This window comes from Amyelois transitella, chromosome 24 (genome assembly GCF_032362555.1).
Source record: "Amyelois transitella isolate CPQ chromosome 24, ilAmyTran1.1, whole genome shotgun sequence".
NCBI lineage: Eukaryota > Metazoa > Arthropoda > Insecta > Lepidoptera > Pyralidae > Amyelois > Amyelois transitella.
Genome location: NC_083527.1, coordinates 7,445,837 through 7,517,925, shown reverse-complemented (window position 1 = coordinate 7,517,925; position 72,089 = coordinate 7,445,837). Strand labels below are relative to the sequence as shown.

Genomic DNA, 72,089 nt, shown 5'->3' with positions numbered 1-72,089 from the left:
AATTGTGATTTGAAATCAAAAGTGCATCTACTTATAACTGGAAAAATCCCTCGTTGGGATAAGTCCGCCTTTGTGCATTGTTATTTTTAATGGTTTTTTTATGTACTACTAAAAACTTGTTATGTACAATAAAGTATTTAAAAACAAACTTATACTGAGAAATAGATTCTAAACCCCATGCCATGATTGTTTAACATATTTTAGACGAATTCTTCACATTCAGTCTTGTGAATCTAGGTCGCCCGCTCGCTATGTAGTCTAGCTGTTAGACAGGTCGTGTAGAATGTGGAAAGTCTAGGCGTTTTGATCTTCTAACACTTGTAATTTACCATATTCCTTAATAATTACATTCACACGTATATAATCATGCAAAATTGCCAATTCTTAACTCTCACCTGATTTATTATTGCTGTTTTTATTTTGTTATACCTATGATTAGGAGGATTAAAAGTCTCCGTACATAGTTATCTGATCTAGACCGTTTAATGAAATAGCTATATAACAACAAGCTGTGATGGGAGAGAATTTAATAATACACATAATACTACAACTGATAAAACGCGTGACGGTCTAACGTCTAATCGTATCCAAGGTGACCAAGTGTGAAGGCCGACAAACATCGAAACGGTACCAGATTCTGATAATCTTATGTCATTGTTTTGTGATAACGATTTTGATATTTCGGTTATTTACAAGACCGCGATATGATACATACATATAATCACGTCTATATCCCTTGCGGGCTAGACAGAGCCACAGTATGAAACAGATTAATAGGCCACGTTTAGCTGTTTGGGTTAATGATAGAATTAAGACTTAAATATACATAAATGGTTGAATTTTATAATTATATTATTAAGTAGTTTTGAGTTTCGTAAAGTTTTGCTTATGTTGCATAGGTAAAGTTTTTCTTTATAAGAAAGTCCTCTTCCAAGTATATAGACACTTTAGCAATGACTTGCAACTAGCAGGTAGTACGAGATCCGGCTGCAAAATCACTACGTTCATCGCGTAGTTAATCAAACTCACATTTTAACATACATTTATGAATAGGATAATACATAGATAATAGGGTGCCAGTCAATAAGTGGCCGCAAGTAATTTTAATTAAATTAATGTTAATTAATTTTCCAAAAAAAATTTCGTTCACTTGTTTTTTAAATAAAATATCATCCACATCATAGAAATGTATGTAAAGAATTCGAAAATCAATGGGTGCCGTTACACACTCGGCCGCAACTACTACGCAGCCAGGTGTAAACAGGTAATATTTTGGTCTATTTATACGTTCATGTCGTACACGCATGTTTTTTATATCAAATTAAAGCTAATTTTTTTTTTAATATGATGATATATCGCTGCCTGTGAATAAATGGCCGCAAATTAGGGTTGCTAGCTGTTAAAAACTCGAGGTATCCGAGATAAAGTGAAAGAGAGTTAGCGCGTAACGCCACTTGTTAGACAAGGATGGCGAGTACCAGCTGTGCGAGTATTTGAAGCCATTGCGCACGCGTATAGATAGGGTTCTCAACAGTGCAGCTAAATTATTCTTATATGCTAACCTTCTTTTTGAGCTCGTTATACACAACGTTGTTGATATCATTTATTTATTGAACTTGAAAGTGTTATTTATTACGTTGATAAAAGTAATATTAACATTTTAGAAAAATGAAAAAGTGTTTTTTGTGTAGTAAAATTCTTTCACTTTATCTCGGATACCTCGAGTTTTTAACAGCTAGCAACCTTAATTTGCGGCCATTTATTCACAGGCAGCGATATATCATCATATTAAAAAAAAAAATTAGCTTTAATTTGATATAAAAAACATGCGTGTACGACATGAACGTATAAATAGACCAAAATATTACCTGTTTACACCTGGCTGCGTAGTAGTTGCGGCCGAGTGTGTAACGGCACCCATTGATTTTCGAATTCTTTACATACATTTCTATGATGTGGATGATATTTTATTTAAAAAACAAGTGAACGAAATTTTTTTTGGAAAATTAATTAACATTAATTTAATTAAAATTACTTGCGGCCACTTATTGACTGGCACCCTATTATCTATGTATTATCCTATTCATAAATGTATGTTAAAATGTGAGTTTGATTAACTACGCGATGAACGTAGTGATTTTGCAGCCGGATCTTAGACTATAGGTACCAAGCGCTCCGGCCCGACTGTCGTACCTCATATTATCTACTAGCTGTGCCCGCGAGTTCGTCCGCGTGGAATAGTTAATTCGAGGATCATTTTCCCCGTTTTTTTTTTCACATTTTCTATTACTTCTCCGCTTCTTAATGTTGCAGCGTGATGTTATTTAGCCTAAAGCCTTCCTCGATACATGGTCTATCCAACAGTAAAATAATTTTTCAATTCGAACCAGTAGGTCCTGAGATTAGCGCGTTCAAACAAACAAACTCTTCAGCTTTATAATATTAGTATAGATATTAACTTCCGATTGTACTTCTATCTTAACTTATTGATAGTGTTCTTTTTATCGTTGTCAATCAGAACGGTATCCAGACCGCACCTTTTTTCTAGCAATCTTCAAATCCGTTTTAGTCACTACCGAAATAAAAAACTGGCCAAGTGCGACTAGCACTCGCACATCAAGGGTTCCGTACATATCCATATTTCTAACTATTGCCGTTATATTGAGCAAATGTAGACAAAAAAATCACCTGATGTAAGCAAGCTTCCTTAAATATGTATAAAATACGAACACCATCTGTAAAAATTTCAATTTAGCTATCACGGATCATGAACAGCTTGGTGGCGGACAACGAAGTCTCAGCAATAGGGTCCCGTTTTAAATATTTTTTGTGAGGGTTCCCCTTTAATGATTTATTTTTAGAATTCAAGAACAACTTGAACATATTTGCGTTAACGACAAGACCAAGAAATGGAAGTCAAATGACTCAATCAAATTCAAGCGGTTGAACCAAGTACAGGCAAAAAATATTAGCCTTTTTACGAAAACAAGATTTGCGTCAAACGTATCTACACTACCAAAAAAAAACAAGTCAAGTTAAATGAAAAATATAATAACAATAGCGTTACAGCACACACTGTACTGTACATATTGTAATCATAACAACATGTACACTATATTATGTAGAAGACTTTATACGTATACCATTGTTGCTAAGTCAATTAATAAATCGGCCGTGACGGTATGTAAACTCATTTTGCATCAAAAATTTATTACGGTTCTTTTTAACGAGTTTTATTATGACTAGCTGTAGAGATGAATTCGATTTGAAGTTAAAATAATTACAAGTAAACCTCTTTTATAGCGTGTTATCTTTAAGTCAGATTTCTTGATAAACGCAAATTGTTGTAATTTAAATTTGTAAGCACATCAGACCTGTCTTAGGTAGGTCGTAGATTTTTATAGTTTTTATAGAATATTACCAAAAACATTTGCCCCCGAGAAAAACTGGATATGTTACCATGAACCTGGGTTAGGTACCCAAGCAGGTTACGGGAGTTAGACGGGAGTCTCTTATTGTAACATCTAGGTTTAACTACCTTGCCACCTCGGGATCGTGTCCACAGGCGGACCCCGGGCTCTTCCCTTCTTCCCTGCTTCCCCGGGCGCCAAAAAGGTGAGGACGTCACTGGGAATTATGCTCCGAGGATGACTGCCGGAAAATCATCTGTTTCCAGTCATGATCACACCTTCCACAACTGCTTACCGTACCTTATGTAAAGAACAAATTTTCAATGCTCCACTTAACTAAAAAGCTGACCGTCAGATGTGTTTCATCAGGAAAGGATCTCCGTCTGCCTGTACTGTCTCTTAAATTTCTCCCGTAAAGCAGAGACCCAAATAGTATGACTGACTAAAGATTAGGTAAAATAATCTGGTCCCCCATTTTAACAGCCTCCTTTCTCCCACCAGCCTGCACGAGGAGATCGAGCACTTCTACAACTACATGTCTCCAACGGAGACGGAACACATGGTGCGCACCACCGTGGTGGCTCGCATCCGGTCGGCCATCCTGTCCCTGTGGCCGCAGGCGCGGGTGGAGGTGTTCGGCTCGTTCCGCACCGGCCTGTATCTCCCAACGAGCGATATCGACCTCGTCGTTATTGGTGAGTCTTACATTACAGTTCCACGGATGACACAATAGGTGGCAGGTGATTGTTCTGGCAATTGGCTAGTTCTACATTCATTCATGTTTTTTAATGTAGACAATGTGCATTCGTCCATGATTTAGATTTAAGAGATCAATATTTGTATATTGACGCCCGATGAAAATGCTGCAGTGTAGTTTGTTCCGCTGCTTCTTCTACACATGCGCTTTGGAAGCGGTAGTTGTTATAATTAGATTTAAGTGATGTGACGTCAATAAGTGATACCTTGTATCCAATTTTGAAAATAAATCTATTCTATTCTATTCTTTTCAATGAGCGATGTGTCTGGTGGTGTGGAGACGATGGATCACCTACTATTTCACTAACTTTATGTCTCCACCAAACCAAAGCTCGGGTTATCGTCGAGTGGGAGGAGTGCGCTGCTGTCGCGTTTTCTTTCTTAGCACACATCTGCTTACAAAATTTCTTGATTCTCCTTATAATCCTGTATTACTTACCCCCTGTTCTAGAGGGTTGACGATACGCGTTACACCACGCGCAGTCGCACTCATCTTGTTATCCTGAAGCTTGGAAGATGAGAAAGAGTGAAGTTTCTTAAGCAATTAAATGATTACTGTGTCTAGGGATCACCAACTGTCACTAGTGTCTTAGCAGCAAAGAGAGAAAGTGATTTAACTGCAGATGAAGTTAAAGCGATGTGGGTACATAGGGTATAGCGTACAAGTTGCGTGCTGTTGAAACTACGAGATTTGGCCATGTTTAAACAAGGGGATTTTATGGGAGCCTCATCTAACTATCTAGTTAGTAAAGGTGCTGCCAGCAACAATTATCCGGCATCATACTTATAAAGTCAGTTCAGTCTCTTCGGGACTATTGGCTCTGTCTACCCCGTAAGGGATATAGACGTGACTATATGTGTTTGTATGTATCATACTAATAAATATTGCGTGTGAATCGCACATGATAGGGACATGTGAGCAATAACGACAGGTGTACACCATCAAGGCTCACGCTGTCAAAGCCATTAGCAAAAGCTAGTCGTAAAGTAATTAAATCATTACCCAGTCTTAAAGGGAGGAAATGACCCTGGCTACATAACAGCGCATAACTGACTTTCACGCGACCTTGAACTGGTGCCGAAAGAATGTGATCGCGACTGCTGGGCGTGCGCCTATGTAAATATCCGAGAAATAAGCCTTGGCGGATTGTAGCAGATTTTTCATGAGAAGACATTTTGTTTAATTTATTTTTTAAGGTGCATAATAGTTTAATGATTAATGGATTTAGCCGAGCTTGCATAAAAAGAGTTATGAATGTGGATGAAGCGAAGGAAGTATGCAGAGTTCGTGGCGAGTGGAAAGAGGTAGTCTCTGCATACCCCTCCGGGAAGAGGCGTGATTTTATGTATGTATTTATGGATTGCGACGTTTGAAAAGCAAGAGATGTGGTAAGTGGGGTACGAAACATGGTAGGTATTTCATCACTTAGCACAACTATTGACAGCGGTTGACGCAAAACAATTACAGTGCCCGTTTGCGAGCCTTAACTTTGTCTTTTTACAACTTTTGAAAGTTGTTTCTTGGTAGAAAAATTTGAGTAAGTTTATTATATAAATTCCATTACATGTTGTCCTTTTGTTCAAAGACTAAGACTACCTTTCCAATTTCGTTCAAATCTGTTTAAAAACTTACAACATAATCTGGACTTGTATCTATTCCGATGTAAGCCATGTTCAGATTTTAAAAGAATGGAAAGTTTTCTTATCTTATTTCTTTTATTTTATGAGTTCAAGTGTTTGGCTGTGTTGTGCTACTGAAAACCAAATTTTCAAAAGTGTTTAGTAAAATTTAGAATTAATATTGGTTAAAACTCTTTAACTTCGTTTACAATGGTTGCAACTGGCCACTTACAAAAAAATTAAAATAAAATTTTTGAGTTAAATTGGAATTCTATTAAGTTATGAAATAAGACCAATCAAGTATTACCCGTAAATAAAGTTCATGTTTTTAAATTCAAAGTGCAATTTCAATTCATCAAGAGTTAATTTAACTATTTTTCAGCAGGTGCTTAAACAAAAAGATTTAGATATTATTCCTTTAGTTACCTATCTAATCGTTCGAGTGCCATTAAAACTGCTCACGTTTTGATAAAATTATTAACATATCTGCCTTCCGTTGTTAAATTTTTAAATCTGCACACATTGCTACCATTTTATTCATTTTCATGCTCGTACAAAATATATTTTTTACTCAACGTCTACAAAACGCGTCAACATATCTCGTCTTCATGTTTTCTTGTTCCATTATTTGTTTGTGACTCATCTTTACGAACTTCTATTTCTAGTTTATTGTCTAAAATTGTTACAGTTCGATTACCCATATGTCTATTTTCACTCTTTTTTTCATTCACAAATTACCAGCCCAGAGAACATTTACCGATATTATCTACCAATATTGTCTACAACCAATATAATGCATTTTCTGTATGTATGTTTGTGACGCGATATTTTTCAAGAGAGAGAGGGAGAGTAGAATATTACGGTAGAATAGATTAATGGTTGATATGATTCCTCAGAAATGACTGCCCTCCAGCTTTACTTTTGTTTTTATTTCCCAATGAAGAAATGCCTCTTGTTTGTTTAAAATGTTCATCATTTAACGCTCGGCTGCTTCTCCGGCGCGCACTTCGCAGATAAATAAAATATACATGAAGCGATTTAGCGTCCTTCACATTTGCAAAACGATTTGCATATCTGGCTGCTATTATGTTTAAATGCCTTTAAGCGCAAGTCTCTCTGCAAAGAAAGGTTTCTAGTCCTTTATTCTTGTTATAAAGGAACTTTTTATCAGTTTAATACTGCCAAGTTCATTTTTAACGGGGTCGGTGAGTTTAACTGTTTTGAGTTATAGTTAGGGCAAGGAATAAGCTGTTACTGATTTGAAAACAGCAACATGTTTGCATGATAGTTTGCATTAGGATGGGCCTAGCAAGGATTTCTGCAAAAGTAAAATGTTTGCTGCAATAGTATTCAGAAGGCTACTTGACAGTGGTTCTATTTCTTATGGCGTCAACCAGCATTTAATATTGACACGTTCTTGTTACAAATAGATAAATCATAAGATCACGTCATTCCTCTCTCCGATTCGACAAGATACATAAGATCGGGTTCGAATACCGGCCAAAAACAAACTTTACACAAGTTTCAAACTTACTATGGGGCGGGCTCAATCTCTGTAACTGTTCAGTATCTATATATTTATATCCGCAAACAGTTGCCGGAAGACCAGAAGCAGGTCATCGAACCGTGGTCACGGCGGCCGGCCAGCTCGCTGGACCGTGATCGTACGCCATCACACCAGTGCCGTTGATACTGTATTTAGATGTACGCAAAAAGATTGATGCAAAATCAATTGCGGCCTGATAAATTATCGGTCATGAGTTTGGAATAGTATAAGACTACAGAAGCGGCAATTAATAAGATATGCCCAAAATGATGACGTTGCAAAATCAATTGAGAAATTATTGGGGATGAACTGAATATAGAATTATGATTAAGACAAGAAGTGATAAGAAAAGTAATAAGACACGTTGCAAGGGGAAGGCTTAGACCAATGTTCCTTGAAAAATTCAGGGAGGTCTTGACTGGTACCCTTAAGCGACGAGCTTGCATAGAGTTATGAATGTGAATAAAGCGAAAAAGTATGGATGGATCGAGGCAATTGAAAAATGTACTAGTCTCGGTCTGTGCCTACTCCTCATAGAAGCGGCAAATAGAGAGCATCGCAGAGATGAATCATCCAGGCCGATTTAGGTCACAGCGACGTGGTATACGCCATGATGATAATGACATCGTCATATCAAGTTTTGATTTCACCTTGCATCTAAATCTGATATTTATTTGATAGCTTTTCAACAGATCAAAATTGCGCTCCACTCAAAAGTCAAAACGACGAAACATCATTCCTACAGTTCCAAGTACAATATGGCATTTCTATTGTCTTATATTATTCCGAATTCTGTAAGAATGAGTCAGCTGTCTAACACACATTCTCATTATTGTTAATTAGTTATCTATTCGACTAAACTAGTGCAATTAAAATAGTTGTATTATCGGGAACTGTTGTCACCGGATTGTGCAATATTTATTAAACCTTGTCCTGTTCGAAATGAGGAAAAGATCAAATGGCTTGTTCTTCATGGCAATAAAATCTCCAAAACGCAACTGATTGCGTCATATCTTCACATGAAGCTGATCTAATGCAGCTGACTGCATTGTCCTTATGTCAGGCTCTGAGGTCAGATGACTCAGACCTGCGACTGTCGGCAATTATGGGCAATTATGTTGATGAGCTTGATTGAATTAGTATGATAGCGGAAGCGGAACCGTCTACTGTGTTTACTTGTTTACAGAGCCAACATTATAAAGATAATGAACATTTATAATCAAAGTAAAAACATGCTGCTTTATTTACTCTGTGGTTCACTGTCCGTAACAAGACATTTTTGTTTTTTTTTTAGAATGTAGTAGGCAATGTCTACCTATCTATCTTACCAAGTGCTACGACATTGCGTACCTACTCCTTTCGCTTCATCTACATCAACTATCTTCATGCAAGCTTGATGTTTTCAATTCAGACATACGGCAAACAATATTTACGATCAGTCACACATAATCGCATGACGATACTCTATCAGTTAGTCGACTCGGATAGTACAATGCGAGCGATATAAATAGCGGATATTTTGGACGGCCCCGCGTCCTTCTGCCGCTATACCGAGGTAAGCCGCGGCTGGGTTGTCGTGATACGGTCATGTAGAGAGATTATCGTCTTAGAGCATTGAAGAATTTCGTTATCTGCATGGACGCAGGCCTTTCCGAAATTATCTAAGAACATCTAAGATTCGGGTTAAGTTTAGTCTTTATATCTTCCGTGCATTTGTCTAAGCTGCTTTCCCAACGGGGTCCATCTTTGACCACGCTTCGGGTCTGAGTAAATCAATCTGGATTACAACAAGCAAAGACTAACTAATGCTTGACCGCGTGAACATAGAGAAACCTAACAGATTAGGTCAGGTCATGGGTGTTGTAACGACGACGTCTAAATACCAAATGGGGGAGAAGTTGGGAGACTACTTATATACAGGAGCATTTAATACAGTACTTCTGTTCTGTGTTGTGTGCCTATGTTCGTCTTCGGATCACCACTTGAATGTCTACTCTTAACAAACAGAATGTAGATAATTAAGATGGATTATCATCACACCAAGATCTCTATCTATCTCATCTTGGCATGTTCCCGCTTGCACCCTCCACCGCATTGCTTCAAAGCCCGTGGTCCGCCTTCCGACCTGTCTCTATCCTCTGTCTCGTCTTCAGTGACCTCAGATTTAATTCCATTGGCTCGCGTATCAGGATTTCGCATCACACCTCTACATCCGCTAAAAACATGATAAAGCATACAATTTGGTCCCGCCATTACGAATATTGATTTGCATAATTTGTGTATTCATGTCAGCTATTGTATCTATTCATGGCGTTATTTTGATAAGAGCGTCGAATGAAATCATTCATATTGATGGATCTTGATGTTGTCACATTTATTATTATCTATTTAGTACATAATCGATTGGTTTACGCTGAATAGGAATGTTGAATAGCTACAAAGTGTGATTTAGTATATTCTAGCTTTTGTTTGTGACTTTCTAAACAGTGGAAATTTTGCTAATGTTTTCTAAATGAATGCCTGTATCGTTGCATCTGTATACTCCATTCGCATTACGTTCGGAGGTTCTATGATATGATAGTTGCTCCATTGTCGTGGTTCTAAAATCAATTGGTGAAATGGGTTTGTATGGCCAGCGGGGGTCATCGGATCATGCTAATGAAATAACTCAATCGAATCATTAATGTAGGTTGATGTAATCGAAATTTAAATAGTGACAGCTCGCTTGTCACTCCTCTAAGCATCCCAACTTATTAGCATTTCCCTTGACGGACTTTTACAATCTGCGCGGAAAGAGACTTTTGTTCGCTAGCTTGTACAATTGTTGTTAAATTGTACTATAGAACAATGCTATCAAGCCCACTCCTATACAGCATTAGATTGCACATTGTACTAAACCATGAATGAACCGCCGGCCATTGAAGCATTCCCGCGTGTTATCGGTTTTATAACACTAACGTCACTACAGCCGATGACGTAGACATGGTTAGTAACTTTATTAGTGAGATCAGCGATAAAGTTGCAATTAGGCAAAATAGTGAAGAAGTTTATTGATCACAAAACGGTTTAAAAATTTCCGTCTATCCTTCTAGTCCTACTCAATTGAGTAGACACGTGGGACGATTTTCTCCCAGTTTGGTAAGGTTTCCTGGGGAACTGGGCTATTACGCATTAAAATGTGTGGATTGAAATTAGAAATTAAAACCTTAGTCACATCATATTAAGGTTACACTGCAATGCCTAACCCATATTACATCAGGGATATACTCGTACGTCCAATTCCCTGAATATGTAACATCCTCACGATGATTTTCCTCCCCGTAAGAACAACGGTTAGCTATCAAATAATGTACAAGTTATGACTTAACGCAATTCATTCCTTATTCCAGGTCAATGGGAGAAGCTGCCGCTGTGGACGTTGGAGCGCGAACTGGTGTTGCAAGATATCGCGGAAAAGGAGAGCATCAAGGTGCTGGAGAAGGCGACAGTGCCCATCGTTAAGATGACCGACAAATACTCCGACGTTAAGGTGAGAAATATCGTCTCTCATCAACATGTTCATCTGAGTCAGTGAGTGAGTGTAATGGTTCATGGATTAGGGTGCACCTGCTATCATGACCTTTTTTTTTGTGAGCGAAGGGGAAGGGTTCCTTTTTACGGACAATCCCCGGGTCTTCGCCCGGGAAAGCGGGGGACCCTAATACACCAGCCTACCCACTAAAGCCCCTCCGTGCGCCCCTTCTTGCCATTTTGAGGGCATCATGGGATCGCAGGCATTTCAACGCTAAACATTGCCACGATGCCATCTGGCTGCCCGGCGCGTGCGTGCCGCGATTCTTGCTGTTATGGGCGACCCGTAACCTTCTATCGTGACCTACCTTTTCTTCTTTATCTTGGCCGTTTAGTTCCGATTACATCCCCACCTCTCTAGAGGAGCCCGTGGTGGGCCATTTCGTGACCGTAGTTTGATTAATGGTTGTATCAAGTAAAATTGAATTTCCGATAGTTTTCTCTGAAATAAAAAATGGTGTGGTCTTATCAGCGCGGGGAATCCCACGGCGTGTATTTAATGGTGAATTTGTTTCTTGTTCCAGGTTGACATCTCCTTCAACATGAGCAGCGGGGTCAAAAGTGCTGAGCTCATCAAACATTTTAAGGTTAGACTTCATTTTATTTAGCTTTTCCTATCTACACTTGACAGGACCTGGAAATATAAAAAAAATGTCATCGATGAATTTTTTGCTTTACCCTAAAGCAATATGCTGTAAATATATATTTTTTTTTTCTATAAAGTTAATGTTGCCTAATACAATTTGAATGCAAACTTGGCTGTTCCAAGGCTGTGCACACACGGATACATTTACATTATTCATTTTATTATAAATTTGTCACATTAACTCGCCACCTGTACCTACGTGATCAATATTTGCTATACCCATTTCATTTGTGTAGTTTGTGTAAAATATTGCATTTAAAATAAACAATTTAAACAATGGAGTTGTAGTAATTTTTCAAAGGATATGTTAGCTTTTTAAAAGCAGGGAAGTTATTTTGAGAACAGAATAAATAAAATTGCGAGAAATTGTTGATGGTTCTAAAAAGGGTCCCAATTTCACATGAGGTGGTCACGTATAGCCAAAATGGGTATTATTTAGGCAAATCCTACTATTATTTAAAAATGCGAAAACTTGCAAGGATGTGTGGGTGAATGTGTGTGTGTATTTGTTAGATACTCTTTGACGCAAAATCAACCAAACAGACGAAGATGGAAGTACACGGGTAGAATATAACTTAGTATAACATATGGAGTACTTTTTTCCTGAAATTCTTACGGTAGCGAAGTTCCGGGGCGCAAGCTAGTATGACATGACATCAGGGAAGTACTCTGATCAAATAAAGCAAGTCTTGGCGAAATGTCTATTGACATGATTTAGCTAAATAAAAGTATAATGTATGTGATTCGTATAATTTTTTTAGCTAACCAATGTCAATAGTCATTTCGCCGTGAAGTTATTCGAATATATTTTTATTTAGATAATCTCTTGTCGTTCGTCTTCTGATGCGCGGTTCCAAAGTAGAAATATGCTCCTATCTAAAGTCAACCCAAAGTAAATAAATACGGGACAAATTACACAGATTGAGGTAGCTTCGAAGTAAGTTCGAAATTTGTGTTACGAGATACTAACTCAACGATACTATATTTTATATGTAATAAATACTTATATAAATAAAAACAATCAAGACCCAGGCCAATCAGAGAAAGTTCGTTTCTCATCATGCCCTGACTGGGATTCGCTACCCGGGCCCTCCACTGCCACAGACAAGCGCACTACCGCTGCGCCACAGAGGCCATCAAAAAGTATTGTCTTATTATAATACTCTTAGTTATTCAAACACAATTTTCTTTCCCACAGGAAAAGTACCCGGTGCTCTCCCGTCTCGTGATGGTCCTGAAGCAGTTCCTGCTCCAGCGGGACCTGAACGAGGTGTTCACCGGCGGCATCTCCTCCTACTCTCTCATCCTCATGTGCATCAGCTTCCTCCAGCTCCACCCGAGACCGGAAAGACTGAGGCAGCCCCACAATCTGGGAGTGCTGCTGATAGAGTTCTTCGAGCTGTACGGAAGGAAATTCAATTATGTGAAGACAGCGATAAGGGTCAAAAATGGAGGATCCTATGTGTCTAAGGACGAGATTCAGAAGGTAAGTTATCATGGCTTAATTTCTTACGGGGTTAGACGGAGCTAAAAATCTTGAAAAGACTGTAAGGTACCACGGACTGTATTGGCTTAATGATAGAATTGAGATTCAAATAGTGACAGGTTGCTAGCCCATCGCGGCGAAGAATCCCAAGTTTATAAGCCTTTCTCTTCATTGGCTTTTTCAATCTGTATGGGAAGAGATTCAGGAGGTTAGTTTTGACATTATATTTGATGTGTTATGTTTGAAGAAGGTTGAATTCCCTTTTGCTCCATTGGAGGAAAGGCTACATGAGTTTATAGAAATAAGCAGACCAAATATGAATAAATATATTTTAATTGTTCAACTAACTTCAACTAGATTTTTTTTACTTCAACTAAGTTGTCTGCTTTTTATAACGCTTTCATATCGATTATAACAATTTATTACAGTCTGAGATCTTAATCCAACGAAATCAGCTCACGGTTTTAAGAAATGATAGCGCCATGATTAATCGCTATCTAGTCACGACATAGTTTATCCGGTATTTATCTACAACAAACATTTCTTATAAAATGAACATGTACTTAAGAAACTAATGAAGCAAAATCTAAGTTTGGATATTTGTGAAGTTGACGTTGTTGAAGCAAATGCTGCAGGGCAGTTTGTTACCGCTTCTTCTGCACTGGCGCCTTGGAAGCGGCAGTAAACTTGGTTTTAAGTGATTTATTTGACGTCAACCAATGTTGTGAAATCAAAAGTTTTGACAATTATTAACCGATATGAAATATCCTATAATAATGTATAAAAATTATGAATTTGAATTTTTTTTTAATTTAAAAATTGATAAGCGAATGTTGTCATGTGAAAGAAGATGTAGTTACAGGAATAGAAAAGGAAGATGGTTCGGTCATGTGAAGAGGAAGAATGAAAGCAGGTTGACTAAGCAGATATACGAGGAGAGTGTGGAGGGAAAGGTCGGAGTGGGAAGACTAGACTAACGTATCTTGATCAAATTAAGGACGTCCTGGTAAAGGCTCAGGTGAAAAGTACCCGAAACCGCCGAGCTTGCATGAAGAGAGTTATGAATGTGGATGAAACGAAGGAAGTATGCAGAGATCGTGGCAAGTGGAAAGAGGTAGTCTCTGCCTACTCCTCCGGGAAAGAGGCGTGATTTTATGTATGTATGTATGAAAATTGTTATTGTTACGTCCCAGGAGATGAACGACGGCCACCGTCCGTCGCTGCTTTGCATCGAGGACCCGCTGACGCCCGGCAACGACATCGGCCGCTCCAGCTACGGCGCCATACAGGTCAAACAGGTGAGCTGACGTCCTCAATGACAATTCCACTGATGATGATGGCAAGTGGAAAGAGGTAGTCTCTGCCTACCCCTCCGGGAAAGAGGCGTGAGTTTATGTATGTATGTATGTATGATGGACAACAACCTCATCACCACCCCGAAATGATGAGTTTGATGAACTATCACAGCACTGCTATGACTCTATCAACCTTCAGGTTATCGTCGCTGAATGACGTCCGGAGTGTACTGCTCTCTAACAGGGCACCCATTCTCCTGACTCCCTTCAAAATCTTATTGATACGATCGATAAATGCGTAGTGTAGTTTGTTCCGCCGCTTCTTCTACACATGCGCTTTGGAAGCGGTAGTAGTTGTAATTAGATTTAAGTGATGTGACGTCAATAAGTGATACCTTGTATAAAATTTTGAAAAAAAATCTATTCTATTCTATTAGTATCTTTTGGTTGTGTGTTATACTGAAGTTTTATATAAAACTAGCGATCGCCCGCGGCTCCGCCCGCGTTTATGTCGGTTACCGCTGCAAAATGCCTACCCAGGAAACCAACCAATTTTAATCATTCAAAGACCAAATATTATCTAAATAAACTGTATTGAATAACACACTCATTAACTGTATTGAGTAATAACTTGTATGAAGAGAGTTATGAATGTGGATGAAGCGGAGGAAGTATGCAGAGATCGTGGCAAGTGGAAAGAGGTAGTCTCTGCCTACCCCTCCGGGAAAGAGGCGAGATTTTATGTATGAATGTATATGTATAAACTGTATAATGATGAAATAATTTATCTTGATAAGGATTAACAGCATGAGCGAAATGAACACTTTTATATGTGGTCATATATTAATTACCTACACACAAATAGAGTTTTCCTCTTTATAATATTAGTGTAGATTATAATTAACACAAAGCCAAACAGCTGAACGTGGCCTATCAGTCTTTTCAAGCCTGTTGTTTCTGTCTACCCCGCAAGGGATATAGATGTGACCATATGTATGTGTGTATACACATAAAGTCACGTCTGTTTCCCTTTTGGGGTAGACAGGGCCAACAGCCTTGAAAAGACTGATAGGCCACGTTCAGCTGTTTGGCATAATGGTAGATGGATGGATGGATGGAATTGAGATTCAAATAGTGGCAGGTTGCTAGACCATTGCCTAAGAAATGAGAATCCCAAGTTTATGAGCCTTTTCCTTAGTTGTCTTTTACAACATCCACATGTATGTATGTATAGCATACATACATACATACATAAAATCACGCCTCTTTCCCGGAGGGGCGGGCAGAGACTACCTCTTTCCACTTGCCACGATCTCTGCATACTTCCATCGCTTCATCCACATTCATAACTCTCTTCATGCAAGCCCGCCGGGTTTCGGGTACTCTCGCCCTGACCCTCAACCAGGACGTCCTTAATTCGATCAAGATACGTATAGCATCCTACTACTATTATAAAGGCGAAAGTTTGTATGGATGTATGGATGTTTGTTACTCTTTCACGCAAAAACTACTGAACCGATTACCATGAAATTTGGTATGTAGGTAGCTGAAGACCCAGAATAACACATAGGCTACTTTTTATCCCAGAGTTCCCGCGGGATTGATAGGGTTTCCATGCGGACGAAGTCGCGGGCGGCCTCTAGTAATGAACATAAAAATGCCCGTGCAGGCGTTCGACTACGGCTACATCAGCCTGCAGCAGGCGGTGGGCCCGCACGCGGCGCTGCTGGCGCGCCACAGCGTGCTGGGCCGCGTGGTGCGCGTCACCGACCACGTGCTGCAGTACCGCCGCTGGGTGCGCGACACCTTCCAGCCCTACTTCTTCCCGCTGCGCCGCGAGCGCTCGCCCGCCACCGACCCCGACCAGGATCAGGTCAGTTCCCGTGGACAACCGATGTGGGGGGGGGGGGACCTCTCGTTTCGTTGTAATCAATTACGGGAACAGATCTTTATGATTTGGTACTATTTGGCACCGTTGTCACCGTTATATGTTGATACGTACATAAATACATACGGTCACGTCTATGTCCCTTGCGGGGTAGACAGGGCCGACGGTCTTGAAAAGACTGAATGATTGGCCACGTGCAGCCGTTTGGCTTAATGATAGAATTGAGATTCAAATAGTGATAGGTTGCTAGCCCTTCGCTTAAAAAAGAATCCCAAGTTTGTAAGCCTATCCCTTAGTCGCCTTTTACGACATCTATGGGAAAGAGATGGAGTGGTCCTATTCTTTTTTGTATTGGTGCCGGAAACCACACGGCACAATTGATCACATGTTGATCTCTTGCTTCATTCTAAATTCAAAGAACCGGAGTCTAATGTTAAATGGTTAGTGTTAAGGACCGACAGAATGTGTTCCGAATTTAAATTTCCTTTACGCACAGACGACCATCTAGCAGAGAACTCTCGCTAGTTACTGTTCCAGAACAGGAACAGGTCAGTCAGATTGGTCTATTGTAATGTGAAATAAAAAGAATCATGTGAAGAGCTCTCATTTTGCAGTCATTGATTGTGGAAAGAGATTAATGTTATTTGGTCAGTGAGTGTCACATTTACGACATAGTGACCATTTAGTGATGACCTTTTGCTTAATTCTGGTTCTTAAAAGAAGTAGGTCAGTATAAAATGGTAAGTGTGAATTACCGACAGAGTGCCTGTATGTAGTCTGGCAATTCATTTCTACATACATATAATCACGTCTATATCCCTTACGGGGTGAATAGCTAAAATCGAATTTATTATCTTCATAGTTTTGTTGATCAATATTGGATGTTTGGCCCAATGCTAGTTACAATTGAGATTCAAATAGTAACAGGTTGCTAGCCCATCGCCTAAAAAAGGAATCGCAAGTTTATAATCAATTAAATATTAATTATTATTTATCATTCTATATTTAAGATCTATATAAAACATGTGTACCACAATAAAGATGATTTGATTTGATTTAAAAAAAAATTATAAAATGTATTTAATTAATGAAATGTAGCAATAAAAGATATAAGATAACCTGATGTTAAAGTGTAACCGTGTCCGTTCCCCCGGCAGGAGTGGACGGACAGCTCGGAGCACGCGTCGCCGGCGAGCACGAGCCCGCCGCCGCTGTGGGCGCTGCAGTGCTCCTCGCCCACGCCGCGCCGCGTGTCCGCGCACCAGAGCCTCATCATACACCACATCACCAGCAACTCCGACTTCAACAACATACCCTCCGGTCTGTCGCGTCGCCTGCATTGAGATTCATGTAGCGGGTTGCTAGCCCGCCGTCTCAAGCAGTTGATGGTTTATTGGCCTAGCCTATCTCTTACTCGACTTTTACGACATCCATTGGGAAGAGATGGAGTGGTCTTATTCTTTGGTGCCGGGAACCACACGACACCTCACTCCTACCATGATTAGTCTCGTATAATGGGAACGTTGGTAGAGCGTTGGATTGATGATTGAAAAGACAGGTTTTCACATGAAGCAACCAGTCTGATCTTTACATCCCCTCTTTGTGAGAATATTATCAACCACATTCTGGGTATAAGAGGAGTCTGAGCCCGACCACGAGGCGACTCCCGTCTGATCTAAGGAAACTAACTCATATAAGATCATGGGTGACTACACACAACTAATTCTCTCTGTTAACAATATATTGTGTTATATTATGCTCCTGGAGTTCACAGTTGTGTCCTGACTAGGATAGAATTGGGAGTCCTATGACTACAATCTAGGAGCAAGTTAGTCTGGTAAAAAAACATCAGGTAACACTCCCGCCTGACACATAACTTTTGTAGTCATGCGTGAGCAGCTTTGTTTATAAATCTGACTTACGCAATCCATCACAGTCAAACGCGCACCTTACGAATATTACCGGGTCGTATGAACGTTTGTGTCCCGTACCACACTTGAATACCATTTGGGTCAACTCTCCCATTCAAATATCTAACATTATCATCTCATCGACAGGCGTAATCCAACGCTACTCCGGCAACCAGGCCGACAACAAGCGCGGCCCTCGCGCCAACCACAGCAGCGGCGCCACCAACGCCGGCAAGCAGCGCCGCTTCTCGCCGCCGCGGCGCCCCGCCGAGCGCCACAAGAAGCGGCGCCAGTTCGCGCAGCAGCGATGATGACGCGACCCCGTGCGGCACAAGTGCGACAACTGATACGTGTCATTGTGATAAGTGGGGGATTTAAAGGAAAAGTGCAGTGAGCGATTCGTAACAAGAGAAGTGTAGTGATGCAATTGGAAAATGAGGGATTTGAAATGTTGTGAAACTTTGTAGTGTGAAGATTGAAGTTCAAATTCGGATCAAAGAATTTGTAGTGTGAAATCTGCGGAAAATAAATGTACTTGTGTGTTAATTGTGTCTTAGTGGAATACTCTGTGACATTTCGTAGTCTGTTATTGGTATAGTATACCACAAAACAGTAGAATATACATGAGACAATCACATCTTTGTCCCTTACGGGGTAGACAGTCTCGAAAAGACAGCAAGGCCACCGAAAGAGATAAATATGTGATTGTATGTATTAGATATTCTATTGATAATTGATTTAGAATACTAAATGTCATAAACTTATCTAATCTAAGACAGTCGACACATTATTTGGTGCACTTATTTTTGCAGATAATAAAATACATTTTAAACACAATAGTCTGGTCACACGGATCCACTCTCCAGTTTCTAATCAAATAGTATACTACGCTTGATACCATGAAAAATATGTATGTCCATCACTGCTTAGTGATATGTAACTTAAACATAGGGCAGTATTGTAAAAGGTCAAAATTAGTCATTTAATAACATGAAAATGTCGACGAAGTGAGGCATCTAGCAGATTGTGTAAATTTTGTGCTGGCATATTATTATTACACTATAAGGAGAACCAAAATTAAAATTATTAAAAATATTATTTTAGGATTCAAAGTGAATAGTTGTCAATATTATAGTATGTACAACTGTATAAATTCATCATTACAAAAGCAAATATCGATGTTAAAATGTAACAGCTGTCAGCCTCGTCTAGGTAAGATTGTTAACAAAAGATTATTAACGTAAAAGATCACCCAATATTTAAATCCTAAAATTTAGTAAGAAGCCGTGAAAGTAATCTCCATCATCTGTCTATTTGTAAAGCACATAATTTTCAATCAAAATTCCATAAATGCTAGATTTCTCGTCCTACCAGTCAATAGATACGTGTTATGACTGCTAATAAGAGGTTTAATTTGTTAAGATAATGCATAACAAAGACAATTAGTAGTCGCGCGATTTCTTGCCCTTTGAAGCTATAAAGATAACCCGGACATAAAAATTCGTGAATCTGACTCGTAATACATTGTTGTAAAGCAAAACTTATTCCCTCGTTGTGTTGCTCTACAAGTTGGTAGATAAATATTCGTGACTGCTGTTATAGTATAATTTGAAACATCAAAGATTATCCGCCGCTCAACGCGTTGTTTGACAAGTTTGACGACTGCTGTATAAACGTGCGAATCTTAACCATCGCTTCAATTGAAGGATTCACGTTTTGGGGGTAAGAAGTGGGATTTTAGCTAGAAACAGTGTGTGATCGAGGATCGCCTGGCGCCGACTTTATACTATACGGGTCCTATGGCATGGCTGGACATGTTTGTTTATATTTACTCTATTCATGTAGATGTCGCCACCGGCTTGCAATTTTTTGTCTGGTGCCATCCACATTTAATAGAATAATGTTCATGTTATTAGGACCGATCGCGGATTTTTGTTTAGGCCTGTTGAGAGAAAAATTAACTCAAAATCAACTGTCGACTGGGTTAACGCTAAACCAATCCCTCCAGGCGGCTTCGATAGATAATGACGTGTGTGGAAAGCAAAAATATCTTTTTTTTTATCTCTTTGAGATGTTGACTGCGAAAGGTAATTTTTTACAGACCTTTGCTAGGTGAAAATAAAAAAAAATATCAAGTTACCTAATATTAGAAATATCACAGTAACCTAAGAACATTATAGATGTACTAATGGTACGTAATTATTTAAAAAATACAATGAAAAAAATAAATAGTTTTGTGTTTAAAAATGGCCGCGCAACATAAATTTAAGCAATTTTTCCATTTGGTTGATCATATAGACTTCCTAAATGATTCAGTCACAAATACAGACAGAGTAAGCTAAGTGCCACTTGTATAAATTAGTTACTGAATCATAAGGAACTTGGATTTGGTTTTAGTCAAGTTGAATACGCACTAAATTATTATTTTTGACGTATGTGGAATTCATTCATTACATTCACTGCGAAATAAAATAACCAAAATAAAAAAAATAGTAAAAGATTACGCAAATTGAAGTAGATATCAACTTAATGAAACATATATTTGTAAAGGGTTTATGAATTTCTATTAAAATATCACCTAAATAATAATAAAAAAATGAATAATAAGTAATGGTGGTCATTCGGGTATGAACTAAAGGTATGTTGGTTCAAACTCCAGTGCCATACCGATAACCTTTATGTTATGTACCATAAAGGTCCATTTACAGATGCTCTTACTATGAGTAAATAAATTATCAGGGAGTGTGAATAAGAATCACAAATGAAACAAACAAACTGATAACTAATCTTTCATTTCCACATTATACCTTCTGCTCCAGGGCCTGCTTGACAGTTATCAGTATGGCCCGAATATAATTCCTAAGATTCCAAACCCAGTAAAACTTAAATCTTAACCAGAGTCCAGCAAAGGGATTTAAATGATTAATTTTTAATATAAAATATTATTTTAAGCCAGTCATTAATTTAATCGTTGTAGATTGTTTAAAGTTATGTTTTAAATTATTTTAGCTTTGTTGTGATCTAGTTTTTGTTTTGTAATGCTGTCTTTGTCTGACTGGAACTATTAATAAGAGACAGCTTATTAAATGGTCCTTCGGCGGCATTTTATTGTTGAACTGTATGTAAAGGTTAAATAAATAAATGCCACGATTAAAGAATTTAACTGATATAAAAATTAGCTTTAGTTTTATTAATTTAAATTGCAAATATGGGTTAAAATCTTTAAACTCGACAAATTTTTCTTCTTAACATAAATCCCGTGATCATCACTAAAATTAAATAGTAAGGTTTATTTCTTACTACACAAATTCTAGAAAATAACGCTTAACTAACGCGTAAATTCCCAGCTAAATTAAACCCTATATTTATATTCATTGGTGGAAAATCGTATGAACTAAGTTGTCATAGCACCCCGGAGACCACTGAAACCAATATAAGTGTTTCTTCTGGTTTACGATGAGAAATATGACCGTTATTAAGCAGTAATTTACAAATCGGTCGCGCGGGACTTACTAAAAATATGATACGTCGTAAACATTAGGTACCATAGGACAGGCAGAAGTTGCTTCTTGTAAAAACCTGATTAGTCCACTGTTCGACTCCAGTCTTCTGTTTAGAGAGGTTAGGACGCAACCGGGACTTACATACATACATATTATCACGTATAAATCCCTTGTGGGATTAACATAGTCCATAGTCTTGAAATGACCGAAAGGCCACGTACAGCTGTATGGCTTCATAATGGGATTGAGATTCAAATAGTGACAGGTTGCTAGCCCATCCCCTATAAGAAGAATCCCAAGTTTATTAGCCTATCCCTTAGTCGTCTTTTACGACAACCGTGGGGAAGAGATGGATTCTTTCAACACCAGAATATACGATGATGTTTCGTCATAAACATAGAATTACTGTGACTTTAGACCTTAGCTAGATATCGGTACTCTTCAATATCTTTGTTACGATTTCGACTTTTAAAATTTGTTAAATTAACTTGAATTTAATAAAAGTCATAATTAATTACTATGTAGCCATTTAGATAAGTATGGTCCAAATTAAAATAAAAAACAACAAAAAAGGAGGCAAATGACGGTAGACTTGACCATACATCAAAATCATTAAAATCAGAGTCTAATTGGCAAATTATGCATTTAGTATAAGACTGCTTTTTGGGCGAAATCATTTATGTCATATATAAAATAAAAATCATTCGATTTTAAAACGTTGAGAATAATACTCTAATCGCAAACACTTCACATTTTAAGAGGTGTTCATAAGATTTCGTAGGTAGTACATGAACCTTATACCTTCGAAATAAAGTACGATTTGCCACGCCGTCATTTCTTATATTTATTTATTTCATCACTTCGAAATATTCGTGCGTCGACATATTTTTGCGGGTTATTAAAATTTGTCGATTGCTACTTTTTTCATCAAATTAACAAGAAAAATCCAAAGTTAATTTAAACAACATAATATTTTTGCGCACTTATGAAACAAGTTAGTAGAATTACACGTTGGGCGCCAATTTCATTAACCTGTCGTTATTAAGACAATTAACAAAATTGGCGCCCAACGTGTTTCACAATATTATACTGATTGATTATTATTTCTAAATTAAAATCATACTGCCTCATTTATGGCGCTATCAAAAGCCATTAATCGCATCAAACAAAATATTTAAACGCTTCATTGAGCCTTAAATTCAGATAACGACAATATATAAAGTATTTAAAGCCGTTTGTTTTTAGTGTTTTGTAAAACATTGTCGACGCACCAACTGACCAGTCATGAATTGTAGATCTCTTGAAAGCTGTATGTATATTTCTATTTATTTGTATAGTTTTTGTAACATAAAGTATCTTAGTTTAGGTGTTTTTACCATTTAGTAAAAAAATATAAAAAATTTATAGACTTGTTTTGTATTAACATATAAGTTATTTTTTTTCACTGCCTTAAATGGCAACACTGGCTCGTTATGACTACTAAATACGAGATAATAGTGCTTATAGACATACACATTATGTGTTCTTGTATATACAATGTAAAAATATAGCATAAGCAAAGTACATTCAACCAAACTCCTTATAAACAGGAAAAAAAGATATGAACTTTATCTATGAATTAGGAAGCCATATTCCATAAACATTTAAATTTCAAGCTTACTGCAATTAAAATATGGAATATGTTTCCATAATTTCATAGATTGTCATGTTAAAAAAAAAAAAAATGAGACTCGTGTCAAATTAAAGGGATATTTTAGACCTGTAAAAATATTTTACCCGATGGTAACCAGCATATTTGTAAAGACTGAACAAACTCTACATCTCATTAGTCTTAAAGTTCATAACGCAAACTTTGAATTCATTGTAAAATCCACGTATTATTTTTGATGAAAGGTCATTAGTGTTCTTATGATACTCCTTTCATTGTTTATATAATAGTTCTTAATTGATACATACATAATTGATTGATTGGTCTGTAAACTGCTCGAACTTTTGCCACGAACGTAGACCCCGCGATTATTTATTACGCCAACTAATATGAATCTTCTGTATATCTATCTAGAGTCGTAGTCTGACGCATTTAAAAAAAAACCCTCATTAATTCGCGACGCTGTTCGCTATGTTAGGACACGCCCACTGACATAATATTATGAAAATATAACAGTCCATTTTTAGCAGTCACGTTAAAAATAACTTGCTTATTCCCAACAATATTGACATTTAGTGATTAAAGGCGTTTGGTTGAAATGTGCTCGATGATCGACGATACATATACGCTTCCTACAGTGACTTATACATGTAACTTTTGTATTATACAACGCGTTTTATCAATATAAAAATGTGACCTAACCAGTAGCGACTCATATAAGGCATTTGTTTACTTCTCGTTAAAATATTAAAGGGCAAAGATTTAATGTCGTCTTTTCAATTGTAAACAAATATGCGGTCTGTATTATGTTATATAGCGTAGTTATTAGTTCATAAATTTTAAATCATTAGGGATTAGTTCACACCGATACGACTCGACGCGACGATACGCATCTTATTACATACAATTAATGTTTCTATAACAGGAAAAAAATAGAAATTTGAACCAATCTTAATATTCACATACATCTGCAGCGAAGCCTTTTACTTATTTGTGAAAATGACTAAATGAAAATGTGATTTCATTATTGCGAATTCATAATTTTGGAGGAACTTCTGGTACCTCTGGTACAAAATTTTACAGATTACTTCCATAAACACTTCGTCACAACCACAAACACGGGTTACGGGTTAGACATAGCAAAAATCTAAAGAACGCTCCATGTAGTGCTCAAAGCCTGAACGGATCAGTAATCGGCTTACACAGGGTTAATGCATACATACATACATACATATGGTCACGTCTATATCCCTTGCGGGGTAGACAGAGCCAACAGTCTTGAAAAGACTGAATGGCCACGTTCAGCTATTTGGCTTAATGATAGAACCGAGATTCAAATAGTGACAGGTTGCTAGCCCATCGCCTAAAAGAGGAATCCTAAGTTTATAAGCCTATCCCTTAGTCGCCTTTTACGACATCCATGGGAAAGAGATGGAGTGGTCCTATTCTTTTTTGTAATAGTGCCGGAAACCACACGGCACACAGGGTTAATGACTTGGGGATATTATAGATAATACACTTTTTGTGCTAAGAAAATACACTCATTAGGCCAAAAGAAATTTGTAGTAGATCGAATAAAGGCAGAATTATAGAATTGGGAATTATATAACACTAGCGACCCGCCCCGGCTTCGCACGGGTGCAAAATTATAAATGTTATTATACATAAAAACCTTCCTCTTGAATCACTCTACCTGTTACAAAAAACCGCATTAAATCCGTTGCGTAATTTTAAAGATTTAAGCATACAGACAAACAGACTAAAATAGCGACTTTGTTTTATACTATGTAGTGATTAGGAAAAAAAAACGGTATTGTATGTTTGATACTGTATAATTGTAATTAGCGTTACCTGTGCATTCGTAGTCGTGCGTTAACTTCACAACTTTAAATCTAAAACAGGATCATTCACTGTGGTTTAATGTTATTTCATATGTAATATTCACCACGAGAAAATTGAAACAACCTTAAAGCAAACTTTCAAAACAAAAAACACTTGGGAAAAGGCAAAAAGGACCTTCTATCTATGAATTCCTTATGTAAACTTCAGTAAATGAACGGGCAAACTAATATACTTCACATTATTTACAAACGTGTTTCCCAAAAGAATATACTTAGGTACAAAAGCAAGCGACGCTGTGCATTAACCTAGTTTTAATGAGGTAATCCGATAGCGGTCTCTGTGACGCCGTTCCAGGTAGTAGAATTTTGACAGAGCTTTATAAATTCAACTACAAAGTTTTCGGAATAATTCCAAAGTGCAAGAGCTGTATAAGAAAAAATTTAAACGTGTAGAAAAATAAAACTTAACCTTAATCCCACGGTATTGGGGTTGGTATTTTATAACCTAAAGATCGTCTAAATAGCCACAATCTAACCTATTACGGGCCACGTCCTATACAGGGTGATCCGTCAACGTCGACCGCCGTAATTATGACATAGCACTGATGCATTGTGGCGCGACTCCTCTGTTAGCGGTAAACCATATAGGTGGCCTATCAAGTATAATATGCTATCGATTTTAGTAGCTTTAATACCTCGTCAGATAGGTATGAAGTGGCATGTTGTTTTAACTTAACAATATAAGCGGACGCCCTGAAGCACAGCGGTGGAAGTAGTAGTTAGAAAAAGGAAAGATGACAGAAGTTGTCGGCTATTAAATGTCCTTGCCTTAGGGTACTATTGACTTGATTTTCCTCAGTCACAATATTAATTTTGTTTTATTAATAACAAATTAGCACATAACTGTTTTGTTAATTTTGATTGAAATTTGAAAAAAGTGGGTAGAAACACAAAACTAGTTTAAACTAATGAATACAGCCCGCACATTTGTATGCTCCTAAGTCTATAAATTATTACATTATTGACATAGACCTAATTTACCTGTTGTTAAATTTGTCTTATCTAAAACGGAAACCTGTTATACGGGTAGCTGAACTAATGAAGCCTTGTTTATCTCTGAATTTGGAAATTAATACGCAGTACTGAAACCTATACAAGTGTCGGAAGAAGGTATTATATTGACGACATTGAATAGAAGATCGATTAATGGATAAATGCGCGGTCGAGTTGCTTTGAAATATAACTGAGTGGTTCTCACAGGAACGAATGGTCATTAGTAAATCCAATTCATAAAAACGTTTATTTTACAGGAGGTTATAATATATATATTTCTAAATGCAAATTTCACTATGTGATTGCATCTTTGAAAGCCCTTGATAAAAAAATGTTTCTCATTTTATTTTTATGATTTCGCAGTCGGTAAAGATGTTTATGGTCAAATGTGGGAGATCCTATGAAATTATATATATGTTGTAGTATGGTAAAAATCAAAATTTGTTTATCATATTCTAGTGACTTTCTATTTAAAATAGTAACAATGAGATTTGTTTTTAATCATAATATTTTCGTTTCTGAACGTTATTCTTAAGTCCATCCGAGAGTTAAGTCGTCGAAATGTCTTGCGTTTGCCAAGCCCTTATTATGTGAAAACGTTTAGCGATGTGATACAGCAATTTGACGCTTTCTGACGGCAAATGGACTGGTGATTAATGACGCCTTTGTGTTTACGTCAACGTTTACAAGTACACAATAAACCGGCAGAATTAGATGACTCTGCATTAGACGCCTATCTTAACATGTTCGGCCGAAGACCGAGAATCGCCGAGCAGTTTTTGTAGCAATGAAAATATTGATAGCAAATAGCAATACATAAATTGTTGTCCTATGTGAAACACCAATTGATACTCTGATTAAGTCTGCCAGTGTTGTTTGTATAGTTATACTTAAGATGTTAACACACCCAATAGCGCGGACCAAATTGATTGGTATTCAGCATTTCTTGAACAGTCTTTTGAAATTGTGAATTCTAATGGCGAATTATTAACGCATTTTCAACGATTGTATCATTTGTAAGTAATTTTAGTTTTAGTTTCCGAATAAATCATAATGCCACGTAGATTTACCGTTCAATTAATGGGTACGCGTTTCCAAACACATGATTTTTTTTGCGTATTCTTACAATATAATATTTATATATATTGAAGATCGTTTGCAGTATATTTCATTATATAGTTAAGGCAAAAACCGGACTCCCAGTTCATTTAAAACAAAATAATAGTGGTCAGATTTTTTGCAGTTGACTGTTTGAACTACCTATATTGATCTAATTTTCAAATATTTGTTATAATAAGCATTCTCCTCACTTTAATTGAGATATAAGTATTAATTCAATGACCAAGTGAGAAGATTTCAGATATCAGCATTTGATCCGCGTTACTAGGTGTGGATTCCTAACAGTGCAACTAAGTAACGAATTTAGCTGTTAAGTGGGGCGGTCGGCGTCGAGACCAAAGCAAACTCAACTCCGTACGTGTCATAATAAAATGAAATTTCTGAAAATTAGTACGAGGCGTCTAGGTCATTTCGGTTATTGTAAACTTTGCATTTGAGCGTCAAAGAGGAGTTAGTGTTCAATTCGGAAATACTGCGATCCAATTTCAAGGAGGATTGCAATTCCATTTTGTCCACGTGTGGCCCAGTACTTGTTGAGGACTGCTCACTCTCAGTTATAATATAAATTTTCCGATTCTGCATCGAATGCAACGTTGAACTCTAGCTTATGTAGGAAGCTTAAATATTTTGTTATCTTCCATTACGCGAGACACTCTTGCAAATTGAACGATGATTTAGACGCTACGCGCAATGGATGTTTACCGACTAATTCATTTCATTTGAATTAGGTTAATGGGCTAGCTTTCCGCTGGACTACAAAATTGACGCCAGAATGTAAACTCTGGTCCTTTTAACGCACTTACGTTTATCGAGATAAAATATTTGGGTGAATGTAGATCGTTCAAAACAGACGGGAAATCCTCGCGCCTTATTTTTTGATGTTACTGAAAAAAATTAGCATAGTTATTACCGCGTTGCCTCAAATACGGATCCGGTTTAGAATTGCGAATCTTGTGAGCCGTATTACCATAGCATAGAGTACAAAGTTGTATGTATATCACATTGTTTATGTAAGGACAACAGTTTTTGCTAGATGTTGTAAAGAAAAGCTAACGCGAGTGTTTTCCGTCCGGTTTTGCGCGACAGTGGCAAACCACAGCGCTTGCCATGAATGAAATAGAAAAATGCATTTAATAAGTTACTAATGAAGGAGATGTGACTGCCTAACCTTGCCGCCGACTGCACCCTATGTTTTTATGTAGGTATATCAGCCAATCAATATACGGATTGTGAAATTACGCGTTGTTAGCAAATGTACATACATAATGCTAAGTCGTGTAAATAACGCACCTGTAAATAGTGTGTAAATAGTCGAGATATATATTTAATAATAATATAAATTTGATTTAAAGAAAGTTTTAAAATAAAATAAATTGATAAAAAAACACAAAAAAAGGAAATAAAGACATGCAGTGAGCCTGAAACAGGAAAACAAATAAAGTCTTTTATTTATCAACATATATAATTTATCCCCCAATTGAATTCACATTTTCTAGGTGGTAATAACACTTTTAAATTTCGATTATGAATGCGGATGAAGTAAAAGAAGTATGCATGAATCGTGGCAAGTGGAAAGATGTAGTTTCTGGAATAGAGGCGTGATTTTATGCATGTAAATTTGGACAAATTTTAGCAGCAGTCTGAATGTCATCAAAATCAATAATCAATATACTACGAACAAAAAGTGCAAGTCCACTGTTCGCTCGTGTACAGTGTTTCAAAGTTGTATCTCAACATTATAAAAAACTGTAGTGTCGACAAATCAGAATAAGATATACTTTAGTAAAATGAAATCAAAAATGGTTGAATGAAAATTGTATTCAATTTTATTCCTAAGTAAATGCTTTCAGCAGCAAGAGATAATCGAGATTCGAGATAAGCAATTGTGATATGAAAATTCAATAATAAAAGAAAATATTTTTCAGTGCTACTTTCGAATTCTTGTGAATCGAATGCTTTCGGAATAAAGCAAATAATCCGAACAAAGGGCCCTGAATTGAGCTATTATCCGGCTCGTAGGACCATTTTGTGGGAAATTCCATTGCCGACGGTTGTTTGCTATGCCAAACAATAGATCAAAGTAAAACTGCCTAATTTATAACAAAACAAAGAAGTTTTGGATATTGATTGATACAACACTGTTGTATTGTATTCTAAGCTTCTTGGAAATAAGTAAAGCTTCGAAATTAATTACGCAACGATACTTATAAAACGGTTAAGGGGGTCACAGTTTGGGTACCATTAAAGACAACTTAGATTTCGGAAACACTGAAGAGAATATATATTTATGGAATCTATATTTTGCGAATAAAAGATAAACATTGTTTAAACTGACTTTATTAGTTGAATTATGATGAAATTGAGATTCAGATAGAGACGGTTGCTAGCCCATCACCTTAGAGAAGAATCCTAAGCTGTAAGCGATTCACTTTTACAATCTGCAAGCGAAGAGCAGCTTATCTTGAATTATGGATTACAATAGACATAAAAGTTTAAAAAGATAGAATCAAATAGATTTATTTTCAAAAATTATCACAAGATATCACTTATTGACGTCATATCACTTAAATCAAATTATAACAACTACCGGTTCCAAAGCGCACGTGTAGAAGAAGCGGCGGAACAAACTAAACTGCAGCATTTTCGACGGACGTCAATTTACAAATATGGATCTCTAAAATCTAAATCGTGGACGAATGCACATTGTCTACATTAAAAAACATGATATGATGCGATACATTTATGGATTCCCAAGTTAGATTTTATTGGTCGGAAAGGTAGCTGGCACATAGTATGTTTTTCATTTGCTATAAAACCAGATCTCTTTACCTACGTTATGAAAATACGTATAGATCCAGAATTGTTGGGCGGCCATCGGAGATACAGTTTGAATAATGCAAGAAGCAATAAACGATTGCGTAGGCGGGTGTCGGGTAAATACCATCCAGTGTCTGTACCTTGCTTCGTAGCTATACGTGTAACTTTGATAGATGGCTTTGATATTTTTATCAACGTTAATAGCATAACATAACAAGTGGGTCAAATAATAATTTTAAATGACGTGGATGTGTGAATTTTTGACCAGAAACAGACAATTTTTGATATATTTCTTACGAATAAGTAGTTTAGTAACTTCACACCTCTGCCCAAACTAGCACCTGTGTCTGAGCCAACAACGTCACTAATGAGCAACGAAACAGATGAGCAAAATGTGTAATGACCGCAATATGATGCCAAAATATAGTGGGAAAAGTGTATTATTGTTGAAAGAATGTGGACCGGCTAAAATGATTAATATACCTACAAAACTAAAAGTTTATAAATCAATGAATAGGGAACATAGAGGTGATGAATATGACTAGGTACGCATAGAGGTAAAAAGAGATACGCCGACACGAGGCCACGAAGATATTTAGATACCATATAATGTCGATATAAGCTTTAATGTTTCAAAGTGAAACTTTAATATCAAACCCGGAAGGGCCCAGCAAATAAACTGAAGGGAGGTTTTGGTTTTGGTTTTGGCAACAACATAGTTGGGACTTTACGGGCGATAGCAAAACTCCTCTATTTGTTTTGGGTGTTCATTAAAATGTGTTTAATTTAGTTGGTATCAGAAGTTTCATATTAAAGGTAGATTGGATTGAAATATACAAAATAATACGTTACGAATAATTAGAACAAGCTGTTTGTTTGCTTTTGTTGTCTATCATTGGTCAATGAATGGTCATTCAGCTAAACCTGGCTAAAATTATCCGGCTGGTTTGTCTACATTGGTTCACCAGCGTTTATGTGAAAATTCCTTTGATAAATAGATATTTTTAGTTTTCTATACTGGTAACTGAACATCCTTTATAATTTCAAGTGTGTTAATATCATTCGATAAAGGCTATTTCCAGTTCCTTATATTCTACTATACTTTAAGATGTTGCGTAGGGCAAATATTCCAGAACTTTATGTCATATTCGTACTTATTCAACACAAATCAAAAACATTGCTAAAATTGATAAAACATACAAATCTAAAACTTTTCCCATACAATACGAATTGTTGTCAAATATACGATTTTCGATGGCATTTATCGCAATGAAATAAGGTGCACATTGATACATTATTTCACAAATTTTATGGTGTTTGTAACTCGTACGAGTAACGAAAAGCCATGTTGGTGCGCTGGGAACCGCACTTTGAATTGAAAACTTATTATCGAAGTCAGCTTGACGACAGACTGAAACAAAGCTTTCTTGAGTTTTTAGTTTCATGATTATAGTTTGCTGAATGTGACCTTCGAGAGTACTGGCTGTATACCTGTGTCTTGAAAAAATAAAAATACGGAGATGTTTTTGAATGACAATTTACAGTATTTCGAAATTGAATAGTAAATATAAAACAATCGGACGCATGCATTGTGTCAATGCGGTACGAAGGAGAATGGACAGGATCTTCAACACGCTGTGCCTATGGATGTTTTAGAACACAGATTATCTGTGTCTTGAATTGGACTTAAAAATACCAGAAGTCGTCAACTTAGAAAATCTATGGTATTGTATTTCAGCCGCTTTGCCAGGCTGTAAAACTTTGTTATATTGACTTATACCTTATTAGTAAAATTTTACTACGCACGCAATGGAATGATAAAAAATATTGTCTTTCACAGATAAGGTACTTGATTTGAAGCAAACAGGAGAATACGTCATTCACATCATTTTTATACAATCCATGGCCTAACTCGACCAAGTAATAATAACTTGACGTATTACGAACGAAAGCCGTTGTAAGTTCATAGTGAGAGGCTTGGAAAATCAATGGCTGTATATTCTTGCAATAGACATAAATAATTCAATCCCAAGAAGAGGATTTTCACCTGTGCACCTGTATCAAACATTACGTCATCCAAATATACTGGGTGATTTGATGGAAAGGTTGATAAAGATTTTCTTTTCTGTTTCTATCTGAAAAGAAATAGCATGAATGAAAATTAAAAAATGGTAAATAAATGTAATGCTAAAGAAAGCTTGGTAATTAATGACGTTGGAAGGGATTTGAGGGAATAGTTGTTGCACATTTTACTTGGAAAACGCGGGTGCCTCATCAAGTAAAGAAATTAACCTTACATATTTTTATGAGTATAAAGCGGAGGTATTGCATGTTGTTAATTATTTAATTAAATAGAAAATAATAGGATTTAAGTATTTTCAGAATTGAATAAAAGGTATCACTTATTAACGTCAATATAACTTAAGTCTTAATATATCTAGTACCGCTTCCAAAGCACACGTGCAGAAGTGGCGGAACAAACTGCACTGCAGCATTTCATGTCAATTTACAAATATAGATCTCTTAAATCTACAACGTGGACGAATGCATACTGTCTACAAATAAAAGAGAGAAACAGTTCAGGGGCTAGAGTAAGCATTCAATTTGGCACAAGCTGTATCCAAAGCTCAAACGTGAATTTGAAAACGCAGAACCATCGACAATTTTCTGTTAAGTAGATTAAAATGCATACATATAAATGATCACGCCTATATCCCTCGCGGGGTAGACAGAGCCCAGTTTTGACTTCGGCCACTTTCAGCTGTATGGCTTAAAGATTGAATTGAGATTCAGACAGTGACAAGTTGCTAGCCCGTCGCCCAAAAGATGAATCCAAAGTTTATTAGCCGCTCCCTCAGTCGCCTTTTACGACATCCATGGGTAATATATGGTGTAGTTCTATTCTAAACTGTCGGAAACCACACGGCAAATTAAACTTAATATAATATCAAAATTTTTAGGATAAATATTGCCTGCGCTGTTAATGAGTGTATTGAACTTAAAGCCACCGGAAATGAGAAATGTCGTGATAATAAATCATTTTATAGAGGTCGTGAAATTGAAAACATTGCAAACCTACTTGCGCAGTCGTGCAAAAATAACAGTATAAAATTAAAATAGCCCTCCTATCCCCTGGGAACTGGGACAGTTAGACAAAGCGATGTTATTTCAGCCGAGAGAGACAATATTAGATCACGGTTCCACGAGTAGCTAACTTAACAGCGGTTCAGCCCACGCACTCGCTGACCGTGACAAAATTTGGGACGATAGGATACCCTGTGTAGATGTATACTGATAATCTAAAATTAAATAGGCAATTTATTTTAGCAAATTGCCTTCCAGTGTATTGATTTAGTATGTTATAGTTATTGCGACGAAAAAAGCATTTGTTATTTTTGTAGTTTGCACTGAGAGCGTCGGTGGTCGAATCGGTAAGATGCCCAGTTAAAATGAGTGTTGCGCTTTAAAGGTGCAGGTTCAAATCCCAACTCAGCTATGTACCAATGTCATTTTAAAAACTAACCGATTCTATGACGGTCAGGGAAAACATTAACCTGCACATTCAGGCAACTGGATGTGTGATGGATCCAATACGGGTTAGGTTCCCTGCAAAGGTTGCGGAGGTCAGATTGGAGTCGTATGCAAAAACGTGACTCACCCAATCCGGGTCAAAAGCATACCACGGGCTTCTTCTCCAGAGTGATAAGGATGTAACTAACTACTAAGGATGGACTAACAACCAGTAGATGATTTTCGTAGGTTTCTCAAAAAGTAATCGTAATCCGCGTAATCCAACTAAGTACCTAGGACCTTACTATTACCACTCGAATAACCGATATAAGTTTTAGGTAGTTGTTTTTTTACTGAAATTAGTTCAAAGTCTACTAAAGGTAGTAGTGGCAATGTTTCCGTTCGGGTCTACCTGACCAACCCGTCATGAGAATTTTTATACACTGTTCAGTCTTATTCTTAAAAATCCGAAAATATCATGGCCACAGAATACCTAACCTAATCAAGTTAATTCCGCTGAAGTTTAAAAGAATTATATTAAACTTCGTGATTCGTTTCCCTCAAATCAGCTTAAGAAAACAACTCGACTTGAAGAAAGTTTCCTTAATCATTTATTTTTCGGCATCTTGTTTGTACCCGCAAAAATCTTCAAAGGTAAAGAAACAGTATTATTTTGTTTTCCTTTTTTGTGCCATCCATCATCGGCGCCATCACTACAGTCATAAAATAACGCAGTTAATTCAAAATGGCCTTTTTACGGTTTTGATCGTAACCGACGACAGCAGGTCAGGTCGTTCGAGTGCCAGAACCACGCACGGCCATTTTATTACGCCTTCAACGGTCACTCAAATCCACTCTTATTATGCATTATGATAAGCATCTTTCCACAATCACCTTTAACACAATCCAATACAGCATACAATCGGAATAAAATCAAATGCAGTATTTTAAAGAGGGTAGTTTGTACGCATGCGTGAGCGACGTAAACACGCCGTCAGTCAGTCGTACGGCGAACGTCGTCGCGCTCGGACGTATTTCGCCGATTCCGTTCGGGTTCGTGTCGCGTGTGTTGTAGTGTTTTCACTGGGTTCTCATTTTAGAAGCGTCTGTGGTCTGTGCTTGAAATAGGGGGTGATTTTTACGGTAAGTTAGTAACGTTATATCGCATGAAGTTGAAATGGTGGCGTTGAATCATGCTGCGGTGTTACCGGAGAGGTTGTGTTTTGTTACAGGCGATAAATTGTGGCTTTTTGTGTTCCGCAGCGGCTTTTTCCCCTGAATTTCGTACAGTAATTTGTAAACGGTTCTCCATTGTTATTTGCATGTGATTTACGTAACAAAGTCCTCGATTTCCATATTCATGTCTCGCGGGTTGCCACGCGTGGCGTTAGGACGGACCGCTAGTCTGTAAATATATTGACACATTTATCCTCATATAAACTTAAATGAGAATAATACTTTACTTGAAAGTACATACAGACGTTTGGATATCAAGTTTGATAAGGGATTATTTAGGAAAGAAAAATGTGTAAAGAATATGATAGATTAAAATATATTAAAAAGGTAAAGCGCTTAAAACGCGCATTATAATTCTATATTAATTCAGTCTTTTACTATGCCTTCGAGTATTTTCCAGACTTTGCTCACAGACTCTGCTTGAAGTGACAAAGACGTGCATGTTTGCATCATTTGGGTGTAATCTTCTATGAGCCGTGATGGCCACACACCGAAGCTCCGTATGCCTGTTTACCAGCCATATTATCCAAACTAATATTATAAATACGAAAGTAACTTCATTTGTTTGTTTGTACCCTCTTCAAGCGTTATCTTCTCAACCAATCTTCTTTAAATTTTGCGTATATGTAATATAATAAAGAGTCTGAAGAAGGACATGTGGTACTTTACGTAAAAACTTAACGCCGTATGAGATTTGCGAGAAACCTGTATCTATTATTTTGTGGGTGGGCCTTAACTCGCGCGCGTGGGTCTAAGAGTATTTACTTTCTACTTAATTATAAACAAATAGTGTAGGTGGCGCTAATAAATCATTTGAATCCGCGCGTTTAGATGGCGCTAAATTCAAAGCGAGCGAAGCTGCGTGTAAACGCTAGTTTTCTCTATGACAGAACATACGCAATTTATGTTGTTTTATAGACAAAATTTTAACATTTTAGTAGATGTACTTACTTAGAGAAAATTGGATACAAGGTATCACTTAATGACTTCACATCACTAAAATCTAATTATATCTACTACCACTTCCAAAGCGCACGTGTAGAAGAAGCGGACGTACAAACTACACTGCATCATATTCATCGGACATGAATTTACAAATAGATCTCTTTAATCTATATCGTGGACGAATGCACATTGTCTACAACAGAAGTGAAGTGAAGTAAATAAAATGTATTTATACGATGAACAGCATACAAAAATAAAATAAAAATACAAACAATAATACAAATATATGTTATAAATGTGTAAAAGTACAAGTCGGCGAGGTTATGATAACTCCATCCTGATTTGGCTCTTGTTCCACTTCATGTGAAGTCACTTTATCGAAAGGAGAAGCATGCACAATGTCACATTCCTGTATTTTGGTCAGGTACATTTGAACCTAGGTCAAGAGTACCCGAAACCGCCGAGCTAACATGAAGAGTTTTGAATGTGGCTGAAGCCAAAGAAGTAAGTATGCAGGGATCGTGGTAAGTGGAAGGACGTAATCTCTGTCTACCCCTCCGGGGAAAAGGCATGATTTTATTTATGAATGTGTCCTCTCTAGAAAGATATCCTGAACAAAATACCGTTACATTGATGACATTATTTTCTTTACTTTCAACATCCCCATTTTGTTACCTGCAGATTATATTAGTTGGGAAGATCCCGAGAGGAGTCCCGAGGGGCGGGCGTCGCTGTTTTGCAGCTAAAAGATGTTCGCGAGATGAAGGTAACTTTGTTAATCCATCATCTCCCAATATCTTTTCAGTGATTTGTGAAGTTATTCATGCATATGAATAGTGCCGTGTGGTTTCGGGCACTTTAGAATAGAACCTCCATATCTTCCCAAGGATTTCGCAAAAGGCGACTAAGGGATGTACCTTAATTTCTTTCGCATTTATAATATTACTTGGGATTTCAAGTTGAAAATGAACATGACTGTTTTAACAAAGTTCTTTCATTCAAAGTTAAAATATATTTCTAAATTTGAAATACGGGATTTCTCTTACATTAAAATAAAACTCAAACCAAGATACGAGAAATGGCTAATCCCAAATATAATCGGCTCTTCCGTAAAAAACTTAGGAACCTTCAAAGTTTCAAGAGACAGAGTGGGCTTGATGACCCAGTTAGAGCAGTTTTATTTATCTGTGACCCAGTGCAGATTGCTTGACAAAGACATACAGAGGTCTGGAGGATTGGATCAATCAGGAACACTTACCGTATAATCAGATTTGGCTGTACGTGGTAAACGTAACGAATTTACACGCCGGCATTGGTCGGGGTCGCGGTGACAAGCTTAAGAGCGTCTTTGTATGTGTATACTTCAGTTAGAATTTAATTTTGTAGTATAAATTGGTGAACTTTGCGAGATAGTTACGTTGTAAAGGGAACTAGTGATGAAAATTATTATCAGTAGTTACATCATGGAACTGTACTGGAGGCAGCGAACGAAAATTAATGTTTTTCTGATTTAATTACATACATACATACAAATAATCACGTCTATATTCCTTGCGGGGTAGACAGAGCAAACAGTCTTGATAAGACTGATAGGCCACGTTCAGCTATTTGGCTTTAAGATTAAATTAATGACAGGTTGCTAGCCCATCGCCTAAAAGAAGAATCCCAAGTTTATAAGCCTACCCCTTAGTCGCCTTTTACGACATCCATGGGAGAGAGATGGAGTGGTCCTATTATTTTTTCTATTGGTGCCGGGAACCACACGGCACATGTATTTGATTCCATTTAAATGGTGTATTGACGGTCAAGAGAACCCTAAACCGACGAGCTTCCTTGATAAGATTGATATAAATGGATGAAGAAAAAAAGAATGGAATCCAGTGATTACAAAAACGTAACCGGATTTTGCAAAGTCGGTTAAATTACACCGTAATACGGTTGCGCTCCAGAATACGGGCTCTGTTAGAGTGCATTGTGACGGTAGTAGGCGTGTCAACAACTTAGCGGCAGAAGAACATTCTGCCTGCAGACGGGGCAGTAGCCCGCTGGTTCTCAGTCGCTCGGTGACTTCGGATCATTATAACACGATTTGAAACATCAGTGATAAAATAAAGGTACGTTACGTGCGCGTTTTACACCTGTATTATTTATTTATAGTTATAAGAATATCTATTGGGATTCTTTTTTAGGCGATGGGCTAGCAACCTATCACTATTTAAATCTCAATTGTATCATTAAGCCAAATAGCTGAACGTGGCCATTCAGTCTTTTTAAGACTGTTGGCTCCGTCTAGCCCACAAGGGATATAGACGTGACCATATGTATGTATGTAAGAATATCTATCGTGGGCAGTAGAAATATGTAAACTCTGCCAACATATCCTTAGTATTTATGAGCAAATAGGTATCTAACAAAAGCAATATTCCGACCACGTAACGGGGTACTAACAAACAATATCGTGTAGAAAGAATTGTAGACACGTTGTAGATATATTTTTTTCCATAAAAGACGGTAGATAGGCTACCGCTCCACAAACCAATCTGCGTAAAAGAATTGGAGGCTAATATTTAAGCCAGGGAGGTCTGCTTCGTGGAAACAAATTGATCCTAAAGAGAAGTTGAACTTAGAGCTTTTATCAGAAACGCCCACAGAATATTGAGTCGCGAAATGAAAGGCATAAGATTAATTCTATTTAGGTTCCAATTCTTGAAACATAACAAAAAAATTGAAATTAAATCCCTAAAACAAAGAGTTATCATGCAGATTGGGGAACGTGGATGACGCAAAAGAAGTATGCGGTAATCACGGTAAGTAGAAAGATAATTTCTGTCAACCTCCCCGGGAAAGGGCCGTGGCAATATACATACACAAATAACCTTTAAACAAGTTCACTTGAATCAGTTTATATGCCTATCTAAAAGGTTAATTTCACAGAGTATTTTCAGACTTCAACAAATAAGCCACCATAATCTCACCAAAATGGATACCCGTGTAATGCCCCAAGATTAAGGTCTAATCAAAAGTCATCAGAAATCTAGTCAAGATTTCTAAAACCCTTATAACTCCTTACAACTTGTTTCATTAAAATGTAAGGCTTTGTTTTCAAACGAAAATACATTTTCTACGGAGCAATTTACCGAAGTTAGCTTAGGTACATCCATGCTACTCGTAAGTTAAAAACAGCAAAAGTAGTATTTTTGCTTGTTAACTTCTTTTGACGACCTATTTTGACGAAACTTGCCTCATTGAATGTCAAGTAAATTTTTATTTTGGGAATTTACTTTTTACATTAGAAAAAGCATGAACTGAGCAGGGTAATTTTGTTATCACCCGTAAATTTGTAGTCATTTCCATCAGATCTGCTGTCGTAAACTGACGCCCCATGAAGTCATATTAAGTATCAATGAAGTCATTTTATGCAATGATAAAAATATGCAGAGATCGTGGCAAGTGGAAAGATGTAGTCTCTGCCTACCCCTCCGGGAAAGCGGCGTTGTTTTATGATAGGTACTTCAACGGAACCTGTGCTATGTAACCAACAGCTAAGATGTTGTTAATCGAAGTAAAAAACAAATCACATCTCCACAACCTGCTCAAATTACTCCTTTATCGTCAATGCGTGCCTAAATAAATACAGTTTGTTAATTGAGAAAGTCCCCCTCAAATCTGTTAGAAAATGTCCGCAGGCATTTTTCTCGGAAATTGCTAAAAGTAAATACATTTGGAGGCAGGTGAAATTGCTTAATTTGATTGACTGCCGTCTATTTGCGCTGTCCTTCGTCACGTCGTAAAAACCGACTGGGAGAGGTAGTCCCCGTGACCCGCGTCACCGTCCGTCACATACACACGTAGTATTTCAATTTTACGACTTTGTATCTTTACTTTGATACGGTTAGAACAGGAGGTGTTATGGCGACATCATCGCGATGGTATACCTACGCTGGACTAGACCTAACTTGTATCTTTTATAACGTAGATGCCTTTATTTTATCCTGGACGTTTTGTGTGACTCGGATTGACGTGTATCGTCACTCCCCCTAAAATGGGGGGAGAGTACGTAGGTAAAAGTAAACTTCGTAGGGTCAAAAAGTCGCGCTTTGTGGTTCCATCTTTTTCCTACGGATGTCGTAAAAGGTGACTAAGAGAACTCATATCAAATATGGGTCAGTTTCCCCTGCAAACGCTGCGGAGATTAGAAGGGAGTCGCTCCGTGCAAACACCTGATTTTACCAATCCAGGATCAGGATCAGTTTGAAAGCCTATACCGGGCTTCTCTCCAGAGACTTGAGGATGTAATCGCGCCAGGAAGAAGAATAAGGAGTCAAGAAAGAGTGCGTGCTTAAAGAAAGCATAGGCGAGGATAATCTGAATACTTTTTTTCATGTCGAACTTTTATTGCACAATAATAAAATGACATAATCCCGTCTACAAAATATAATGATCGCCAGATTCAAGGTAAAGTACCGAGAACAGCGTTTTCCTCAAACTTTGGTCATAGATGATGCAACGGTGCCTGCTCAGTAAATCTATTTTTTTAGATTCATTTTGCATCCATAATTTGTGTGACATACCATAGACGAACGTATCTTGATCAAATTAAGGACGGCCTGGTAAAGGGTCAGGTCAAATGTACCCGAAACCGCCGAGCTTGCATGAAGAGAGTTATAAATGTGGATGAAGCGAAGGAAGTATGCAGAGATCGTGGCAAGTGGAAAGAGGAAGTCTCTGCCTACCCCTCCGTGAAAGAGGCGTGATTTTATGTATGTATGTATGTACCATACCGCATAAAACTCAAGTAGGGTGTTGAAGCTATCATTCTCCTGGCGCTAGTCCCTGCTCTCCGATGGCGAGCCCGGGGTCCGCCTGAGACCACGATCCTGGAGTAGCCAAGTCAGGTTTACATATGAAGAGACCTTCGAAATCTTGCAGGTAAAACTTCCTTGAACCCTCCACGTGGAATTTTTGAGACAAAATCAAAAGACACTTAGTCCGGTATGCTTACACTCCATCGCCTGTGTTTGTCCAAGAACATGTGATCAACTATTCACACTTAAAAAACATGGGTATTAGATGTAGGTAGGTGAAATACTTATATTTTTTTTGAAAAATGACAGCTGTATAATTTTTTTTTTGTTTATTCCCTCGTTTTATTGAGAAGGCAAAGGGTACTAGCCTGTGCGGCCAAGTCATTAACAATATAACATACATATATTATTTAAGGAGGCAAGTAATCAACATGACGTTTGCGTTCCCGCCAAAAAGATTTTTTTTCTTTTCGTCGTTGTGGCAATCAAACTATAAATATAAATATGTATGTAGGTGATGCACAAATAGGTAGGTTGTAATTGTACATATGTATGAGAGTGAAAGAGAAGAAAGTATTATGTCATCTCTAACACATATGCCACCATGATGGATTTAGGACAGCAGTTCTTAATGGAAGGTACAGTGAGCATGTGTGTCTGAAAGCCGAAAAGCCGGAGGGTAAGCGAATCACTACATAGGTAATGGTTTTTTTTTATTCGGGTAAGCAATCCTTAAACTCTTAGGTCACTCCGTTTGACGCTCAAGTTTGACTTCACAATTTTTTTTATTTCAGAATATTAAAGCTATTTTACCCTTTTCATTCGCAAATTCACGCGAACTTCAAAGCAAACATTTTTAGTTTTCCTCTCGAGAATTCAATATATTGCCTTTGATGTAAGGGTTCTGAAGGTCAGAAGGCACAAGAACAGCAATTTGTATTGAAAGTGTCGGGAAAGCGCGGCACGTACTTAGCTAATATAATCACGTCCATGTCCCTTGCGAGGTAGACAGAGCCAACAGTCTTTCGGTCAAGACTAATAGGCCACGTTTAGCTGTTTGGCTTCATGATAGAATTGAGATTCAAATAGTGACAGGTTGCTAGTCTGTCGCCTAAAAGAAGAATCCCAAGTTTGTAAGCCTGTCCCTTAGTCGCCTTTCACGTCATCCATGGGAAAGAGATGGAGTGGTCCTATTATTTTTTGTACTTCATTTGATTATTTGGGAACCACACGGCACTAAGTTACATACATACGAGTATAATCACGTCCATATCCCTTGCGACAGAATTCAGATTCGAATAGTGACAGGTTGTTAGTCTGTCGCCTAAAAGAAGAATCCCAAGTTTATAAGCCTATCCCCATCACCAAGTTATTCGTTATTTTAAACTTTATGTGTAAATGAAACTGGATTTCTTATATCCTACACCGGCCATGTAAGCACTGACTCTTTACTGAGCATGTCTACGTGCTAACAATTATACGGTAAGGGGAAACATACATACGTACATAAAATCACGCCTCTTTCCCGGAGGGGTAGGCAGAGACTACCTCTTTCCACTTACCACGATCTCTGCATACTTCCTTCGCTTCATCCACATTCATAACTCTCTTCATACAAGCTCAAACATCGTGAAGAAATGCGAGCCCAGGGTCTGTCTGTGACCACGATCCTGGAGAAGCAAGCCAGGTTAACATTTGAAGAGATTCTTGACATTCGTCACCTTACAGGAGAACCTTCCTTGAACCCTTCACGTGGTACACATTCAGGCAAATGGAACAATAATCCATATGGAAAGATTCCCCAACAAAGGTTACGCCATACCGCTCCAAAATTCATCTTTCCTCTCATGGGTCTACTGGAAGAGATTTCTTTTGAAATAAGTAGCACCTTTGTACTAAAATATATAATTTTGTGTACATAAATAAATAAATAAAGGTTGTTAAATTTCACTACTTATTATATCCGCAAAGAGCGGGGTAAACAGAGCCACAGTCTAGGAAACTGGAAGGCGAATTCAGCTGGATACCACCTTCTACCAGTTTTCACTCTGTGGTCAGGGCTTGGAACTCACTCATCCAAACTTTGAACACATCCGCTTGTTGTTTCAGAATAAGAAATAACTTGGTAGGCCGCAACTTTACTTATGTTTCCTTTCCTCGTTAAAATTCAAAACAACTGGCATATTATAAAGTTTCAGTAATTCGATATTAGATGGATTCATATCCATTCATATGTACATGCAATCACGTCTATATCCCTTGCGGAGCAGACAGAGCCAACAATCTCCAAAATACCGAAAGGCCACGTTCAGCTGTTTGGTTTAATGATAGAATTGAGATTCCAACAGTGACAGGTTGCTAGCCCATCGCCCAAAAGATGAATCCCAAGTTTTAAGCCTATCTTTTAGTCGCCTTTTACGACATCTATATGAAAGAGATGTAGTGGGTCTATTCTCTTTTCTATTGGTGCCGGGAACCACATGGCAAATGACCATGACCGCAAAGCCACGGGCAAAAATATAGTACGTAAGTACTATTTGATGCATACTCAAAGTTCAGTTGGTATTTTCCAAGTTTATAAAGCACTTATATTGAATTTTCATCTTAAGAAGTTTATTTCGACACAGCAAAACCTGCAAAGAAAGTCCAGTCCAGTCTTGGCGAATAGTCAGGTCAGAAGTACCCTAAACCGGCGAGCTGGCATGAAGTGACTCACGGATGTCGATGAATCGCAAGAAGTATGCAGGGATCGTGGTAATTAAAAAGCTGTAGTCTCTACCTATTTCTCCGGGAAAGAAGCGTGATTTTATGTACATGCCACATGCAAGATATTTAAAACTATGACATGACGCCTATCTTATTCAAAAACCAATTTTCCTCATGAATTCACGGTCCAACGGTCCAAAGTGTGTACATACATATGGTCACGTCTATATCCCTTGCGGGGTAGACAGAGCCAACAGTCTTGAAAAAACTGAATGGCCACGTTCAGCTATTTGGCTTAATGATAGAATTGAGATTCAATTAGCGACAGGTTGCTAGCCCATCGCCTAAAAAAGAATCCCAAGTTTGTAAGCCTATCCCTTAGTCGCCTTTTACGACATCCATGGGAAAGAGATGGAGTGGTCCTATTCTTTTTTGTATTGGTGCCGGGAACCATATTGTACTGTAGGTAAAACGATGTCACCATACCAGTCATCATAAGTCCCAGTTGAGGTTAAGCAGTTTCCATTGTCATGAGATGACAAAGAAACCTAAAGATATATTAGTCATCTTACTATTTTACGCGATTGTCTAAACAGTGATGATTTCACAAACACATTTTGCATCTGTATTCAGCTGGCTAAATGATGAATTTGTCAGGTTTCTAATCAACCGCTTTGAAGAATAATCTCAAGGTTAAAAAAACTATTTCTTGGTTGACGATTAAAAAATGCGCCAAAAAAGAAAAAAAAGAACATCGCGAGGATACCTATCCCTGTAGCAGGCCACGCGTGACGATGTATCAATCCCGCAAAAAACTATCGCTGTCTCGATTGACGTCATAGTAAAAAGCGAAATAGCAATAGTTTTTCGCGCGATGTAAACGGCGTCGCGTGAACCGATTAGGTTCCCCATTTGAAACAATTACCTTAGTATGGAGTAGGTACTAGCTTTTGCGCGGGGCGTCGCTCTAATGGGAACTTCTAGAAAGTACACATTTTCCTGAACCCAATAGAGACTAAATCCAGCAGTATTATTAATGGTTATAGTGTAAAATTAATTAAGACTGAATGGATTCGTGCGGTAGGCCAGGTGTCAGTTCTGTGTTTGCATGCGGTCGAGTGCGGAACCGTACCTTATTGATTTATTTATTTGCGGTTGGACTCGGAAGCGGACCTTAATAGCCAGTAATTACCCGACTAGAAAAAAAAAAGATTGATTAATGTTATAATGAAGCGTGCAAATAGTATTGTTTATGCATTTTTTTTCTGCATTTATAAAAAGTTAATGGTCTAGGCAAAAAAGTGTGTATAAGTGTGGAGCTGTGAGTGTGACAAATTGTAGGTTTGCTTATTTTGGGAAATCCGTTTAATTGATGTCTGCCACTATAGGTATATTTTACAGAAAAAGATGTTCACCTAATTTACATTCATAAAATGTCACGTTTTTATCACGTACGGTGCAGACAGTTCTTTAGTTTTTACATACATAAAATATCACTATTTGAATCTCAAGTTTAGTTTTCAGTGTTTTAATAACTGTTCGCTGTCTACCCCGCAAGTGATATATACAATTACATGACTATATGTATGTATGTAAATGTCACGTTTTTATTTCATGTACGGTGCAGACAGTTTTAGTTCTCTTCGCGTTAAGAACTGTGGATTTAAAATAATATTAAAATAGAGAAACTCAAATTATGTTCGGATACTTCTTAAATGCACAAAAGAATATTGTGGCCGATTTTCTTCAAATGATGATAACTTTTATTTCTAATGGACCGATTTTGATGAATCAACCGATTTGAATGTTTTGCTGAGTGTGTGTCAAAGTGACAGGTGAAAGTTTCTAGTTATTCTGTTCAGTTAATCGTGGCTTTTTCAGGCTGTAGGCTACCCCGTTAGGGATTAATACGTTATTGCATATACGTTAATAGTTTCATTTCTTTTCGGAGAAGTAGAATAAGGGATAGTTATCCTGGAATTTTGCAAGAGAGCTGTACGCCGGTCTGAAGTCTTAAAGTCTAGACAGATCAGCGCCAAATATGTTTCTCACGTAGAAGTTATTGATCTGAAAGTTAAAGCCGCCTTTTATGCTAGGTCGACACAGATAGGTTAGGTTAGAACATGTTTACATACACATATACTTACATAAAATCTTTTCAAGACTGCTGGCTCTGTCTACCTCGTTAGTAATTGATTCATATTACGGCCCAAGTTATAAATTTTCTTAACCTATCTCTTTAATCCTTTTTTGAAGAAAAAGCACATGATAAACCGTCCGGTCTCATGTTCTTATTCAGTGACTAATTTATACCCGTAGCTTCACCCGCGTGAATTTAGCGCCACCTGTAGAAGAATACAGGTTTTTCATACCAGGATGAAAAGTACATACACACATAAAATCACGCCTCTTTCCCGAAGGGGTAGGCAAAGACTACATCTTTCCACTCGCCACGATCTCTGCATACTTCCTTCGCGTCATCCACATTCATAACTCTCTTCATGCTAGCTCGGCGGTTTCGGGTACTCTAAGTAAAAGTACCTGATGTCCTTCTTGAGGCTCAGAATTATATATAGATACGCAGAATTTCATGAAGATGGCATGGTTCAGTAGATTATTATAGACCAGCTAAATCATCCGAATTATGGCAAAGAAGTATTGACAAAAGTTGTTCAACCTGATGAGCAATTTGTGATGTGTTGTTCAGTCATCATTAGAGATCGATCGGATGCATATTTACCTAAACTAATATTTTGGCTAAGAAAGTATGGAGACGGCTTCTTGCTTTCGGGATTTGAATTATTTTGAATCCCGGAAATTTTATTAAACAAGAAATTGAAACTAGCTAACTACTAACTAACTTTGAACTAATTAAATAGTATATTAGGTATGATAAACACCTTTATAAACATAAGTGATGGATGATCATATCCCGGAATTTTTGTGCTACAAAAATGCATTTCATACTAAGCCAACACCTCAACTTTAGGTAAATTTGCATTCGAAACATAATTAGAACATTAAGTGTATCAATGCCGAATCCCGGAATTTTTGAGGTACAGAAGTACGTTCCATACTAACCCAACACCCCAACTTTAGGTAAATATGCATCCGAATATCCGATCTCTGGTCATCATGTGATGTAGAAGCCAAAGTGACCAGCTTCTTTGTAATATGTGCCGAAATTTGAGTAAATTTTATAACCTTAACCTTCGTGATTCCAATAACACGCAAACGGAGTTGCGGGCATCAACTAGTTCATTAATAAGCAATTTGTGACAATGTCCGCGTGATGTACACTCTTCTTGTAAGTAGTTTTTCGCAACTGAGTTTTCCTACTACACAGCTCTAATTGATTCAATGAATAAGAAAGAAACCTTAATGAAACAATTTTAATTACTAGTTTGTAAGTTACTAAGTATTTAACGGTGACAAAAGAGGACGTGACGCTATGAAAACTACTTAAAAATTGATTATTATTCATTCATTTGAAGATTTAATTTGAATAAATCACTGAAAACTTTGTTTACAGTTAAAAATACAGTTTTTTCGTTATAAAATAAGAATATGAGTAGGCTTCATGATTAAAACTGAACACGGCCTGTCAGACGTTTTAAGTCTGTTGGCTCTGACTAACCCGCAAGGGATATATTCGTGATTACATGTATGTACGTAAAAACGTAGGTTAGGAAAACTCTATTTAGCCAATTCTGGGGCAAAGAGTGGAAATACATATGGTCACGTCTATATCCCTTGCGGGGTAGACAGAGCCAACAGTCTTGAAAAGACTGAATGGCCACGTTCAGCTATATAGTTTAATGATAGAATTGAGATTCAAATAGTGGAAGGTTGCTAATCCATCGCCTCTAAAAGAATCCTAAGTTTGTAAGCCTATCCCTTAGTCGCCTTTTACTACATCCATGGGAACGAGATGGAGTGGTCCTATTCTTTTTTATATTGGTGCCGAGAACCACACGGCACTCGAAAGACTCAAAAAAATTCAGTAATGTTAAAACCCTTCTTACATGTTACGTAGATAAATTATTTTGCGTTGAAGCAATGACTTCCTCACTTCAAGAATACTTTACATAAATATTCCAAGAGGGTAGGCAGCTGCTTAACAAGAAATGTGACCTACTGCTGGTGACCTAGGCCTCGTGACTCCGTGTCAGACCGTGTCAGGTCTCGCTGACCTAATTCTGAGCCTAGAAACCTAAAGCTGTCTCGTGGTTTTTAGTTACATCATTCACATTTTCTTTCCAGTCGCTTCAATACTACGATACCAAAATTTTATAAAAAAAATTGTGCTTTAATCAAAAAATATAAATACATTGTCACGTCTTTGTCCCTTACCGGGTGGACAGAGCCAACAGTCTCGCAGAGACTGCAACGCTAAGTGCCGCTTGATGAAACTGAGATTCAAATACTGACAGGTTACTAGCCTATCACCAAAAAGAATCCCAGGCTTATAAGCCTTTACCTTACTCGCCTTTTACGACATCCATGGGTAAGAGTGATTCTATTTTTTTCTAATTTGGTGCCGGGAACCACACGGCATAGATATTTATACGTACAACATAGTATCCATAATGATGAACCGCGATGCGGGTGTATATTGATTTGAACTTATATAAATAGACCGAGTTATACCCACCGGTTGAGGGGACGCGCCCCTGGTCACAAGACGGGTTAAATTATCAATTACCCACGTATTTTTTCCTGACGGGGTAGGTAGAACCAACAGTCTTGAAAAGACAGAAAGACCACGTTCTGTTCTATGGCTAATGATGGAATAGAGATCCAAATAGTGACAGATTGCTAGCCCATCGCCTGAAAGAAGAATCCCAAGTTTTTAAATCAATAATTGTTTGTTATAAAAAAGGATGAGTTAAACATACATACATACATATTGTCACGTCTATATCCCTTACGGGGGGGGGTATTAAATAGCCTAGCCATTACCCGCGATTTCGGCCGCCTAAAATTTCTATAAAGTTTAACTTCGGTATTATGTTATTCCATTGTCAAAACCTGTAATTTAAAAAAGAAATAATGTATTATCTATCCACATTATTAAAGAGTAAAGATTTGCATGTACGACTAAGGGATAGGCTTATTAACTTGGGATTCTTTTAGACGACGGGCTAGCAACCTGTCATTATAGAATCTCAATTCTATCATTAAGCCGAACAACTGAAGGCGTCCTATCAGTCTTTTTAAGACCCTCTCTCTTTTAAGTCTCTGTCTACCCCGCAAAGGATATACACATCATGATTAGACGCCTTTTAAGACATCAATGGGAAAGAGATTGAGCGGTCCTATTCCATAGTGCCGGCAACCACTTTGCACAATGATAGAATAATTTATGTTTAAAAAACGTGACGTCATGCAAATCTTCCCTACCCCACTTTACCTACATCGCACTATAAAAGTATTTATGAATATTTTATAAGCACATAAATGCAAACACGTCTCTACGGTCCTGAAATATAAAAGATAATGCAACACAATCTTTTAAAACACATGCATACCTATGATATTATAACGTGATACGCGTATTTCAGGGATCCGTGACTCATGAGGACGAAACGGAACCTTTATATGGTCACTCGGTTGCCCGTCCGTCAGTAATTAATAAAAAATATAAAAAAAATAAAAATAAGTCAAAAAGTAGGTAATAATAAAAATAATTCAATCCTTATGTCAATCAAAACTTATGTAAATAAGTACATATAAATTACAATACATATAAATGACAATAGTGCTGTGTGGTTCCCGGCACCAATACACAAAAAAGAATAGGACCACTCCGTCTCTTTCCCATGGCTGTCGTAAAAGGCGACTAAGGGATAGGATTACAAAATTGGGATTCTTTTTTAGGCGATGACCTAGCAACCTGTCACTATTTTAATCTCAATTCTATCATTAAGCTAAAAAGCTAAACGTGGCCATTCAGCCTTTCCAAGACTTTTTGTTGGCTCTGTCTACCCCGCAAGGGATATAGACGTGACCATATGTATGTATGTATGTATGTTTGAAATTTCTAGTTTGAATATACCGGAAGTAGAAAATACAATTGAAGTAGAAACATGCAACATGCAAACCGTACTAGGTTCCACTGAAAATCAGCGCAATGTGTAACCTTATCATACACATGCATATGCCGAGTGGAAAAGCTTTTGGTCGCATCATGTAATTTTTTTTTAATTTCTATGTTTATGAACAATGTAATGTTCTTGCGGCGAATAAAAAATTTTCTTTCTTTCTTTAAATAAAATAAGTAATAAGCTTGTACGAAACCCACGCTGTGCGCGTTCGACTCGCGCCTGCCCGGTTTTTATCCTGATGTTATGGTATTTCGTGTACCTATTAAGGTGAATGTTTCCGGCAGGTGGTCACCCCTTCCTTTTTCCTTCCAATCATCTTAAGTACACCGATCTGGTTCATTCATAAATGTGTATGTGTTTATCGAATTTTAATTATCGACTTTTAATCTCATTTATATAAGAAGTTACATGTAGTGATAAGTGTAGAAACATTATTTTTTATGTTACTTCGTCAGAGTACAGGAAAAGAGAATGCTTCTAAGATAGAAAAAACGTATACTATAAAAGACTTAAGAACGTTTTTGAAAAACCATGTAGGTATTGTCCTTTTTGTATAAGTTTTAGAAATTGTACGACATCCATTGGAAAGAGATGGCTTGGTACATATGTACATACATACATATGTACATAAAATCACGCCTCTTTCTCCGCCTCTCTTTCCCGGAGGGGTAGGCAGAGACTAACTCTTTCCACTTGCCACGATCTCTGCATACTTCCTTCGCTTCATCCACATTCATAACTACACGCAAGCTCGGCAGTTTCGGGTACTCTTGACCTGACCCTTTGCCAGGACGTCCTTAATTTGATCAAGATACGTTCGTCTAGGTCTTCCCACTCCGACCTTTCCCTCCACACTCTCCTTGTATATCTGCTTAGTCAAACTGATTTCATTCATCCTCTCCACATGACCAAACCATCTTAACATACCCTTTTCTATTCCTGTAACTACATCTTCTTTCACATCACAACATTTCCTTATCACGATGTTCCATATCTGGTCACTCAATTTCACACCGATCATACTCCTTAACGGTCTTAATTCCACTGCATTTATTCCGCTTTCGTGCTTCTTTTGCCATACCCATTTTTCACTACCATACATTAATGTCGGGACCAACACGCCCCTGTGCACAGCCAGTCGAGCCTTTTTGAATAGTGTCTGACTGCTCATAAAGGCATGCAACGCTCCATTCACCATGTTCCCTGCGTTCACTCTCCTTTCAATATCACACTTACCATCTGATATAAATGGCGTGGTCCTATTCATTATATTTTAATTTTCGTTTTCATTTTTATCGAAAATCACATTTCACCTTTCGGTTGCCGGAAAACGGAACGATATTCCCTGAACAAACAATGCCACGGCCGAATAACCATTTGTCAGCCGGTTGCCTCACAACTCGACTAATATTTACTTTGAGCTCTCTCATCTAGCTCCTCTCAAAGTCAGTCAAATCTAATGACGGCTGGGCCAAGGTTGACTGCATGTCTGTTTAAAAATTTGCTTAGGTATCTACTCATTTATGTGTACAAATGAAAATGTATGTGCCGTGTGGTTCCCGGCACTAATATAAAAAAGAATATGACCACCTTCCCTCAGATATCGTAAAAGGCTACTAAGGAATAGGCTTATAAACTTGGGATTCATCTTATAGGCGATGGGATACGATGGGCCTGTCAATATTTGAATCTCAATTCCATCATTGCCTAAGCATCATATCATAGCTGATAGTGGCCTTTCAGTCTTTTCAATACAGTTGGCTCTGTCTACCCCGTAAGGGATAAATATGTGGTATATACATAATTATGTATGAAATGTTTAAGCAATTTACCAAAACCAAATAAAATTGTGATTCCCATCATGTAAATGTGCAAACTTCACTAACAGCGCCCCTATCGGCAATAATCGTAAACAACAATAATAAACAAAAGTCGCTTCTACGATGTTATACCGAGTTGTAGGTATAACGTTTCTATTACGAGACCAAAATGTCGTTACGACGATAACATTTAATACTGAGCCTGCAGCTAAAAATTAAATGCGCGGGAAAAATGTTCGCTGTTCAAGTTAACAACGTCGTAACATCTTTTAGTGTTGTGCATGTCATAAATATTATATACTAGAGGCCGCCCGGGACTTCGTCCCCGTGGAATCACTCCCGCGGGAACTTCGGGATAAAAAGCTAGCTTTAGCTACCTACATACTAAATTTCATAGTAATCGGTTCAGTAGTTTTTGCGTGAAAGAGTAACAAACATCCATACTTAAATGTGGCCGTCCAGTCTTTTCAACACTCTTGGCTCTGTCTACCCCGCAAGGGATATAGACTGTATGTATGTAACTGGTTGATTGGCTTGGAAAGAACGCATAGCCCAAATTGCGTCTAGAAATATTAAATGTGCTATGTTTCTTATGTGGTCTAGGCATGTTACTACTAAGAGAGATATTCCCGCGGGAACGGACTTTTTGGATTCATGCGAGCAGAGCCACAAGCATAAAGTAGTAATACCTATAATATGAAATACATTAGTCGGTCGATTTAGAACTCAATTCGAAACAACAAAAACATTGTTTTTGTACACAGCTGACATATTAATTTCATAAAAAGCTGTTATTTTGGCTTCATGCATATTATTTTTACGGTCCAGTTTTTTCAACGGCTATTTTTAAAAAGTTGTTTTTTAAATATAGCAGCGTATATTCCAAATTGTCCTCATCAATATTGCTTTTTTCAGTTGGAACGGTAGCTGATGTTGATTTTGTATCCAAAGTCCAATGATACGGTTTTTAACTTACTTTGATGTGTTTGTTCACATTGGTTTAGTGGTCAGTTAGTTTATTTTCTATGGTTGATAAACCTTATTCCTCCTGGCTTCAGTTCCGGTTGCGATCACCACTCTGGAGAGGAGACTGGGGTATACTTTTGACCATGGATCCTAGATTGGGTGAGTCAGGTTTTTACACGAAGCGACTTCTATCCGTCGCCGTCCCGTAGCCTTTTAGTTTTTTTAAGACTGTTGGCTCTGTCTACCCTGCAAGGGATATAGACGTGATAAATTTGTTTCCCCTGTGCATCGGTTAACAATAAAACTTTCGAACGATTCAAACCTATCCTTAACGCTTTTTTATTCAACCAGTTAGATTTATCGTAGTCAGTATATCCTACTATCTTACTAATATTATAAATGCGAAAGTTTGTGAGTATGTCAGGATGGCAGTATGGATGTTTGTTACTCTTTCACGCAAAAACTAATGAACCGATTACGATGAAATCTTGTATGTAGGTAGCTGAAGACCCAGAATAACATATAGGCTACTTTTTATCCCGGAGTTCCTGCGTTATTGATTCCACGCTGACGAAGTCCCAGGCGGCCTCTAGTAATAATATACTAGCTATGCCCGCGACTTCGTTCGCGTGAAATAGTAATTTTGGGCATCATTTACCTAAGCCCTCAAGGGTGAATAATTTTTCCCGTTTTCTTTTCACATTTTCCATTATTTCTTCGCTCCTCATAGTTGCAGCGTGATGTTAAAGCCTTCCTCGATTAATGGTCTATTCAACACAAAAATAATTTTTCAATTAGAACCAGTAGTTCCTGAGATTAGCGCGTTCAAACAAACAAACTCTTCAGCTTTATAATATTAGTATAGATGATGAAAAATCAGAGTCAGTTTAAATCACTTGCCTCGTGTGAACACCACCAAATCATAGGAAAACCCCGTGTTACAGTGTGACGTCACAAACTGAGATTGTATCACGAGCGCGGATTATGTAAATTTCATCCATATCCATACATACATACATACATACATACATACATAAAATCACGCCTCTTTCCCGGAGGGGTAGGCAGAGACTACCTCTTTCCACTTGCCACGATCTCTGCATACTTCTTTCGCTTCGTCCACATTCATAACTCTCTTCATACAAGCTCGGCGGTTTCGGGTACTTTTGACCTGACCCTTTACCAGGACGTCCTTAATTTGATCAAGATACGTTCGTCTAGGTCTTCCCACTCCGACCTTTCCCTCCACACTCTCCTTGTATATCTGCTTAGTCAACCTGCTTTCATTCATCCTCTCCACATGACCGAACCATCTTAACATACCCTTTTCTATTCCTGTAACTACATCTTCTTTCACATCACAACATTCCCTTATCACGCTGTTCCTTATCCTGTCACTCAATTTCACACCCATCATACTCCTTAACGCTCTCATTTCCACTGCATTTATTCTGCTTTCATGCTTCTTTTGCCATACCCAACTTTCACTCCCATACATTAATGTCGGGACCAACACGCCCCTGTGCACAGCCAGTCGAGCCTTTTTGGATAGTTTCTGACTGCTCATAAAGGCATGCAAAGCTCCATTCACCATGTTCCCCGCGTTCACTCTCCTTTCAATATCACTATCATACTTGCCATCTGATGTAAACTTTGATCCTAGATATACAAACTCTTTCACTTGCTCCACTTTTTCTCCTCCAATCAAAATATTACATGCTGTCATTACTTTCTCCATTTCAAAAACCAGTGTTTTAGTTTTACTTACGTTCACTTTCATTCCTTTCTCTTTTAAAGCTTCATGCATACAGTTTACCATCTCCTGTAACTCCTCCGCTGATGACGCCAGTATAACCTGATCGTCGGCATAGAGCAAAACATTTGACGAGTAACTCATTCATCCTTAATCCACTTTTAGACTCTTTCAAATCTGTCAAACAGCTATCCATAAATAGGTTGAACAGCCACGGTGACGCAACACATCCTTGCCTAACGCCTTTCTCAATCTTAAACCACTCAGTGTGCGCTCCGTTTATCCTGACACAAGCACTCGAATCCTCATATAAGGATTTCAGTGCTCGTATTAAGAGACTGCTCACCCCATGCATAGAAAGTGCTGACCACAATTCATTCCTCTCAACTCTGTCATAGGCCTTTTCCAGATCTACGAATGTGCAATAGACTTTTTGACTCTTGGCCAAAAACTTTTCGGCTATGCACCGCAAGGAAAAGACCTGATCAGTACATCCCATTCCCTTTCGAAATCCCGCTTGAGCATCCCATATTTTGTCATCAGTTTCATTCCTGACTCTATTAATCAATACCTTAGCATACAATTTGCCGACGACGCTAAGCAGGCTTATACCACGATAATTTTTGCAGTCCAGCTGTGACCCTTTTCCTTTGTAAAGTGGCACGATAACAGCCTTACACCAATCTTTTGGTACTCGGCCGCTTCTCCAACACAAATTGAAAAGGCAGTACAACTGACTAGCTACTACGCCTTTTCCTGCTTTAAGCATCTCGACCGATACTCTATCACACCCAGCAGCCTTTCCCGCTTTCATACTCTTAAGTGCTTCCACAATTTCGAACATTTCAATTTCGCCTTCCATCTCATTCTCTTTTTCTTCGCTATAGCAGAAATCTTTCTTATTTCCTTCCTTTTTTTCAAATAAACTTTCAAAATAGTCCTTCCATATCTTTAGTACACATTCTTCTCCTTTCACAACGCTACCATCCTGGCATCTGATCCTAGTCAGCTCTCTGGTTATAGTATTTCCTCGGGCTGACCTTACGGATTTCCAGAATACTTTCAGATTTGACTGAAAGTCTTCTGATAGCCTTTTATCAAAATCCTCTTTATACTCTTCTTTCTTTCTAATCACAGCTTTCTTAACCAAATCTTTTATTTTCTTATATTCCTTACGTGCTTCATTCACATCTTCATCTATAACCTCTTGCATTCTTAAGTTAGCTTTTGCTGCTAACAAATCCAGCCATGCTTTCTTCTTTAATCGCACAAGTTCTTGCACATCTTTACTCATCCACGCATTTTTGTGATTTTTTCCTTTCCTTCTTCTACTTACACCACACACTTCAACAGCTACTTTCACAATTCTTTCTTTAAATTCCTTCCATCCATCTTCAATATCGCTCATTTCCTCTAAATCTTCAAATTCATCCTTCAGTCTATTAATATACTTCTTACCTACATCCATATCTTGCAAATTTTCTACTTTTACTCTTTCCAAAGCGCTGGTTTGCTCCCTTACCCTGTGCCGCCAGCGATTGAAGATACCCCTTATCCGGGATATCACCAGTAAATGGTCCGAGTCAATGCCAGCACCGCGATATGCACGGGTATCCAGCACTTTGTTCTTCAATCTTTCATCTACAATCACAAAGTCTATCATACTTTTTAAAATACCTTCCACTCTTGTGTAGGTGTGGATCTCTTTATATTGAAACATTGAGTTCGACACAAAAAGATCCCACTCTAGACAAATTTCTAATACACTTCTTCCATTATCATTCACCTTTTCGTCACCAAACGCACCAAGCACCTTTTCATATCCATCACGCTTTACACCCACCCATCCATTAAAATCACCTAACATAATAATCTTCTCATTTGGCTTGGTAACTTTCAATACTTCTCTTACACTATTCCAGAACTCCTCGTTTTCGCTTTTTGCTGATGTTGTACCCCTCGAACCCACATCCCAAGGTGCATAAACACCTAGAACGAAGATCCGAGTGATTCCAACTTTCAGCCTAATCCATAGAAGACGAGGGCTGACACACTCATACTCATTCACGCACTCAGCCATTCGTGCAGAAAGAATTAGACCGACCCCTTGACAGCCTCGGCTGGTACTGGAAATTCCAGACCAATACGCCGTGTAAGGGCCGTGCTGCGTCGCGTCGCATCCTTTCCGCTTCGTTTCATTCACGCACAACACATCCAAACGTCTTTCATCCATCATCTGGCATACTTCCTCAATCTTATCCTTCATTCCTCCTCTTACATTCATCGTCGCAAAGCGGCTTTCAGCAGACCGCATACCGCTCCCGCCGGGAACGAGACGTGATGGGGTGCGGACACCATCGCCGCCATTTATATGCTTTTTAAGGTTCATAATGCGATTCCCACGAGACGCTAGGGAAAAATTTTGTCCGCCCCAGCAGAGCCCCGCATGCCAGGGTAAGGCTAGCCATTACCTGGGGGTCGCCCAACCCCATGGCGGAAGTGGCACGCTCGAGACTAGGCTCGCCCCTAGCCATGCATCCATCGGCGCGGCAGACCTTAGATTGGCAGTGATTAGTGATGTGATTAGAAAAAATAGGAATAATAAGTTAATATTTTAACACTATAAAATCCCTGGCATCATAATATGGTTTTAAAATCTGTGCAGTACAAAAGGGCACGTGAACCTTATTATCTTATTAATGAATATGTTATTACCAACCTAGTAAAGCGTAAATCATTATTGTATCATAGAGTTTGAGCTCCATCCTGAATTATAAATTAGTGGGAACACTAATACTTTGCAGGACTTTGTGCAAAATGTTGCTCGAATCGGTCGTGACACACGCCGCCTTCCTAACATGGATATGTGCTGCCCCTTAAGTTCAACGTAAGCGTAGAGAGATATGACTTCAAACTTTGACTAGTACAGTGATCACAAAGACTTAATCTTAATTAACTCGGCTTGGTGTTCAGGGTTGTGGTGCTTTTTGACTTGGAATCGTGTGGGGGGAGCGGCCGGGCTAATCCCACCCTCACTATGCCGCGGGGGGCGTCCTTTAACGCTTGTACAGCTTGATCTAAAGTTGCATTTTTAATACTAACTCCATTCACAGACATGACTCGGTCCCCTGGGGAGATTTCGCCTTTCTTCTCAGCTGCTCCTCCTGGGACTAAACTCCTCACGACTATGACAGTGTCTTGAGGGTCCACAGGGTCCTGGTAATCTAGAATAGAGAAGCCAAGCCCTTGATCAGCTTTGACAAGCTCCACTATGTCTTCTTTACTTTGCCACATTGCCAGCCCCGATACACACTCTAAGGAACGGGACTTTCTTGAATGACCAGAATGATTAGTCAAAGTGGCTGTGCTGGATGTGTTGATGGAAGTATCAGATTGAGCTTTTACAAGTGTAGTCAGATTGTTAAGGCTTCCAGATATTATTTTTCTAGCTTCGAAGCCCTCACGGTCAGGAGCTAGGTTAATAACGGGTCGAGGGCCACTCTCAGTACTTCTAGCACAGACTAATCTTACTCGATTTGGAAGATGCTTCCTTGATAGCTTATTGATGGAATTTAGATTCAAATAATGTCAGTTTGCTAAAATATTTATAAAAACAATGGTTTATTTAAATGGTTTTTTTTTTAAATTTATTTATTAAAAACTCTATTGCTCAAAAATGTATAAAGGGCGGACTATATACCGTTTGGCATTATCTACCAGTCTTCCAGCTGACCTTACAGAAAAACTTTAAGTTGGTGGTGCGATAAAGTGCAAAATACAAGGGACTGTAAAAATATTGGGTCATTATTCTTAATAGGTACAAAAATTTAAAGTATATCCATACATATAATAAAATTGTAATCGACCACGCGTGCTGTGAGGTACAAACATATACATCTGTATATTTTAGACAGATATAAAAGCCTGACACTGGTGGTCCCGGGTTCGAATCCCGGCCAGGGCATATGAGAAATGAACTTTTTCTGATTGGCCTGGGTCTTGGATGTTTATCTATACAAGTATTTATTACAAAATATAGTATCGTTGAGCTAGTATCTCGTAACACAAGTCTAGAACTTACTTCGAATCTAACTCAATCTGTGCAATTTGTCCCGTTTATATTTATTATTTATTTATTAATGTATGGTTAAAGATGTACTCCTGAAAAATGCGTGATGCGCATAGGCACAGGTTTCGAATCCTCATCCATGTACCAATGCCTATAAATTATGTACATTAGTTTGAATACTAACCGGTGCTCTTAAGGTGAGGGAACATCGTGAGGAAACCTGCACATTTAGGCTGATCATGATCGATCCAATTCGGTTTAGGTTCTCCTGCAGAGGTCACGGAGGTCAGATGGGAGCTTCGTGTAAAAACCTGACTTACCTAATCCAGGGTCCATGGTCAAAGACATACCCCGGGCTCCACTTCAAAGGGGTGAGGACGCAACTGAGACTAAAAGCCAGGAGGAAGAAGATTCTTAGTCAATTGAAAATTACAAAAAAAAAAAAAAGAATATGGCGTGATTTTATGTATGTACTTATGTATGTAAATTCATCAAATCAATTCATTAGTCACAGTTATTATAATCTTAAAGCTATCGTTTGATTCGAATCAGATAAACATCATGTTCGCTATAATTGTTTTACTATAGTTCTTCATTATATTTCAATTTGTTACATATTCAATCGATTTCACACGAAATAATGTCAGAAGAAATTGTGTCATGTTACAATAAATTATTTTATATGTTTTCACAATCACCTCACAAGTATAACATTTATTTTAACAGCATATCGAAACGAGAAATACAACAGGAACTGCAATTATTTGTTTTACTTTAATGTACATACATTTTATCACGTCTTTATTCCATACGAGGTAAACATAGTCAACAATCTTGAAGACACTGAAAGGCCACGTTCACCTGTATGGCTTATTGATGGAATTGAGATTCAAATAGTGTCAGTTTGCTAAAATATTTATAAAAACAATGGTTTATTTAAATGGTTTTTTTTAATTAATTTATTTAAAACTATTGCTCAAAAATGTATAAAGCGCGGACTTAATACCGTTTGGCATTCTCTACCAGTCTTCCAGCTGACCTAACAGAAAAACTTTAAGTTGGTGGTGCGATAAAGTGCACTAGCATACTAAAAAGTATAAGGAATTGTAAAAATATTAGGTCATTATTCTTAATTGGTACTAAAATTTAAAGAAATAACAATATTATTATACAATACAATAACTCTTAGTCGCATCACAATAAATTCAAGCAAATTCACAGTCATGTATTTAAAATATAGCAGCAAAAGCCGACATTATCACTAAAAGCGATCTCTACCACTTACTGTAAGCCATTTGTAATTACCATTGTGCGATTTTGTCTTTTTTTTAAACTAACTTACTTTGTATCTCAATTTAAGAATGATTCGATTTGGGGAAATAAAATAATTTGAAACTCACTGCTGTTTTTTCAAATTCATTGTGAAAAACCTTATTTTTCTTTGTAGCCCAAAAATCTTGTTCATTATTGTGGATCTTTTTAACATAATTTTTGGATTTCACATCATATAAAACAACATAACAATAAGTGATAATAAACTGCCCTGCAGCATTCTTTCCAATAACGTCAACTTTAGAATTATCTAAACTTACTTAGAATTAGAATACAAATGTGGACGAGAGAATACATTGTTATGATGAATCAATGATTTGATTGAAATTTAAATAATAAAATAATTTTATTTGGAATGTCAAATTTAAATATATTGATGTAAAGAATGTACTGAATTTTTATTTGAACCTTCTACAAATCTTTACGGGGTTCCTGCGCCAAGCTCAAGCCAGATGTTTTTGTCATTCAGATAATCATCTGCACTATAATAAGCATTCTCACAAACTACTTACCTATATTTTGGTACATACTCTGGTCTTCAAATATACAGTTTTAAGTTATTATTTTATTATTATTTAGAATTAAAAGTAAGTGGGTACTTTCACAATAATTCTTTATTTTTGGTTAAGGAATTACAAAAACAAATCTCCCGCATCCCACTAGTTAGAGAAGGAAGCCATAAAATGAAACACATATGAGCCTTGAACAAGACCTTAATTTTACTGCTGTAAAATTAGTTAAACAACCGCTTTTGTTAACATTATAAATAGACTACCTGTGTGATAACAAAATAAAACATCTCATTAGCTGGTCCCTCGATTAGCGAAACGTGAATGAATGAGACCTTGCGCCGGAGTTTATTCCCGAGTAGTGTCATAGCGACGGTCGGCGCGCGCGCACGTAATTATCAAAAGTTAATTCGCCATGCATTACTTTTCAATTGCGTTTCTGATCGCGGCCGCTACCGCTAGGAATATACCTGAGAGCGGTGTCCTGTTTATTGTGCCGAGCCCATTGGATTTCCCAAGACGGCAGCAGCTCAGCCATTCATCAGAATTACATGCTACCGGCATAATCGGCCGTCAAGGTAACGGTGAAGCGAATGCCCAAGAAAAACCTAAACATCACGAGTTTGACTACGGAAATGAACGTAGAATCCAAGATAATACAAGTGGTTTCCCAGACGAAACAAGTTATTCGGATGGATTTGACCAAAGTAATGATAGAACTAGGATAAATGGCCCGAGTTCTCAAGAAAATAGAAAATTGTATGACAAGTCACGACCGGGGTACGCTGATCCTTCGAGCAGCACTCGCGGTGTCGATGCGAATGTAAATGACAGAATTCCGCAAGATTCTGAACACAACGGCGATAGAAATCATAAATGCATACGCGACAGGTTCAAAAACGACAGGGAAGCGACTGGAAGACGCGGCGAATCAGGTGCCAAAACAAACAAAGACAATCCAGATGATGATTTTTACCAAAATCCGCCGAAAACAAATTTGAATAGTAAACATTCTAGGAATAATCCTGACGCAAACGTGACTCGTAGACCTATTGAAGGCAGGACTATTGAGAACGAGTTGAAAGGGAATGTTACTGATGATAAGTGGGTTTGGGGTGACACCACAATGTTGCCGTCTACTGAGACTGAGTTGGACAACCGAGCGGCTTTTGATGGTGGCGTATGTCCCACTGGACAAATTAGGATTAAAGGATCGGACATGTGCGTGGATAAAGATGAGGATAAGTAAATGTTCAATGTGATTTAGTTGTGGAAATTTATGAAAGGTTAGTAAGGATTGTGATTGAAGCTACCCGTGGTGACAAGTGTTGACACACAAAGATGGGTACATTATAATTTGAACACCCTTTTTATTTATTAACCTTGTTATATGAAAAGATTTAAAGCTATCAGAACAAGTGGTAAAATCTGTGATATTTAAATATGTGTACATACATACTACATATAGGCACGCCTGTATCCCTTGCAGACAGGGTAGACAGAGCTGACAGTCTTAAAAAGACTTTTAGGCCACATTTATCTGTGTGGCTTAATGACAGAATTGAGATTCAAAACAGTGACAGGTTGCTAGTCCATCGCCTAAAAGTGGAATCCCAAGTATGAAAGCCTATCCCTTAGTCGCCTTTTACGATTTCCATGGGAAAGAGAGAGTGGTCCTATTCTGTTTTATGTTGGTGCCGATATCCACACGGCACTTACTATATTAAAATTATATACGAAATAAGAGTATTGTGTTATTTCAAAGGTTAATTTGTTGGGAAGTAAAGAATTAATATTATTATTCATTATATCCAGTAGTTATTTATCTATTCCTTATTCCAAAATTGGAGATTTAATTAAGACGATAGGTTATTTTTATATCAGAACGGTATTTGTATATTTAAGAGTTATTTGCGGTTTTTTGGTAAGCTATTACGAGTGTAAACAAAGTCATTATATGATGATCAAGTATAAAATTAACCTTGAAAACATAGTTTTTCTATAAAGTACATAATAGTATAACACAACGCGATTAAAAAAAAATATTGTAAAAGGCATCATGTTGAAGCTGGAGTGAGTGGAAAATTACAATTGAAAGGCGTTAGAAATGTTGGCTTTAAGATAGAATTGAAATTCAAATAGTGACACGTTGCTAGCCCATCGCCTAAAAGAAGAATCCCAAGTTTATAAGCCTACCCCTTAGTCATCTTTTACGACATCCGTGGGAGAGAGATGGAGTGGTCCTATTCTTCTTTCTATTGGTGCCGGTAACCACACGCACCAAATAGCTGAACGTGGCCTATCAGTCTTTTCAAGGCTGTTGGCTCTGTCTACCCCACAAGACATATAGACGTGATTATATGCATATATGTAGTATTGTTGACAGAGTTCAAACTCGACTAAACAGGTCCGCTTAATTAAGTTAATTAGCCCTATTGTAAAGACACATGAATTTAATTATTTTAAGCGCGGTAACAATTGTAAACAATAAATTTAAACGTTATTTGATTTAATAATTGTCATATTATTAATTTGTATTTTGTGTCAAATAAACAAGGTTTCCTTTATTTCTTTTCTTTTTTATTAGAGGAAAATAACGAGTGTTGTTTTATACGATAGCAACATAGGATATTACAAACATACAAATATATTACTACGTCTTTATCCCTTGCGGGGTAGACAGAGCTAACAGTATTGGAAAGATCGAAAGGCCACTTAAATAGGATATTATTTACATACATATGGTCACGTCTATATCCCTTGCGGGGTAGACAGAGCCAACAGTCTTGAAAAGACTGAATGGCCACGTTCAGCTATTTGGTTTAACGATAGAATTATGATTCAAATAGTGACAGGTTGCTAGCCCATCGCCTAAAAAAGATTTTTTGGATTGGTGCCGGGAACCACACGGCACATAAATATTATTTACAAATTCTTTTCAATGAATTAGACTTGCATTTCTAATATTTAACTAGGTTTTATAGCTAGCTAAAATACGGTCAAATTGAGAACTTTCCTGTCTAATCTAAAGTCGGTAAAAAAATATTAATTATATTATTTATTTATATATTATAAATAGCATACTTTATTAAAATGAACTCAAATTAAAACTAAAACTACATCTTTTTTCTTTCTTTTTAATAAGAGATTGTCAAGCAAATTGTTTTAATTTGACTTCATTTTAATTAAGTTTCCTATTTATAACATATTTAAAAAAAATATATATTTTATATCGCCAATTGGAGTTTACAGATATACAAACTTATTGAACAAATGTGAAATTGAAAATATTTAATTGTAATAAAGAGAAATTAATTTAAGTCTGACAAATTGTATTGTCCTGTTTTCGCTTTTGTCAAAATTCGAACCAATTATTTTTGATTTTGGTATAATCATGAATACATAATTTATAGGTACCATATTAAAACATTCCGTTTATGTTTAAAATTTACTTTCTATTTTATTTATAACTACCAAATATTTTGGGAATATAGTATTTTTTATACTTTCTTATTATACTTCAGTGTGTTAAAAGTTAGGTTTTAATAATATACCTACCAATGTAAGATACTAGAATTAAGAAATTGTAAATATACCTATGTCCTCGATTATAGTTTAATAAATATTTGAAATATTGGACAAACTTTTGTTTCATTGGAATCAGAATAAGAATCATTTGCATACATATCTACACTAACGTCTATATCCCCAGCGGGGTAGGCAGAGCCAACAGTTTAGTTAAGACTGAACAGTCACGTTCAGCTGTGTGGCTTAATGATGGAATTTGAGATGAAAATTGTGCTAGGTTGCTGGTACATAATCTAGTTTTTTAGCCTATACCTTAATCGATAGTTTACGACATCCGTGGGAAAGAGATGAGCCACTCCATCTATCCTTTTTTTTGGTGCCGGATACCACACGGCACATATATATTAACTTTACAAATTGATTATAAATTCTGTTAATAAATAAAATTAATATTTAACTGAAGCTAAATTCTTAGGACATTGTAACCATATTCAAGGAATAAATGATTATGAATAATAATTTATTTACTAATAAAATAAAGATACCCACGCCTCGCCGCGAGGCAGGGTGCCCAGTAAGCTGGCAGCATTACCAGTAGATTGTATTTATTGCCAGTACTAAATATTTCTTTTTTATATATTCACGTTGATATCACGCTCCGCTGTTGACTTGACGTCATACTATCAGTAATTTCCATATATATTCATTCATTACATGTAAAAATGAATATGTATTAAAATTACAGCAGTATAATGGTCATTAAATAAAACATTACACTTTATTTATTTGGTTTAAAGTCCAGGGGCGTAGCTACGGCATGGGGCATTCAGGGGCAATGTCCTACGTTGTTATATCAATGACCTAATTAAAATATTGTTTTGCTATACACAAATGCGTCATATACATTATAAACACGTCTATTTACGTTTCGGGGTAGATAGAGCTAACAGTCTCACAAAGACAGAAAGGCCACAATCAGCAATAATGGAATTGAGATTCAAATAGTGACAGATTGCTAGACTATCTCTTAAAAATAGACATACATACATACCATCACGCCTGTTTCCTATTGGGGTAGGCAGAGATTATGGATTTCCATTTGCCACGGTCCCTGCATACTTCCTTTCCTTCAGTCACATTCATAATTCTCTTCATGCAAGCTCGATGGTTTTAGATGACCTTTTGCCAGGACGTCCTTAATTTGATCAAGGTACATACCCTTCACACTCTCCTTGTATATTTGCTTAGTCTACCTGCTTTCATTCATTTTCTCCGCATGACCAAACCATCTTAACATACGGCTACTCTTAACCTGACCTTTGGCTAGAACGTCTCCAATTTGATCAAGGTACAGTTGTCTAAGCTATCCCACTCCAACAGTCCCATTCACACTCCCTTAGTCAACCTACGTTCCTTCATCCTCTCGACATGACCGAACCATCTAAACATTTTACTAAATTTCTTCCAATAAAACAGGAAATGTGTTAAAAATATATATACAAATAATTCCGACGAACGAAGTATTTCCACCGGGATAAACCGGATATACGGATCAGAGCCGGATATCCGGCATTTTATCATGTTCCCTCCGTGATCGGCGTTCGGTTGCCCGGATTAAGAGCTATCCCGTAATCCGGGACTAAAGTTATGATAGGCAATGGAAACTTATCGTTGTTGAGTGTCGGTTTAGTGCACTGTGACGTCGGTTTAGTGGTTCTCGGCACCAATACTAAGAGAATAGGACTACTCCATCTCTTTCCTATGGATGTCGTTAAAGACGACTAAGGGATAGGCTTGTGAAGTTGGGATTCTTCTTTTGGGCGATGGGCTAGCAACCTGTCACTATTTGAATGTCAATTCTATCATTTAGCAAAACAGCTGAATGTGGCCTATAAGTCTTTTTAAGACTGTTGGCTCGGTCTACCCCGGAAGGGATATAGACGAGGCTATATGTATGTATGTATGTGCAGTGCACATATTTTAATATCACAGATTTCACGTTTATATCCAGTAGTTCTTGAGATTAGCGCGTTCAAACAAACAAACTCTTCAGCTTTATAATATTAGTATAGATCTATATGTTATATATCTATATACATATCTCTTTCGTCTTAATTCGCCAGTTCGCACCGAGCATCACAAGTTCACACAAACCAATTTTTTATAATGTATTTTTTCATTCACTCAATTAGGTTTTATAATCGTCGCTTCTGTGTATTTCTTCAAGGCCGTCTCGGAAACTGCCGTAATGTTTACTGTCCAGCGAGGTAGTAAAAGCCAGTCAAGGGAAGGGCTTATAAACTTGGGATTCTTCTTTTAGTGAATAATGATTATATGTATGTACCTATGTACCTACTTTTGTTGAAAAATATATTTCGCCAGAAACAAAAATCTCGCGAACGCTTTTGTTTTTAGTAAAATTGTGAATATCTCAACATACATATAGTCACGTCTATATCCCTTGCGAGGTAGACAGAACCTACACTCTTAAAAAGACTGATAGGCCGTTTAGCTATATGGCTCAATGATAGAATTGACATTCAAATAGGGACAGGTTGGTAGCCCACCGCCTAAAAAAAGAATCCCAAGTTTATAAGCCTATATCTTAGTCGCCTTTTACAACATCCATGTGAACGAGATGGAGTGGTCCTGTTTATTTTAATGGTGTCGGGAACCACACTATATATTATAGCATATGATTATAGCATACTCCTTATATTTCAGTGTAAGCATTGCAATTTTTATTATTCTCACGGCTTGGAATAAAACTGAGTTGTAAGTTACATGACGTCATGCTTGCACTGGACAGCCTTCAGTTAAACAAGTCTCTCTATATGCAGATACGGATTTTACTAAACCCACTTGGTGACTGAGCGAGGTTTGCCAATATCTAAGTAGGTACTCATACAATAATCACGTCTACATCCCTACGGGGTAGACAGAGCCAACAGTTTTGAAAAGACTGATAGATCATGTTCAGTTGTTTGTGTGTATATGGTAGATGTATATGGTATAAGAGTATTTTTTTGTATTGACTTAAAAAGGAGGTTCTCATTCATATATATGTATGTTTGGCTTAACGATAGAATTAAGATTCAAATAGTGATTATATAGGTTGCTAGCTCATCACCTAAAAGAAGAATCCCAAGTTTATTAGCCTATATGTATAATTATATTGTTAAGCAGTAATAACGTAAATGTTCTCAAACTGAAAAGGAGAAAATAAAAATAAAACAAAACTACCTTTAAAAAACAATAAAAAGCTAAAAAAATTTGTAATTATAATTAACAATACGTCGTACTTATGCGATTAGTGCGTTTGTTATATCTACATGAATTTTCGAAGTCGATGCCCGCTCTATATATAAGACACTAGCGACCCGGCCCGGCTTCGCACGGGTGCAAAATTATAAATGTTATTATACATAAAAACCTTCCTCTTGAATCACTCTACCTGTTACAAAAAACCGCATCAAAATCCGTTGCGTAATTTTAAAGATTTAAGCATACAGACAAACCGACTATAATAGCGACTTTGTTTTATACTATGTAGTGATATATACTCGTACAATTAATAACATTACGAGAATTTTGATTTTTAATTTTGACATCATAAATGTTTAATATTCGTTCAAAAATAAGATTGGAAAGTCCATTTTAAAGGTCAAACGGTGCTAACCGAAGCTCTTACGGTGAGAGAAAACATCGTGAGGAAACCACAAATTCAGGCAATTGTACCTACGTGTCATCCTGACTGCATATGGTCGCTTAGGTCTGTTGGAAGTCTTGACATAATGGCCTCTTAAATGCTTGTGTATTTTTTACATGATCTAGATATAATTTGTACAGTGTGTACATATTTTATTTTATCTTTATTTTTATTTTATTTGACGAAATATTCGTATTGACATACCTAATTAGTTCTTCATTCATTCATGTTTTTTAATGTAGACAATGTGCATTCGTCCACGATTTAGATTTAAGTGATCTATATTTGTAAATTGACGTCCGATGAAAATGCTGCAGTGTAGTTTGCTCCGCCGCTTCTTCTACACCTGCGCTTTGGAAGCGGTAGTAGTTATAATTAGATTTAAGTTATGTGACGTCAATAAGTGATACCTTGTATCCAATTTTGAAAATAAATCTATTCTATTCTATTCTAGTCACTTCGTGTAAAAACCTGACTCACCCAATCCAAGATCCATGGTCAAGAGATAACTTCGGGCTATTCTCCAGAGCGGTGAGGATGTGACCGGGACTATAGCCAGGAGGAAGAATTCAGTAGGCAGGTTTTAGTGGGCTCACAGCATTTTTTTGGATAAACAATTTTTTTTCCATTGTTGCCGTGTGGTTCTCGGCATTAATAAAAAAAAATCTGACTTAAAAAAGAATAGTACCACTCCATTTATTTCCCACAGAAGTCGTAAAAGGCGACTAAGGGATAGACTGATAAACTTGGGATTCATCTTTTGGGCGATGGGCAAGCAACCTGTCACATTTTCAATCTCAATTCTATCATTTAAGTGAAACAGCTGAACGTGGCTTAGTTTTTTAGAATGTTGGCTCTGTCTACCCCGCGAGGGATATAGACGATACTATACTACCTATATGTATCAGATTTTACCACTTTTTCTATGTTAATCTTCCTTATAAAGGATAAATAAATAAAATTACATTATTAATTCCCAGCTTAAAAACTTTTAATTATGTATAGATACAATTTACACTTTCAGAATATATAGAATATCTATGACCAAGAAAACCCAAAGAAAAACCCCTTTTCTTTCTTCTTATTGTTATTCAAAATACCTCAGCTGACGTGGTGTAGACGATTTTGATTCCTAATTTGATTGTTGCGAATTGTCATTGATTTGGATGCTGTTTGACCCACTCCGATTTGCCCCATCTCGATTTGACCCACCTTGGTTTGCCCCATTTTGGTTTGCCCCATTTTGTTTTGGTTTATCATCGTCAACGTCTACATCCACGCACTTGTCAGATCCTATTATCCTGACCTGACCTGTCGGGCACACGCCACCGTCGAAAACGGTACGGTATTCTTGCCCGGTTTCAAAAGATGGTGCCCTGTCCTCACTTGGAATCCACCCATTAACTTTCAAACTATTCTCTGTTGAGGATACCTTTATAGCCCTGCCAATGCGAAGAGACTGCGGTCTTGGGAAATCCAATTGGGACGGTGCTTCAAGCAGGAGGTTCTCAGGTATACTCATAGCGGCAGTTGCCCCGATCAGAAAAGCGATTGAAAGGTAATGCATGGTGAACTTGGAATTTGAAGTGTCCGCGCGCTAACTGTTGTATTGACAATGCTCTGGAATAAATTCCGACGCACTTTTTATATTATTCATGATCTTCTGATTGCGATCTTTACCATGAAATGTTTCATTTAACGGGCTCTACACAATTTGCGATTTGCAGATAAATCGCAGAAGAATGTCAGGTCGCAGCGACCGCTCACAGAGTCTCCGGTGGCCGATTCAAGTACTATCATCTTCTTCCTCCTGGCTTTTGTCAAGGTCATCTTCATATTCAGGGCTCTAAAATACATCATACAATTTGGAAACACGATTGTATTGTAGGTAAATTAAGTCAGATGAATCCAATAAGGACTTTACACTGGTTGCAAGCAATATGAATATTCTGTAACGAGGACAAAAATAGGGCAAAACTAAGCTGGTGAAGAAGTTTAATTGCCATAAGGCCGTTTCAGCCTCTATGACGCAGCAGTAGTGCGCTTATCTGTGACACGGGAGGTCCCAGGTTGGAATCCCGGCCAGGGCACGATGAGAAACGATCTTTTTCTGATTGGCCTGGGTCTTGGATGATAATCTATATAAGTATTAATTATAAAATATAGTATCGTTGAGTTAGTGTCTCGTAACAAAAGTTTCAAACTCACTTCGAAACTTAATCTGTGTAATTTGTACCATATGTATTTATTTCTTTATTTATTAAATGAATAAAAGATTAAAAGTCGCTAAGAGTCGCAGGAACAAATCGCAAAGTGCGTGTCGAATTTTATTTTGTTATCACACACTCTACTTATAATGTAACATCAAAAGCGCTTGTTCAGCAATTTTTTACGGCTGCCAATAAAATCAGGATCTCGTATCAAGGCTCATGCGTTTAATTTTATTGTTTTATTATAACTAGCGAGATGTGGGGCATATAAATCAGAATTTTTAGAATTTCTTACTTTCGCACTGATTGGAACTGGGATCCAAGGATGAGCATCAGATTCTTCTTCCTTCTGGCTTTAGTCCCGGTTGCATCCTCACAATTCTGGAGAGGAGTTCGGGATATGTTTTTGACCATGAATCCCGGATTGGGCGAGTCAGGTTTTAACACGAAGCGACTCCGATCTGACGTCCGCACCTTTGCATTGGAGAACCTAACCCAGTTGTAATGTTTTCCCCCGCCTTAAGAGCATCGGTTTGTATTCAAACTAATGTACGTAACTTCGAAAATAGTCATTGGTACATGGCCGGGGTGGGATTCGAACCTGTGTCTTTTGTACGCATTTAAACCACCTTACCGATTCGACCACCGACGCTCTTTGATGCGCACCAGATTGTCTACTAGAAATATCTTAAATTCTGGTGAGGCAGGCATTCTTCCCGGTCCCTTGTTACGCGCATGCTATTTACAGAAAGTCAAAATTCATACTTATATTAGAAAGAGAATAGATTTGTGTTTTTGTTCATTTGAATTAAAAAAGCTGCTGGACCGATTTTAATGATAGCCACAAAGACAGACGTATCGGGTTCGACCGCCACAAAGGGAATATCTTCGGCCAAGTTGGTGTTAAGCCTGGGACACCGCGGCTCTAACGATGTTGAGTCGGAGGTTGTATGTCCGCTCCAAACCGTGTCATACTTGCGATTTAGCATTCTCCCTGTGATTGGTTGATGGCGTGTGACGTCACCAACGTCGCGACAAGTCTTCAAACACATTTTTGAATTAGTCCCTATCCTCATCAAGACACTGGTCAGTTTCTTTAATCCTAACCTGTCCTGACACACTCCCCCGTCAAATGCACTCGGAGTTAACATACGAATTACTACATCAGTTGTATTATGATCCTTCTTTATTTTCACATCTCTGTTATTAGCATCTTTAGTTTCAGATTTATCTACTTGACCTCGATTTTTTGGAGGTTTTTCATCAGCGTTAACTGTTACGACCTCTCGCCTAATTCTGTTTTTATCACTGTCACGTATAATTTCCGTAGTTTCATTCGTATTTTTATAATTTTCACTGATGTTTGCATTTTCTATATTGAAAAGTGTATTATTTTCATATATATCTTTGTTTTTAGTTGGAACACTACCATTTTTAGAAATATTTACTGGTAAAGCTTGATACGCACTGAATGTTATGTAAAGAATTAAAATGACAAAAATCATGATGTTCAGTTTAAGTAAAGACACAAAAAATAAAAATAAAAATATTTTTTTTTTGTGTCGTTTGCTATTATTTTACTTGAGAACTAATTAAATGCATCTAGAGTGTAGAATTTATACCTTCAGACAAAGACCATTTGCTAGGGATTGTATCGTTATTAACGATGAATAGTTATTTATAACATTAAGAATAAATTCTTAGAAAACATTGCATGTGCTATTTATCTACATATTATTAATGATGAATTTGGTTGTCTGGAAAAAATCCCAATAGGGAAAAGTCCGCCATTGTACATATATTTTTTTTTAATTCCAAGAATTGTATGATTTAATTTTTTTTGAGCAATGAATAATTTACAAATAAAAAAAACTTAAAAGGATACCTATTACTTGTTTGTTCTTTTTTATAAAAACTAGCTTTTGCGCCCACCCATCTTGTCCAATGTTTTAATAATAACAATTCATAAAAATTCCTTTTTCCTAGTGAGTTAGAAAGAAATAATTACATCTTTTCACTTGCCACGAAATCATGTCCCGACTTGTATTATTAATGCGATAGTAAGTTTGTTTGCTGTCCCTTAACGCGTTATCTACTAAGAGTCTGGAGAAGGACATAGGTTACATTTAATTCCTGTAAAAACTATAGTTCCCGTGGGATTAGCGAAAAGCCCGTATTGTATTGTAGTTAGCGCTAAGATAGCGCGGGCGATACTACGGGTGAAAGCTAGTCATCTATACTAATATTATAAAGCTGAAGAGTTTGTTTGTTACAAAGCGCTAATCTCAGGAACTACTGGTTTGAATTGAAAAATTATTTTTTGTTGAATAGACCATTTATCGAAGAAGGCTTTAGGCTATATAAAATTACGCTGCAACTATAAGGAGCAAAGAAATAATGGAAAATGTGAAAAAACGGGGTAAATTATTCATCCTTGAGGGTTTCAATGATGCCCGAAAATTACTAAAATTACTATTCCACGCGGACGAAGTCGCGGGCACAGCTAGTAAATAAATAAATAAGTAAAAACTTATCGAAACAAAAAATTATTTAAATGACTGGTAACAGCACTAATCTTTTTTTGTGATACACAAATGCCGTGTGATAAATATATCATCGTTAATGAATCATTACTTTTAATTCCCCATTGTTTCCACGGTAGCTTGGGAAGTACAGGTTTTAAATGATGATTTGATGACATAATTTTTGTTAACCTAGAAGGTGTATACAGAATCAATACTCAAAAATAATTGAAAGCTATACGTCTAGCCAAATC

At 37.4% G+C, this 72,089-nt stretch overlaps 2 protein-coding genes across 2 annotated transcripts in view; both read left to right on the top strand.

Annotated features, from left to right (window-relative positions):
* The window catches only part of LOC106140492 (non-canonical poly(A) RNA polymerase protein Trf4-1), a 27,895-nt gene extending 3,851 nt beyond the window's left edge, over positions 1-24,044 (top strand). Inside the window, exons 2-9 of the mRNA XM_013342088.2 lie at positions 3,912-4,105; positions 10,722-10,861; positions 11,427-11,489; positions 12,747-13,034; positions 14,228-14,332; positions 15,999-16,202; positions 17,375-17,537; positions 18,275-24,044. Of these exons, the coding sequence (XP_013197542.1) occupies positions 3,912-4,105; positions 10,722-10,861; positions 11,427-11,489; positions 12,747-13,034; positions 14,228-14,332; positions 15,999-16,202; positions 17,375-17,537; positions 18,275-18,438 (1,321 nt within the window). The 3' untranslated portion in view covers positions 18,439-24,044. The remainder of the gene's footprint in view (positions 1-3,911; positions 4,106-10,721; positions 10,862-11,426; positions 11,490-12,746; positions 13,035-14,227; positions 14,333-15,998; positions 16,203-17,374; positions 17,538-18,274) is intronic.
* A 36,195-nt stretch (positions 24,045-60,239) lies between these two features.
* LOC106140489 (uncharacterized) lies at positions 60,240-63,295 on the top strand. Its single transcript, XM_060951337.1, has one exon. It carries the CDS (start codon positions 60,282-60,284, stop codon positions 61,113-61,115), a length of 834 nt encoding a protein of 277 aa, XP_060807320.1. The 5' UTR covers positions 60,240-60,281; the 3' UTR covers positions 61,116-63,295.
* The last annotated feature ends 8,794 nt before the right edge of the window (positions 63,296-72,089 follow it).

Coding starts and splice junctions, on each gene's coding strand:
- LOC106140489 (XM_060951337.1), top strand. CDS start 60,282: ATGCATTACTTTTCAATTGCGTTTCTGATCGCGGCCGCTACCGCTAGG.